The sequence below is a fragment of the Nyctereutes procyonoides genome, unplaced genomic scaffold (assembly GCF_905146905.1).
Source record: "Nyctereutes procyonoides isolate TBG_1078 unplaced genomic scaffold, NYPRO_anot_genome, whole genome shotgun sequence".
NCBI lineage: Eukaryota > Metazoa > Chordata > Mammalia > Carnivora > Canidae > Nyctereutes > Nyctereutes procyonoides.
The window spans coordinates 54,733,462-54,805,550 of NW_026575125.1; the positions used below are offsets into that span (position 1 = coordinate 54,733,462).

At 42.5% G+C, this 72,089-nt stretch overlaps 1 protein-coding gene across 2 annotated transcripts; it reads left to right on the forward strand.

Moving 5' to 3' along the window:
* Positions 1-10,953: 10,953 nt before the first annotated feature.
* On the forward strand, positions 10,954-38,560 carry AMER1 (APC membrane recruitment protein 1). Of its 2 annotated transcripts, XR_008666205.1 has the most exons (3): positions 10,954-11,139; positions 33,698-33,871; positions 37,887-38,560. XR_008666205.1 is itself a non-coding variant. In XM_055338619.1 (2 exons), exon 2 carries the CDS (start codon positions 22,935-22,937, stop codon positions 26,313-26,315), a length of 3,381 nt encoding a protein of 1,126 aa, XP_055194594.1. In that variant the 5' UTR covers positions 10,954-11,139; positions 22,836-22,934; the 3' UTR covers positions 26,316-29,574. The 2 variants fall into 2 exon arrangements, 1 of the variants encoding a protein (XP_055194594.1); XM_055338619.1 differs by lacking the exons at positions 33,698-33,871; positions 37,887-38,560 and adding an exon at positions 22,836-29,574.
* The last annotated feature ends 33,529 nt before the right edge of the window (positions 38,561-72,089 follow it).

The window sequence follows — 72,089 nt, forward strand, 5'->3', positions numbered from 1 at the left end:
TGGGCTGGGGACTAGACTGGAGAGGGCCCTGAATACTCTGCTATTTTGGACTTAAAAATTTCAATTCTTAGAATGGGGTATGCACAGTCATAAGAATGGCTTGTTGAATGTATGGAGAACATGTTCCCTGATTTCCCAGGGAAAATCTGGTATCATGTTTTTAAACTGAGATATAATTGGCACATAACATTTTATTAGTTTCAGATCTAAAACATTGCTTCAATATTTATATATCATATGAAATGATCACCACATGGGATACCTGGGTGGCTCAGCAGTTGAGCGTCTATCTTTGGCACAGGGCATGATCCCAGGGTTTGGGATTGGGTCCCACATCCGGCACCCTGTGAGAAGCCCACTTCTCGTTCTGCCTGTGTCTCTGCCTCTCTCTCTCTCTCTCTCTCTCATGAATAAATAAAATCTTAAAAAAGATTCAAAATATTAAAAAAATGAAATGATCACCACAATGTCTAGTTAACATCCATAGCCATACATAGTCACAAAATCTTTTCTTGTGATGAGAACTTCTAAGATCTACTCTTAGCAACTTGCAAATATGCAATACAGTGTTATTGACTATAGTTACCATGCTGTACATTATATCCCCCATGAATTATTTACATTACAACTGGAAGTTTGTACCTATTAATCACTTCACCCATTTCAACTAACCCCCACATCCCACTTTTGGCAACCACAATCTTTCCTCTGTACTTATAATCTCATTTTTAAATATTTAGATTCTCCATATAAAGGAGATCATATGGTATTTGTATATATATCACATTTACTTCATCTATTCATCCATCAGTGGACACTTAGGTTGCTTCCATGTCTTGACTATTGTAAATAATGCTGCAGTGAACATGGGAGTGTATATATCTTTTCAAGTTTGTGTTGTCTTTTCCTTTGGATACTCAGAATTGCAATTTCTGGATCATATGTAGTTTTATTTTTAATTTTTTGAGGAAACTCCATACTATTTTTCATAGTGGCCAAAGCAATTTATATTCCCACCAACAGTGAACAAGGATTTCCTATTCCCTACATATTTACCAACACTTGTTATTTCTTGCCTTTTTGATAGTAGCCATTCTAATCAGGTGTGAGGTGATATCTCATTTTGGTTTTGATTTTCATTTCCCTGATGATTAGTAATGTTCAGCACCTTTTCATGTACCTGTTGGCCATCGTATTTTTTTTTCTCTGAACCTCAGTTTTATCTTTATTTATTTATTTTTGTATATTTTTATTGGGGTTTGATTTGCCAACGTATAGTATAACACCCAGTGGTCATCCCATCAAGTGTCCTCCTCAGTACCTGTCACCCAGTCACCTCATTCCCCCGCCCAGCTCCCCTTCCACTACCCCCTGTTCGTTTCCGAGAGTTTGGAGTCTCTCATGCTTTGTCACTCTCTCATATTTCCCACTCATTTTCTCTCCTTTCCCCTATAATCTCTTTCACTATTTTTCATAGTACCCATATGAGTGAAATCATATAATGAATGTATTTTTTTTTTGAAAAAAAAGTCTATTCAGATCCTTTGCCTGTTTTTCTGATGATTGTTTGATTTTGTATTTTTTGCTATTGAGTTGTATGAATTCCTTATATATTTTGGATATTAACCCTTTATCAGTTATATGACTTACAAATATTTACTCTCAGTCAGTAGGTTGACTTTTCATTTTGTTGATGACTTCCTTTGCTTTGTAGGAGCTTTTTGGTTTGGTTTAGTCCCACTTATTTATTTTTGTTTTTGTTGACTTTGCTTTTGGTGTCAAATCCAAAAGAGTCATTGCCAAGACTTCTGTCAAGGAACTTACTGCTCATATTTTATCTTAGGATTTTTACAGTTTTAGGTCTTACATTCAAGTCTTTAATCCATATTACATTAATTTTTGTGTATAGTGTAAGATAGTGGTCTAGTATCAGTCTTTTGTATGTGGCTGTCCAGTTTTCCCAACATTATCTATTAAAAATTTTTTCCTTTCCCCATTGTATAACTTTTGCCATAAATTAATTGACCATATATTCCTGGATTTATTCTGGCAGCATTAATTTAACTATCCTCTTGCAAGTGTAGAGCATTTGGTTGCTTACAAATTATTTGTGCACTCATCACTTCATTTACTTCTAGAATCGTTTCTGAGCTGCCTAGGGAAATCCTGCTCTTCCACAGTCAAGCAACCTGCTTGACCAAGATGCAAGATGAATGACCATCTGCTTCATCCTGGCGCCATCTAAGTTCTGTCCATCTATAGTCACAGAAGGCATTCGCTTCCAGACAGTATTTAATAGCTCCTACTTTGCCAATTTCCTCCTAGCACGGCAGCCTCCTCCCAATAGGAAAGCAGAGGCTGGGCTGATGGCAGAGTCTCATCCAGTGGTCAGTTCAACTGCAGTTCCTTTACCTCCTTGATTCTCACACCATCATATAACCTCCATTTTAACCCTACTTCCTTGGCCTCACTTGGAAATACAGATCCTTCTTTCCAACCAGAACCACCTGCTTTTCCAAAAGTGACCTTGCTGGAACCATATGGTTTGACCCCACAGACTCTCCCATTCTTTCACTCAATGAAGATTTGTTGAAACCTAATATGTGCCAGGCTCTGAGTTTCAGGTACTATATGATTTCTTACTTTCTGTCCATTTGCTCCTCTCCCCTGCCTTCATGTCCTTCCCTATCCATCTTTGTTTCTGTGTTCATTCAATCCATTCAATCACTTCAATCTCTTACCCAGTACCAAACTAACTTTTTTTTTTTGCCAGGTATGTGCTCGACTGTATTCACTCAGAGACATGTGGCAGCTTACATTGGACAAAATGAGTAATAAAAATTAGCTTTAAATATGGAAAAACCAGGGCCCTGTAATCCCATGCTACCCTAACACTGGGACCAGGATGGCCATCACAATCTGGGAAGGACCAGAACTGGGGCCTGGGGTATAGGCACACACACACCTCAACCTACCCCCTTCATGCACACGTTCAATCTCTCTCTCTCACACACACACACATACCACAGGCACACACAGGGAGGGATGGATTATTGCTGGGCACACGTGTCTATTGTTAAGAGGGGAGTCTGGAATGTTTGAGAGTTGGCAAGGGACAACCTCCTCCCCCCTTCCCGTGGCCCGGGCCGGGGCATTTCTATAAGAGGTGTCTTTAGGACAGGGCCCAGCACGTGGGACAAGGCGCCCTGGGAGCTGCAAGGCAGAGGCAGACCCATTTGGGGCATCCTTGGCAGTGGGCTGATGGGTCCCATGGCCAGCCTAGTCTCTGGTCACACTTTGGCACAGGCCTAGGGGATACAGAGGCCCCAGATCCAGCTTTGACAAGTGCCGAGAAGGGACAACATTGGACCCCAGAGGTGGTGGCCTGAGCCTGGGGTAGCAGAGGCAGGCAGGAGTCTCAATCGGAGGTCGGCGGTGGCGAGCACAGTGCTGGGGGCTCAAGGGCCTTGGCCTGTCCACTCTGGGCCCATCCTATCTTAAGCCTGGGCTGATGAACACCATAGAAGAAATCAAAGTAAGTAATCATCATAGAAATCTAAAGAATTGATATACATTGAACTATGTGCCAAGCAATGTGCTCAGTAATTGCTAAGCATGGATTAACTCATTTAGTTCAATGACCTTATTTTACTCATGTCTACTTTATAGATGAAGAAACAGGCATAGTAAAGTAACCTGCTCAAGGTCACACAGACAGGAAGCGGGATCTCATGAAACTCAGTGAGATCACAGTATATTCCTGGATGACAGGCCTTTAGCAACTTGTGCATTCTCTGCTGTAACTATTTCAAATATTGTCCAATATTAACAACTTCCTTGAACCTACTATTTTTCCTCTCACTTTGAGGACTTTATCTCCCACTTCCCAGAGTACCTAGAGGTCATTAGGCATGACATCTTCAACTTGTCATTACAACAGACTCTACTGCATCTATCCATCATTCCCTTTCATCTTGGTCCCTCCTCCCCATCAAGGCCAACTCATCTCTAGGGGCTTTGGATCCCATCCTCCACCTCTATTCAGGGCCTCCCACCCATCAATAATCCTGTCTCCTGTATCTTCAACTTGATTGGTTTCCCCCTAATCATATAAGCAAACTTACATCCTTCCATCTTGTAAAAACAAATCTGAGCTCCAGTTCCCTCTTTAGCCACCATCTCAATAGATGTCATACTTCTGGAACAAGAAGGTTTCCCTTTCCTTGCAGACCATTCTCTTGACACTCCACTGTAGTCTGGTATACGCCCTTACCCTTGCTCCACAGTGGCCTTGCCCATATTACCAGTGACTTCCCAGGTAAACATACAATGTTATCTTTTCTACCTTTATCTTGCTGGACTTCTATGTAGCATGTGACACATACATCTTAGTAATACGATCTTCCATAAAATTCTCATGTCTTCCTTGGTTTCTGAGAGACTCAGTTCTCCTGGCTCCTGGTTCACCTTGTCAATCCTCCCCTCTGAGGGCTTTGTGGGCTCCTATTCCTTACTCTTCTCTTTCTCTTACACCTTTCATCTAAGGTGCCATCACCAAGTCTGGACAGTTCTATCTTCCAAATACATCCAAACTTTAACCACTTCTCAACATTTTGCTATCTCCACCCTGGTCTGAGCCACCAATATCTCTCACCTACATCACTAGGAGCTTCCTTCTACACCTCACTGCTTCCTCCCTTGTTGTTAGAGATCCCTGGACGTTTCACTAAAACCATGCCACTCTTCAGCTTAAAAACTTACACAGTCTAAAGTCTTTTAAATGACTCATAAATCCATAACCATCTATTTCCCACGCCCCTTTCAGACCACCTCTCCTACCACTTTTCACCTACACTTACTCTGCTCTAGCTGCACTGGTTGCTTTGTTCCTCTAACATTACAGTATGTTCCCACCTCAGGGTCTTTTTAGTTCCTTTTGCCTGGAATGCTTTTTCTCTAGATATTCTCATAGTTTGCTCCCTCAATTTCTTCAGATCTTTGCTTGAATATCACCTTTTTGGTAAGGCCTATCTCAACAGCCCTTTTTAAAATAGCATCCTTCCACCAATACTCCCTGTACTCCTTTCTTGCTCTATTTTTCTCCACATTCATTGCTATCTGATATACTACATATTTTACTTACATATTTTGTTCATTGTCAGCCTTCATGGAGATTTCATTATCATGATGGGAAACAGACAATTAAAAATTGATAATAAATTTCATTCCTTTTATTCTTTTTTAAAGTTAATTTTGTATTAAAGTATAATTAGCATACCATGTTATATTAGTTTCAAGTGTACAATATAATGATTCAACAATTTTATGTATTATTCAATGCTCATCATGATAAGTGTACTCTTAAAACATGGATGGACCTACAGAGTATTATGCTAAGTAAAACAAGTCAGACAAAGATGAATACCATATGATTTCACTTATATGTAAAATTTTAAAAAAGCAAAATAAATGAATAAACAAAACAAAACAGACTCTTAAATTTATAGAAAAACAGGTGTGGGGGTTAGGGAATGGGTGAAATAGGGAAGGAGATTAAGAGATACAAACTTCCAGTTATAAAATAAGTCATGGGGATGATTTACAGCATAAGGAATATATTCAATAATATTGTAATAACTTTGCATCGTGACAGGTGGTAACTAGATTCATTGTGATCATTTTGTAATGTATATAAATGTCAATTACTGGGGCGCCTGGGTGGCTCAGAGGTTGAGAGTCTGCCTTTGACACAGGGCATGATCCCTGAGTCCCGGGACTGAGTCCCACATCGGGCTTCTTGCATGGAGCCTGCTTCTCCCTCTGCCTCTCTCTCTCTCTCCCTCTCTCTCTCTCTCTCTCACTCTCTGTCTCTCATGAATAAATAAAATCTTTAAAAAATATTTTACATTAGAAAATGTCAATTACTATGTTGTGCGCCTAAAACTAATATAATATTGTATGTCAATTATATTTCAATTAGAAAAAAATGAATTTCTTATTAATAAACTCCCTGCTTCAGAGCTTAGCCCTTTTTCCTACTGGGAAAAAATTAAAACTGACAAAAATAAATAACAATAAAAACTAGTATGCCAGGAGGCATACTCATAAGCTCTGAGTAAGAAAAAAAAAGCCCAATTAAGGGATTGGAGAGTGAAGGGGGTAAAAATGGGGATTGTTATTTTATATGTTAAGTGTCCAGGAAAGGTCTCACTAATAAGATGTCATTTGAGCAGACATCTGAAGGAAATGAGACACAAACCATGTCAGTATTCAGAGGACAAACACTGTAGGCAGAAGGAACACCAAGTACAAAGCCCTGGAGGTAGGATTTCAGACAGGTCAAACTTAGAATGTTCTAAACAGAATCATTACACTTTCTATTTATTTCACTTAGCATACTATGCTCTAGTTCCATCCACTTTGTTGCATTTTTCTTAATCCTGTTCCTAATATTTCTCAGTTCAGTGGATGGCAACACCATCCAGTGTCTTGCCTAAGTCAGAAACAACAGGGCTTTGGTCTGATATCATGTGCCTCTTCCACTATATTGGCTGTGCTAAGGCCAGGATCTGTGTCTAGTTTACCATTATCCAAACACAGAGCCTGACCACAGCGGTGCTTAGAAAGTGGCAACACCACTCTGGTGGATACTGGCAACTAAGCTTAATATTAGACCTGAAGATGCCTCACTTTGCTGTGTTCAACCAACATAGGGTGAGCATTAAGTTTGTGCTAAACTCTCTGTTGGGTGTTAAGGATACAAAGATGATCAAAGAGATCCTCTAAGAAATTTGGTCTGATTCTGTACAATCAAAAGTTGTGTATAAGAAATCACAGACTCAAAAAAAATCATAGACTCATGTGTGTTCATATCAAAAAGTGGCTTCAAAGTCATAAGTTCTATAACTCTGAAGATGTGTTCATTGGATTAGGAGACCAACAGTAATAATAACAGTAGCAGTGGCTAGCATTTATTGAGGGCTTTGGATGTATCAGGCTCTGTGCTAAATACTTATATGAAATACTTAATTTTTACCTCAGATCTGTGATATGGGTACTATTATTCCTATTTTGCAGAAGAGAAAACTGAGACTCAGAGAGGAGGAATAACTTGTCTAGATCACATCACCCCTAAGTGATGGGGCCAGCATCCCAGCTCAGGCAGGCTGGTAGCAAAGTCACTACACTTGCTTCCCTGAGAAAGATAAATTTAGCTTAGCTGAGCCTCTCAGTCTTTTAGCCAGTCACGGTCTCATACACTGGCTCCAGACCTACCTTTTTTAGCCCTAATTTTCAGTTCTTTCTCTCCCCCTATATCAATATGCACTATCCCCAGGTGTCCAGAGTCCTAGCTCTTGCCCAACCTACTACATCCTCTAATATTGATGGGTTTTGGATTGGGCAGGAATCTTTTCCCTAATTTCATGACTTGACAAAATCATCAAGGTCATCCCTTCGGGGGAACATTTATCTGATGCCCCTCTCCACCCTTGGGGATAGGAAGCTCTTCATCTACAATGCTCCAGATCACCTTTGCCAGACTAGCATTCAGCTCCTCTCAGAACTCCATCCACAGAGTGCCCATTCTCCCAGAATGTTACCACTGTACCTCCCTCTTCCCAATGCCTATCACCAGGCCTGGCATAGAGGAGGTACCAATGGAACATTTAGTAAAGAAAGAAAGAAGCACTGTATTCATGTGGACCAGTCTGTCTACCAGAGTTTATTATAAAATTGCCTCCACACAGCCTGCACATCTGTTCTTATAAGCTTTTCACTGCAGCTACTGTTGTGCCCAAGATTGTGAATCTGAGAAACCACCAAGGAGCCGACACCGATGCAAGCACACGAGGGTTTATTAGCAAGCTCAAGCTTGGGTCCAAGTATACCCGACACAGGGGAGCAGGGACTTGGACCCTGAAGTGGCTTACAGCTGGGTTTTTTATAGGCTGGTCTAGGGGATTTTTCAGAAGGGGTGGAGGAATTTCTCAAGTTCTGTTTACATTCTGATATGGGGCTTTCAAGGGCATTGAGCTCTGTTATTCTAATATGGGAATTTCTACCACAGGTGTGGGCTCTGTTGTCTTTCTGATATGGGATTCTCTGCCCAGGGCAATTCTGAGCTCTGTTGTCTTTCCGATATGGGATTCCCTGCCAAGGATATTGAGGACATTCTGCAGTTTTTCCCGTAAAGTTCAGCTCTTATTCACAGGGGCCTAAGATGGCTGTATTTGTGCTAATGCTAAACTTTAGGTGGGATGGCCTTAATTTTTCTCGGCCTCCACACTACATTACACCAGGCAGCAGAGGTATTATCCCCATTTTGTAGGTGAAGAAACTTAAAGTATTCTTGCTCTCCCATGACTAGCCCCTATAGTGATCAAACAAGCTGATCATATGTCAGTCAGCATGTGGAAGTGGGGCCTGGAGGACTCCCTCTTTGAGAAGGCATTTTGAGTTACAAGTTTATGCCAATACTTGGTCGTTCCATACAATGTCTCTGGTGAGGAGTGAATCATACAAGTCAAGAGCTGTGCCACCTCATCACCACCCTCTCCTCCTTAATGTACACATATACAATATCATCCTGAGACTTAGAAATATCAAGACCAAGAAGAAGGGCACACAGCTGGGAGACCAATTTAGCATGTCAAAGACTACTTTTGTTTTTCTAAAACCCTTTATCTTTTGGACCCAGTCCAACTTTCAAGGGTAACTGGTATGGCAGAATGTTTGGTAGCTGGGAAGAGGACATGGAAGACTACCTCCTGTAACAGGAGTAGCACAGCAGTACCTTCTTGCCTCACAATTATTTCAAGCCCATCACTTGACTGTTTGCACAATTACTATCTCCCTATTCCCACAGCTGAGACTGCCCTGGCCCTGTTTTGCCCTTGGCTCAAGATTTGGAAACTGTCTTCCTCAAATTGTAATATTTGGCCTACTTCAGAAAATCAAGGTTTTGGGTGAAACATGAACAAATGGCAGGCAACTAGAGGCACAAGGGAGTTGCAGAAGACTATGGAGGAGGTGCTGAAAAAAAGACACTCCAAATCAGATCCAACAAATGAGAATCAGGACTTTACAAAGCACAGCTCCAGGGAAATATTATAGTTCAGCCACCCAGATGGGAAAACTAAGGCTAGGGAGGAGAAAGTACCCACCCAACAAAGTCACACAATGAGCCGGTGGCTCCCTACTCCCTGCCATTTATCCAGACCCAGGACCAAATTAGGAGGTCTGATGTTCAAGTTACTGATTTTTGTTGGAGATGTATAGAATGTCATGGAAGTTGGAAGAGATCAAGGAACTTGGTCAATCTTATACCTTGCTTGTGGAGATGAGGTGATAAACTGTCCCAGAGAGGAAAATGGACTGGCCAACATGATACAGCAAATCTGAGGTAGAGCTGGAGCCAGACCCATCCCTAACAGCCATGGAAGTTCCTGTACTCCACACATGCAGAGGCAACAGTCCTCCTCTTTCCACTCTAGCAGTTGGATCTTTTCAAGGCATACAGGACCCTCTAGAGTAGCAGAGAACACTCCTGCTGCAATGCAAAAATAGTAGGCATTGTTCTCTAATCCCTTCTCTCTCTCCAACTTTAATCCCCTCACCCTTTTCAGATATTCAGAGTTTTAGGGTAGGGCTTTCTGGATATTCTTGAGCTAGTGGTAGAACTGGATTCCTTATTGCCTCATCTCACTAGTCCTTGGCAGCCACCTACTGCCCTCAGGCTGGTTAAGACCCAAGCTCAGGGATCCCTGGGTGGCGCAGCGGTTTGGCGCCTGCCTTTGGCCCAGGGCGTGATCCTGGAGACCCGGGATCGAGTCCCACGTCAGGCTCCCGGTGCATGGAGCCTGCTTCTCCCTCTGCCTATGTCTCTGCCTCTCTCTCTCTCTCTCTCTCTCTGTGACTATCATAAATAAATAAAAAAAATTTAAAAAAAAAGACCCAAGCTCAGGCTGGCCACCTGCCACATCCCAAACACAGAAGCCAGCTGGGCTGGTACAGGCTTCCTCACTCCACCCTCAGCCTTGACCTCCAATCTGGGCCCACACAAGATTTTTCCCTCAATTTGTAGACTTTTCAGGGACAGGGAAATGTACAAAGCCTGGCTTACCATGAAAAGGTTGAGGACCCCTCTAGAGTCCTTGGAGATCCCCTCTTGTTGCATGAAAGATGGGAAATTTGGGTGAGGGTCAAACTACAGGAACAGGTCTCTCCAGAGAAAACTGAAAGCAGTGTAGGACAGGAGCCTGGGGTTCTGAATCCCAAATCTGCCCCGTCGCTGGCAGGCTAGGTGATCTCAGAAAAGTGCCTTCCCTTTTCTGAGCAACAGCAGGCCCTTAGGTGCAAACTGACCTCGATGGGCTCTTGGTGTGCCTGAGAAGCCAAAGAAGCTGGGGCATGGACGCTACAATTAGATTTCCTGGCAGGTGAGTCCCCCCTCTGGATGGCCTGAGGGCGGGCGCCACGGGGCCCCATCTCTACACCTAAGGTTGGGCCTGGCGAAATTGTCAAGGGTCTTCGCAGTCCCCCAGGTTCTCCAGCTTCTCCGCCCGGCCTCTCCTTCTAGAATAAACTGCCGGGTGGCGGTCAGGTCGCCTCAGAACGATTGCACAGAGTCCACGGAAATGGGAGCTTATGCAAAACCGAAACCGAACTCCAGGGTTCCAGCGAGCCCCATCTGGGCGGGACCGGCACTGCGGGCTCGCTGGGTAGCCAAGCCCAGACCCGCCAAGTGTGGGGGCGGGAATAAGGAGTCCCAGCAAGGGGTTCTTCACCCTCTCCGCCTTCTGCCAACACCACGCCCATGCTTATTTGCATTTAAAGGAAAAGGCACCAAGGAAAACAGTGGGCGGGTCAGGACACGCCTTCCTACAGTGGCGATTGGGCCACACGTCTGCCAATCAGGGCGCGGACGCCCCACCCTGTGTCTGTGGAGTCGGTGGGGAGGGGGTATGGGGGAGCTCCCCCAAGCCTGGGGAAGGGGAGCCAGTGCAGGAGGTGACTGGAACCGCGGTGGCGGCGGCGGGAGCAGCAGTGGCGGTGATCTCAGCCACAGCAGCCTAGGCTCCAGCCTGGGCCAGTGCGACGCAGCAGACAATAACCGGGCTGGAAACCAGACTCGGCCGGGTAAGCGTTGCGCGCAGCCGGGAGCCTCCGCCTGCCAGCAGTCCGGTGCAGTCCCGCGTGCTCCGCTCTGGCACCCTGAAGAGGGGCTCCAAGAGCTGGGCCAGTGGGCGTTCGGGCCGCTCTCCGTTCTCCCGGGGAACCAGCTTTGAGGACTGGCTGGTGAGGGGAAAAGCAAAGTCCTCTGGGAGCGGGCGACCGCAGCTAGAGAGGGCGTAGAGGGCGGGTAGGCTAGCAGGCTAGCCTGGGCCATTCCTCCAGGCTCACGGGGCAGGCGGGGATGGGGCCCACACGTGCTACCGCAGGGGCCCAGGAGGGGAGCCGCCAGCCAGCACCCCCAGCGGTGCATTTGTAGGCCGGGAGCTCCGGAGCTCCGCAGCTTTGTTGTAGCACATTAGCTGCAACAGCTGTGTTACGTGGGTATTGCTCACCCCAGCGGCCCAGCTGCCGCCCCTTCTCCCCTGCACATCCCCTGCCTGCTTCTCCACTCTGCGGGATGGAGCCAGCGCGCTGGCCTGGGCCCAATGGATACTAGCTTTGGCGTGGATTGGGCTATCCACACTGTCGGCCTTCTCTCCCAGAAAGCTCAGTTGGGCCTGTGGGCTGTCCACTTAGGAACCTTGGCCTTGTGGGCCCCAACCAGCCTTACCCCCTGCTCCTGGGCCTCCAGGCACATCTGGCGCCCGCACCCGCAGAAAGGCAGACTGGCAACGGAGTTCTTGCTGGACCTTAGGCTGGGGCTGCAGCTCAAGCTAGTCCTTGGGTTAGATCTGCAAGGCCGCTTTGTCCCCTCTCAACCCGCCTCTTCTCCCCTTGGAGAACACAGGCCGCTTTTTTCTCTTCTGCCTCCCATTTAAAAATAGTGATAAGCACCGTGTTGGTGGGGGATTTCTGTGCCAGAGGCCGAAGGAGCAATTATTGTAGTAGAGAACACACTGTTTGGGTCTGTGTGAGAGAGGTAGAGAGACAGCCAAACCCTCCAACTTTGCAGTTACTTAAAATACCCAGCCTGCTGAGCTGCTGTCATTGTCTACTGCTGACACCTCTGACACTGGTGACCACCTGACTGCAGGACTTTGCCTAGGCTCCCTGGCAAAGACTGGCTGTGGCCTCCATGTGATCCACAGTCCAGGTGCCCAGGTAGCAGCTGAACTAGCCCCACAGAGCTGGCCTCGGTTTGGTCAGGCTCATCTTGTCATGGCCCACATGGTCAAGGGGAGTCTCCTCCTGCACACAAACATTTACCTCTGTCACTCTGCTGGCCTGCTGCACAGGCATGGATATGGGCTAGGTGGAGGGTACTGTGCTATTAGACTCCCTGCCCCACCTGAGGGCATTTTAGCAGAGCCCTCTCCTGGCCATTACAGCTTCTCACATTCATCCCCACCCACCTCTCAGTCGCTGTCCCATGGTTTTCTTCTGGCAATACACTCTAGGTCTTCCCAAGAACAGGAGAGACAAGGTGACCAAGCGGCTGGCAGGCTCTTGGACCTTTAACCAGTCTCTGAGGTGGCGAACGCTGTGGGCTGCAAAAACTGGGTATTTGAGAGGAGTAAATCCCTCACCTGGGGGAAGGCTAGCTGGGGACCTTTGTGACCCAGCCAGGACTGCAGATAATGCACAACAGTCACTTCTTGCTACTTTGACCAGACACTAACAGAAACCAACCCTCTGCAGCTAGGGCTGCAGCTCAGGGCTAGACCTGCTTTCTGCCCTGCCTCAAACCAACAACCACCTATTTCTTCCATCTATAACTCCCCTCCTTACACCCAAACCACTGCCCAAATGCTTTTCCCTCTCAGGCCTTAGCTCTGGGCCCAACTTCTCCTGGGTATCTTTTCCACCTGTCTCTTGCAACCCATAATGAACTCTTCTTTCTCAGAACTCCTCCAGGCTTGCCTGCATCCTTTGGCCACTTAGGGGCCTAAATTATAATAGGAGACAAACTATAATTAGGTCTCCCTGCCTCTACTTTGTCTTCGTGATATCATGGATCATTTACCCTCAGAAGGGTAAATGAAACCTTGAACTCAGCCACAACCCCCTCAAAGCCTAGCAATGCATAACAATTCATGAATGCTCCAGAAAGACTTGCTGTCCTTGTGGATATTTCAAGAAGATCTTCTCCAAGTTACACTTGTCCTGATCCATATGAAAGTGATTAGAGAAATGATACTCAAGGCTCAGATATTTATTGAGTATACCTAATGAGAATGGAGAAGGGTGATGGGTTGCAACTATAAGAACAAAATAAATCATGTCTCCCTTCAACAGCAAGCTCAAGATCTGTACTGCCTAGACCCCAGACTACACATATCTTTGGTTGCTGATTCATGAGCCTAGAGGCAAACTACTGTGGAGAGAGAGAAGAAATCTGTATATGCAGAGAGATCACCCTGGAAGCTTCCAGAAATTAGAGGGATTTGGCTAGGTATAGGGTAGTAGTATAAGCAAAATTAGGAATGTGAGGGTGTGGTTGGTAACCAAGCTGAAAGATGTGACTTCAGGTTGAGATTGTTGCATTTAAGGCAGAGAGGAGATTGGTGCCCAGTGATGGGTATTCCCAAATGTCAGGCTGTGGAATGGGCATCTTGATCTTGGGAGAATGGAAGAAAGGGCCATTGAAGAATGGAAAATTGGGAGGTTTTTTTTTTAAATGTTTTTTTTAATTTTTATTTATTTATGATAGTCACACACACAGAGAGAGAGAGGCAGAGACACAGGCAGAGGGAGAAGCAGGCTCCATGCACCGGGAGCCCGACATGGGACTCGATCCCGGGTCTCCAGGATCGCGCCCTGGGCCAAAGGCAGGCGCCAAACCGCTGCGCCACCCAGGGATCCCAAAAATTGGGAGGTTTTGATACTTCTATGCGTATATACAAATATGCTATAATACGGGATTTTAGAAAGAGGTCTTAGAGATTGAAAGCATGCTGTAAGTCGGAACTGTAAGAGGTCACCTTTGAATCTGGACATAGAACCAAAGGGCAGCTTTCTCTGGAGGAAGTTGTGCCATGTTAGCTTCCCTTAAGCTTTGCAGGGGATGAAGTTGAAGGAGGGTGCCTAGAGCCTGCATACCAATATGGTAGAGGCTAAATATCTCACAGGCCTCTGATGATCTCCATCCTTCCAACTGGACAGACCTTCAGGGAGTACCAGTTTGGACTCCTGTGCTTATGAGATGGAAATTCTGATGCTGGAAAGCAACAGGGACTTCCTTAAGGCCACACAGCATTTAGGGATAGGCTGCCACGGCAGAGGGGCTTCCAGCTCCCTCGCAGATAGGCTACTCTAGGGTAGAAGAAGGCATGTCCTGTGTTATTCCATCAGTTCCCCTGCCTTGAATCAGTCCAGGCAAATAAACTAAGTGATAAACATAAAGGCTCCAGAGGAGGCATTTCCTCCTTGTGTCACTCATTCCTCAGCCACACATCTCACACTGCCAGGAACTTCTTAGGGCTAATCTGAGCTTTTCATGCCATACATAAACTGTGTGTGCATGCTTGTGTGCATGTGAGCGTGTGTGTGTGTATGTGTGTGTGTGTGTGTGTGTGTGAGAGAGAGAGAGAGAGAGAGAGAGAGAGAGAGTTGGGGGATGAAGTTGGGGGCAGCTGGCCATCATTGCTCCTGCTTAACAAACCATTGGAGATTTCATGGGCATTAAACTGTCTCTCCTATTCCCAACTTCTGTTCTCTGAATTAGATAGTCACAGAGCTTTTCACCTCCTCTCCTTGGTCTTATTGTTCAAACCTGTGCATGTGTAAGTCTATCTCTAGGAATAAAGTTAGGGAAACCAGAGCCACTGAAGAGGTGTAGGTGCCGTCTGAGTGAGGGTGCATTGCTTCCCCACACCTCCCCTTTTGGGATTAGGGGATAATATAGACAATGAAGAAAATAATATGAGGAGTCTTGGTGGCAGCACAGGTAGAGATATATTGGTGTTACAGGGGCATTTGGGACTTTTTGATCTGCAGTTCTCGTTGCAGAGCCTTCAGTGCTTTCATCTCCTACAGGATTTTTTCCCTGCTAGGCTTCCAAGCAGATACTAACTCAACTTCTCCATCCAGCACTCGTCAGTCCTCCCTCCTTGGGGGTACTCAGTGGAGAGAGGCTGGGCTGGTCCAGTTATGATACCCTTCCCCTCTGGACATATGGGGAATATTTGCAGGCCAGGCCTAGTGCTTTTTGAAAAAATAAAATGTTTGGTGGGGTTCTGTGGAGGGAAGCATGAGAAGTGAGGCTGGGCTGTAGTACAGTGGTGGACTGAGCCCTATTGGCTAGGCATGTAGGCCTTCCACTGAAGCCTAGGACCCCCAAAATCACATGCCCCAACCATGGCTCTTTTTCTTCAGCCACTGGAAAACTGGGCACAGGACTATCCTTCTCCTGGCTTCACACACAATCTGGGGCAAGCAGACTCCTAGTTTAATCTCCCATTTCTAGATATGGAAACTGAGGCCATGAACAGGGAAGGGATTTGCTCAAGTTTACAAAGGAGCACAAAGATCCTGGCCCTCAATTCAAGATTTCTTCCTCTGAGTACACTGATTCTGATCCCCTCCCAAGCCTCAATTTCCTTACCTGGTCTCTCATATAGAGTATAGTACATACAGGGGAGTGGATACATGGGTAAGTTCAGGGTCTCCATTGTTCATTTGACCCAGCTGTTCCTCTTCAGGCTTTTATTGGCTACCTTGTCACATCTGTTTCCTTGGAGTTAGCTCCTCTTATTCTTCATCTCAACTGGGTGGGGGGAGGTGGTACCTGTCTTTGATGCCCCTCTTGCTGGGTTAGTGCTGACATAGAAGCCTTACTATGCAGGCAAGGCACCCACCTCAGATATATTCCTCTCTAAGGAAGTTTGGGACCCTGAGAAGGGAGTAGCAAATAGATGGCTTGGCTCCTAGAGCCCCCATCATTCCAGGCAAGCTGGGCAGGGAATCTCAACAGCCTAAGGAGAAGGTGGAGCATGAAGAAGGCTTACCAGGAAAGCCAATTTCTAGGAAGAAATGATGTCCTGGTGACCATACCTTCCAGACTATAGAAGTCCCTATGTGTTGAGGGCTAAAGAGTAGAGAAGTGTGGCTAGGAAAACAGCAGGAGGCATGCAATGTGAGTGAGTCCTGAAGGTCAGGGAAAGGGGTTTGACTCTGATACTATAGGCAGTGTGGAATAATTTGGTAAGTAGAGGAGTGCTGCATTGAAATCAGGGTTGTAAAAATGAATCTGGCAAGAGTGTGAGGAAGATGAATATGGGGAGGGAAAGGTGGGATTTTAGAGTTGTGGCAGGGAAGAAGCAGAGAGAACTCAGCTAAGAGGCTTGTGTCAACCTCAGAGGACATGGGCTGGCAGCTGAGGAGCTAGAGTGGAGAAGGTGGCTGCAGGAGGCCCTAGCACAAGGGTCTTTTATTGAATATCTGCTTAAGTAACTACCCTATTGATTTATAATCTCTGATTCTTACAGCAATCCTGCACGATAGGTAGCATTTTCTTCATTTTCTAGATAAGGTGTTTAAGTCTCAGAGAGGTTAGGCCAATTTCTCAAACCCTACCACTTGTAAGGGGTGAAGTTAGCATTTTAGTTCTGGACTGACAAACTCTAGCTGAATTAGATTTCAGTTGAACCAACGTTATTTGAGATCCTGCTCTGTATTAAATATAGTGACTATAAGATTAAGAAGGATCCATTTGAGAGAGATGAACAGACAGTCTGAGGCCTGCCAGAATGAATTGCCCTTGGCTATGTATGCTAACTTATTTGAGGGGCTGGTGGTGGGCAAATGGGAGCCAAGGCAAGAGGGCTCATTTTGGGGGTCTGTGCTACATCTAGAGGTTATGGGATACCCCCTTGAGAGGACGTGCTCCTTAATGGTAAGGCTGCAAGTTAGGGGAGAGGTGGTTGCAGAGGTTGCTTGTGTTACCCCTGCCAGCAGTCTCTACACGAAAGGGTGCGAAGACAGGCAGCCCTTCCTTCAGACCCTGAACAAATGGTTTTGAGAGTGTACCTTGGCTGTGGGCTTCAGAAATGGGTGGTTCAAGGTCCAGATCATCTCATAAGTTATTTCCTTTAAGCAGTAGCTCAAATTCTCATCTTTGTCCCCAGTGGCAGGTTTCTGTTTGAACCTTTTTTTGGCCCCTCAAACTTATCTCCCAAGGAAAAGGAGAGTAAAGGCATGTGTGCCACAGTTTGAGAGTGGTTGTGGTGGAGTTGCTGATGAGGAGAGCAGCCACAGTTTTGGGTTGGCAGTCCTTGGATTCTGAAGTCAGCAGGCATTCTGGAATGTACTAGGTGGGGCCAAAACAGTGGTAGCCAAGCAAGGACTGGAAATGATTCAGAGAAAGCTCAGCTGAGCTGGGACACGTGTGTAGGGAGAAGGGGAGATGATGGCTTTCAGGTGTGAGGAAAACCTGCTCAGTCCTTGCTCTCAGTCTTTCTTCTTGGATTTGGATTGGGATTAGCCCTGTGCAGCAAAATGGCATTGCAATGGAAACTCCAGAAGCCTGGGGGCTGGTGTGGCTCTGTCACCATCCCACTGCATGAATTTAGTTAAGTCTTTTCCCAAGCCTAGAAAGTTTCCTTTTCTGTGACAAGGAGTTACCGTATCACACCAGGACTGTTTAATGGATTGTTGGGAAGGGCAAATGGGGGTGGTGGCGAGGGAGTGGGGGAGTTCTTTGTAAACTGGTATGTGCCCCATTGGGTGAAGGCTGCCTGTTGATTTGCATTTCTTTCCATGTTGATACCTTTAGCAGTAGCTGACTGGAGGCTGACTGGAGGCAAGTGCTCAACTGGAGGTCCCTGAATATCAAAACAAAGGTTGGCTAAAAGAGCATCTAAAGCCTCCTGTGAGATAACTACATAGTCACCTTCATTTACCATTTGGGGCAACTGAAGCCCAAGGAGTTTTGGTGACTTACAAAAACCAAGCAGTTATGCTGCTGGAAAATTGGCCAACTATAATTGGAAGAAAATATTTTAAAAATTAGTTGCTGGGGATCCCTGGGTGGCGCAGCGGTTTGGCGCCTGCCTTTGGCCCAGGGCGCGATCCTGGAGACCCGGGATCGAATCCCATGTCGGGCTCCCGGTGCATGGAGCCTGCTTCTCCCTCTGCCTGTGTCTCTGCCTCTCTCTCTCTCTCTCTGTGTGTGTGTGTGACGATCATAAATAAATAAAAATTTATTTAAAAAATTAGTTGCTATGCTTTTGAGCCTCTACTATATAATGAATTTTATTTGGTATACAGATATACATTGGTTTTGTTCCTTACAGTAGTTTAAGAGGTAGACACTCTTAAAATAGCCTCATTTTCCAGTTGAGGAAACTGAAAGAACTTGCTAGATTCCCCCCAGGTAGGCAGAGCCTATTATAGTGCAGAAATGACTGACTCTTGTGTGTATTGAGGGAGGGGGTGTCCCTATCCTCACCACTGCTTCCTTAGTTACCACCTCCCCACCCCCACCATACACAAGGACAAGATGGGTCCAGAGTAGGCTTGCCCCCAGGAAAATTACTTGGTGGAGGTCTAGGGAACTATGACTGGTTGAGGTCATGCCTCTGGAGCTACTGCATGAATCCACACACTTCTTCCCCGGACTCTAAGTTGCCTGAGCTAGCCCCAGGAAATTGAGCTGGGAGCAAAATATGTAAGACTCAGGCTGCAGCTGTTTCCTACTCACTAAGAAGGGTTCCTGGGGCAAGTTTGTGGCTATTCTCCTGCTTCTGTTTTGAGAAGAAGGGAGGAGAAACAAGCTCTGCCCTAGTAGTCAGCCTTCTACTGGTCCCAGCATGGCCTGAGGCTGGTCCTTGGAGCAGAGATGGCCATATCCCACTCCCTGCCATGATAGCAGCAGCTGTAATGAACAGCCCCTGCCAGGGACCACAGAGTAGCCCTAGAGTAGCCCTTAGTCATATAGGTTGAGAAACCTAAGGGTTGAGGGGCCCTGCATTTGGCAGTACCACTTTCTTGGCAGGAACCATAAGGGAAGTGAGCTACAACCTGGAAGGGTTGCAGAGTCTGTCCCTTGCTGGCCCCTTTGCCTTCTGCCCCACCTCACTCCCCTGGCCAGTCAATTCTGTGGCTCCAAATAAAGGCACATAGCCCATTGGGGAAGGACAGCACTGGGACTACGTAGGGTAGCAAGGAGTATGGAGAAGGGATCTGGGTATGGGTAGGGCTGGGCTAGGGGGATGCCAGCTATGGGTGATTCCTGCCACCTCCTATTCTTCTATCTTTGGGTGGGGGGCATAGGCATAGACATTATGGGTGGCTGTGGGGAGGTACATGGCCCTGGGAAGGACAAGTTAGGGAAATGGGAGACAGCATAGTTTCAAAGCTGGTCCTTGCCAGCGGAGATGACCCTGGTCCTACTTAGGAGGGGGCCCTGAAGTTGTGGAGACAGAATCCCAGTCTCAGAGATACCGCTGCCTAGTTCACCCACTCCCACCACACACATGTAGAAGGCTTTTAAAATCGCCCTTATCAAAAGACTTTGTATAAATGCACACTCCTGTTTTTAAAATCCCCTCACATTTGGCTCCTCCTCAGCATGGCCAAGGCAGCTGGTCCCCTGGGCTCCTCACAGTGAATGCCTTTCCCAAATAAATGGCCTTTTACACATGGTCTACTACTTCATAAGAAACTGAGATCTGACTTGGAAGGTGGTAATAATAATAGCAATATCAATCTTTCTCATTTACACTGCACTTTACAGTTTATAAAGTATGTTTGGTATCCATTATCCCATCTAAGTCTCATACCACCACTCTAGTGATCTCCATTTCATAAGTGCTCAGGCCTAAGAAGGGTGGCTTGGCCTATTCAAGGTCCCCTGGCATAGCCTGGAACCCAGCTCTGCAGCTCATGGTTCCTTCCACACACACTGCAGATTCCTGTGGCAGGGAAGGGGACAATGTAGGAAGTAGGGGGCTGGCTTTTTACCCCAATGGAGCACAGGAGCAAGGGTAAGAGAAGGCCAATAGGAACTGCCCTCCAGCCAGGGCATCAAGGTTCTGAAAAGCAACCCTCTTTAAGATTCAATTTGCCAGGGATACCTGGGTGGCTCAATGGTTAAGCATCTGCCTTTGGCTCAGGTCATGATCTTGGGGTCTTGGGATCCAGTGCTGCATCAGGCTCCCTGCAGGGAGCCTGCTTCTCTCTCTGACTCTATGTGTCTCTCATGAATAAATAAGTAAAATATTTTTAAATTCAATTTGCTTAATCCCTCTGTTCATAACTCCATCCCCAAACCTAGCAGGGAAATTCAGCTTTCTATCCACAAGGATGTTTAGGCCCATGTGGTCTTCCACTTGGCCATTGGTCTTTCTTGATGCCCAGCCATATTACCTAGTCTCACTCATCCCCTCCCATAAATCATTGCCATTTCTACTAACTCCTGTCTGACAAGGTTCAGAGTGAATGCCTTCTCAAAGTAGCTTTTCTGAACCCAGGGGTTATCTTTGCTTTTCAAATTTATCCTGGGATATGATAACAAGGTATGAAGTATAATACTCTACCCTGCATCTTAAGCAATGTATTAAGGCTTGTATTATGTTGTGTATCCTATATTTAGGACCCTGTACCTATTAGCCCAGGCACTCCCACAAAAGCATTAGTTAGGGGTTTCCCCTTCTTGGTCTACTTTGTAGAACTGAGCTCAATGTCTATCACTTACCAAATATTCAGGAGATGTTTATTTCACAAATTCCACAGAGAGGAATACAATTTCATATTTCCACTACTGCTGTCCCATCTCTCCCATGTCTAGCACCATAAATGACAACACTGTCAAAATTTTCAGAGCTGAAGTAAAAACATCTGTGCTTTGTAAAGTGGGGAATTCAGATAGATGATAGGGCCCCTGCTCTCATCTCATCCATGAGGAGAGAACTCTGAATGGTTGTGTATATGATTGTCCATTTTGGGATGGGGGCAGGGTGGCACTTCTGTAGGGCTAACTCTTGGTAGGGGAGACGGAGCTGAGCTAGAACAATATCATGTAAAAATAAGTCATCCAGAAAAAATAAAAACCTAACCCGAGCAAATGACATTGCAGATCTCTGCAGAGAAAGGATCAGATGATATTTTTTCTCTTTTATTTTCTGGATAACCAGCCATTACCTTGCTCCAAGTTTAATATTCAGTTATGCAGAATGGTCCTGATGGAAGCCTGGTCACACTGATGATTCAAGTGTCAATCCAAGGCACAAGACACAAAATTAATGTTTGCAGGACAGGATCAGAGCCTCCAATGAGGTCAGGGGTAGGTAGCTGCTTTTCTCTCTCCATCCCCAGTGCTGGTCCGTAATCTTCCACTGCAGGTGAATATGTGAGTCTTAATACTCTTGCAACCAATTATAGGGTTGATGAGCTGGCAAACTACTCCAGGGACACCAACAGGGCTTGCCTGTCTCTTTCTGGGTCCCAGCAGTTGTTTTGCCTCCCTTCTTTACCCTAGCTGCCTGTCTGCTGGTGGCTACCCTACAGAGAGGGGACACAGTGATGAGGAACTTTCCAGGAATAGGTCGTAGGGTTTTAGCAGACTGGTCACTGATCCATCTGTCAACCAGCTATAGTCACTAGAATGAAAACATAAGACTTAGGATGAAGGACATGAGTTGAGGTGGATGGTGGATAGTCATTTTTATTACATCTCTGTGGCATTTGGATGTTTGGAAGATTGGGAGCCTAGACCAGAAGCGTGTGCCTTATACCAGGCTTATTTATGAGTAGCACTGAGATTCTAACTTATAGGCCAGGAATATGAATCACGAGGAGTTTTGCCTTCAAGGAGTTCCCTTTCTAGAAAGGGAGCTATATGGGGGCCAAAATAATGAGAGGAGTGGAGAAGAAATAGTTGGCCTCATGATTCTAAAGTGGAACATGAGGGCTCCAGTTGCCAAGAGCCACATTAAAATTTTTTTCCTAGCAGGACAGTCAATAGATAATCTGACCTAGACCTACCCTTCACATAACCACTATGTGGGAGAAGTATTGCCAGGCCTCTTAGGCCAAGGATATTGAAGTTTGGAGAGTGCCTTGCCCCAAGGCCACCATGTGCTTTTAGCAGATCCTGGATTATAGCTCTGGAATGTGGATTTATGAGGCTCCTATTCTGGGCTTCTGAAGGTCTGAGCATGGGCATGTAGGCAATTTAGGGATCCTGTGGGAAAGAGGTGAAACTTCAGGTCTACATTTCTATATAGCCCCAGGAAAAATGTCAGTGAGAAACCAGACTAATGGCCTAGGTCTTGCAGAGCCCAGTGAGGACTCAATGGGCCATTTTGCCAGGTTTTCAAAAATTTTGTCATTGGAGCTGACCTCCCTACTGCTTTTCTTGCCTCCCCCTACTCTACCCCCTTTGATAATTCCTCTTGTGGTCAGCACAACTGGGCATTTCCCACATCTGCAGTTCCCTGCCCAGTGTTCTCCTGAGCCTAGGGTGGCCTGAAGGGAGTGAACCCCGTGAGCGGCTGGGTGATGGCTGCCTATTGTTCAATGTAGGACTTTGTTGCCATGGGTCCCAGAGGAGGCTGGCCCCACAAGCCAATCATATGGAATGTATTAAGGTTTTCCCTTCATTTATTTTCTTTCTGGTTCCACTCAAGCCTGAAATAACAGACATCTGTGAAAACAAACCCAGCCTAGATGCTTGCTTACCAGTATACTCTTTCTATCTTTGTTTCTCTCATCTTCTCTAGACCCAACTGGGATGCTTCTTGACTGATGATGGTATAACAGTGCTTGGAAGCCAGAAGGCTGCTTTTTCAGCTGAACATACCTGAGTTGTCTCCATCACCATGGAGACTGGAAAGGATGAAGCTTCTCAGGCCAAAGGAGCATCAGCCTCTATGGACACTCAGGACCAAGGGGCAGAGAAAGGAGCTAAGAACAAGGCAGCTGAGATAACAGAAGGGCCAGTGTCAGAACCACCCTCATCTGGCCCAGGTAGGCTAAGGAAAACTGCCATGAAACTTTTTGGTGGCAAGAAGGGCATCTGTACCCTGCCTAGTTTCTTTGGAGGGGGGCGAAGCAAAGGTTCTGGGAAAAGCATCTCCAGGAAGGGTCTTAGCAAGAGCAAGACTCATGATGGTCTGACTGAAGCAGCCCATGGCCCTAAAGACATTTTTAGTGAAGGAACCAGCTTTGCCTTACCTTTGCCTGAATCATCTTGCCAACTTCCCAGTTCCCAGAGTGCCCATGGGGTTTTGGAGACAGACTCCAGATGCAAGACATCTGTGGCTAGAGCCACAGAGAAAGCTGAGGCTGAGAAGGCTCTTTCTGTGTCCAAGCCAAAGAAAGGCCTGAAAGGTTTTTTTAGCAGTATCCGCCGTCACCGGAAAAGCAAGGTCTCTGGGGCTGAAAAAAGTGAGCTAAGGGCCAAGGGGCCTGAAGGGGCTAGAGCTAGGCCTCACGAACATGTGAGCTCAGTCATTCTGCACCATACTGAGGATATCCTCCAAGCCCCCAGAAAGGAAAATGCCAAACCTCAAGATGCTCCTGGGTCAAAAGTTTCTTTAGTACCAGAGCCTTTTCCAGCTGTCATTGAGAAGACACCCTGTAAAGATCCAGAAAAATCTGTGGAGGCCTGTGCTTCAGCACTTATGCAACCTAAGCCTACCTTAGAAGCTAGTGGCCCAGAAGAGCCCCATAGTCCAGAAACAGGGGAGAAAGTGATGTCAGAAGAGGTAAATCCACCAAATGGCCCTGTTGGGGACCAGCTGAGCCTCTTGTTTGGGGATGTCACATCCCTGAAAAGTTTTGACTCACTGACAGGTTGTGGTGATATCATAGCAGAGCAAGACATGGACAGTATGACAGACAGCATGGCTTCTGGAGGCCAGAGGGCCAATCGAGATGGGACCAAGCGAAGTTCCTGCCTAGTGACCTACCAAGGAGGTGGAGAGGAGATGGCCTTGCCAGATGATGATGAGGAGGAAGAGGAGGAAGATGAGGTGGAATTAGAGGAAGAAGAAGAGGATGTCAAGGAGGAAGAAGATTATGACTTAGAATATCTGTGGGCAAGTGCCCAGATGTATTCAAAGTCTAATCTGAATTTGAGCTACCATCCCATCACATCCCCAGGCCACCATGGCTACATGCTCCTTGACTCAGTTCGATCTTATCCTGGCTTAGCTCCTGGGGAACTTTTGACTCCTCAGAGTGACCAGCAAGAGTCTGCCCCCAATAGTGATGAGGGTTATTATGACTCCACAACACCTGGATTTGAGGATGATTCAGGTGAGGCCTTGGGGCTTATCCGCAGGGATTGCCTTCCCCGAGACAGTTACAGTGGAGATGCCCTGTATGAGTTCTATGAGCCAGATGATAGTCTTGAGACCTCCCCACCTGTGGATGACTGTCTTTATGACCTCCATGGTCACAGCTCTGAGATATTTGACCCCTTCTTGAACTTTGAGCCCTTTTCTTCCTCTAGGCCACCTGGGGCAATGGAGACAGAGGAAGAACGGCTAGTGACTATCCAGAAACAGTTGTTGTGTTGGGAGCTTCGGCGAGAGCAGCTTGAGGTCCGAGAGGCCCAGGAGGCATGTGCCCAAGAGATTCACACCAGGGAGGCCTATACCCAAGAAACTCATGCCAGAGAGACCCATGTCCGAGAAGCTCATGTCAGAGAGGCCCAAGAGGCCTATGCCAGGGAAGCCCAGGTCCGGGAGGCCCATGCTCAAGAGGCTCAAGTCCGAGAGGTTCAGACCTGGCAGGAGAAGCCCATCATAGAATATCATATGAGGCCCTTAGGCCCATCAGTGATGGGCCTGGTAGCAGGGGCATCAGGGGCCTCTCAGACATCTCATCGGGCAACCACCTCAGCTTTCCCTGCCACTGCAAGCAGTGAGCCAGACTGGAGGGACTTCCGTCCTCTGGAGAAGCGTTTTGAGGGAATCTGCTCCAAGAAAGATCAAAGTACCTGTCTGATGCAGCTCTTCCAAAGTGATGCTATGTTTGAGCCAGACATGCAAGAAGCAAACTTTGGAGGATCTCCCAGGAGGGCCTACCCTACTTATTCACCCTCTGAGGAGCCAGAGGAAGAGGAGGCTGAAAAGGAAGGGAATGCCACAGTGAGCTTCTCACAGGCCCTTGTGGAGTTTACCAGCAGCGGGAACCTCTTCTCCAGCATGTCCTGCAGCTCTGATTCTGACTCATCCTTCGCTCAAAACCTCCCTGAACTGCCCCCTATGGTGACTTTTGACATCGCTGATGTGGAACGGGAGGGGGAAGGCAAGTGTGAAGAGCATCCTGAGTTCCACAATGAAGACCTTGCTTCCTTGGAAGCTTTTGAGTTGGGCTACTACCAGAAACATACATTCAACAACTACCACAGCCGATTCTACCAAGGTCTGCCCTGGGGTGTGAGCAGTCTCCCTCGCTATTTGGGACTGCCTGGCATGCACCCTCGACCTCCACCTGCTGCTATGGCCCTCAACAGGAGGAGTCGCTCCCTGGACACTGCAGAGACCTTGGAGCTGGAGCTTTCCAATTCCCGCCTTGCCCAGGGATACATAGTGTCTGATGAGCTTCAGGCTCAGCAGGAAGATTCAAATGAAGAAGAAGAAGAGGAAGAATGGGGTCGAGACAGTCCTTTGTCCCTTTATACTGAACCACCAGGGGCCTACGACTGGTCTGCCTGGGCTCCCTGTCCTCTCCCAGTGGGGCCAGGTCCTGCCTGGATAAGTCCCAGCCAGTTGGATGGGTCTTCTAGCCAGTCTCCATATGAGCAGACAGCCTGTTGCATACCTCCTGTGGCCATGTCAATGTTGTTGTCAGTACCAGGGCCAGAGCCAAGGGTACCTGGGATATCCAGGCCTCAGCTATCTCGGCCTTCGTACCTACCCCTGCCTATGGTCTCTTGTTATAACCTGCAGCCACAGGCCTTTCAGAGTGTGAGGGCCAGGCCTCAAGATATGCTGCTGCCTATTGATGAGCCCAATTGCTTTTCCAGTTCTGGAGGCTTCAGCTCCAGTCCTCTGTCCCAGGCCAAGCCTGTAGGCATCACTCATGGCATCCCTCAGCTGCCCAGGGTCCAGCCTGAGCCCCAACAACCTCAACCCATTCACTGCAAGGCTTCCAGCCTTGACCTATCAAAGGAGATGGCTGAGCAAGGTGCCTCTCTCCCCCTTCCCACCAGCTACTCCACTGCTGTGAATGGAAAGCTAGCTGAGTAGTCATTATCTATTCTGGAGTGGGGGCATGGGGCCTGAGCATGTGAATGGGGAACAGGGGTTGGGCAGAGGGGTGGGTGGTGGGGGTTGCTATTTAACTTGAAAATCCTTTTGGCCAAGGAAAGCTCCAATGAGTTTTTGCCTTTGTTTTCCCACTTCCCTCATCTGCCAATCTGTGGTCACATTCAGCTTGAGTACATCTGCCCTAGGAGGCTGCTATTGCTCTGTGCTCCAGCTTTTCCTTTTGGGGTTTCTTGTTACCCATGTAGGGTTTTTTGGGATGCTGTACTTTTGTGCCTATTCCAGTTGCCCAGTTAGTGATTATATATATAGCATGCATCCTTGACACAGGCTTAGTACCCCTGCCACCCTCCCCCCACACACAGTGAATGATGAACCACTGATGAGCAGCCAGGTCTGCACTGCTTTCCACTTGAGGACAGGGGTCTTGTTTGCTGTTAACAATGTGAAATAATGGTACAGATCCTCCCCACCCCCACTTCCTTCAGTCTTGGCATAGCTTTCACCATTACATCAGATGATTATAATCTATTCACCCCAGCTAGCTGCCCTTAGAGAGGATCAAGTAGCATGTGTTTCACTGCCTATTGCTATGGACTTTGTCATTGTAACCAGATGGGGGCCTTTTAATCTGGTCTGCCATAGCTTAGGTTAAAGACAAAAATGCTATCCACTTAATGGAATGATCAAATTCATTCAGTTATAAACATAAGACAAATTAGGGCTCTATTGTAGATACTACCATAAGTCTTGAGTTGTGGAGTGATGGGATTTTTTTCCTTCTTCTTAGGCTTGTGATGCCTGAGTTGTAGTCACTTGAATTTTTTTTACTCCAAAGGAAATTTTAATAATTTCTTCACAAGGAAAATATTCTTTTAACTGAGATACAGGAAGAGAAGTGGCCTAAATTAGGCTTGGCTATAGGGTGTCAGGGTTCTTGCAGCTTGCAAGGGAAGGATAGGAAAAGGAGGTCCATTTGTCCCTGCTGGCAGGAGAGAATTTTCGACATTGCAGAGCTCAAGGTAACCCAGCTTCTTAGAAGAGAAAAAGTTCCTCAACCTTTGCCCACCCCTTCATTTGGATGCTGTAAAGAGGCTCCAGAGACACCAGGCTAGCACTCTCAAGACACAGGATACCAAAAGCATCTAGGCTGCTATTCTGGTCTCTCTAAAGAGCTTTCATTTCTAATTAGCCAAGTCCTTAGCATCCTCAAAGGACTGGCCTTCTTAAGAGGAAAGACTATGACCTGTCCTCACTCTACCAAGCTTCAGGATTCTGATTTGCATTCACTCCATGCCATTTATGGAGTGAATGGTGCACTTTTCTGCATCCACATTTTTCATGTTAAACTAGCTGGGAAATACTGGTGAGGAAGAGTTGCTGTCAGGAAGACATTGTAACAGTTTAATCTAACCTGACTCAACCTCTCATTAATCAAGAAGAGAAAAATTATTTTTAATTTCTTTTTTGGAAATAGAATATGGGACATTTTTTGCCTGGATGTGTTGACCTAAATTATAATGCTTGCCTCCCTACCCCTGCCCCTTACCCCACTTATCTCTATGCCTGTTAAGAGAGGAGGGCAACTGGGCTCTTGTGAACAGAATGTTGGCCTCTGAGTCAAGGGAGCAAAATTTATGGCAAACTTCCCCTTGGCCAGGAAATGTATTTGTGCTGGTTTTTATCACCATTTCTCAGATTAGGGTTGGTAGTGCTTCTTTCCACAAAAAGCAAACCTCTGATAAAAGCTTTACCCACTGGAAGTACCAAATGAGTTTATACTTAGCACCACTGCTCAAGGGACCTAGTCCAACTCTCCAGGCTGTTTGCATTGTGAAGAAATACATAAATCATGGATTTGGAGAAAGAGGACAAGGAAGGCCCTCACCCCAAGCACAGCATCCCAGGAGAGAAGTGCCCAAATTCCAACTGTCTGGCCTTTATCAAAGCTGCCCTGGGAGGGTGGGGCTGAAATAGGCCTGGCTGTTTGGCAGGAAATAAACACCAAATGCCTTTACAACAGGGGAAATCCCACTACTTGCCTCCTTTCTCTCTGCTTGGCCTTCAGGGCAGTTCAACTCCTATCTGTATGTGGACTGTGCCAGCCACAGCAGGTAGTAGAGCCATCACCAGCCTCCAGAGCCTGCTGGGCCTCCAGCCTATCTAAGAAGAGAAAAAGTAGGTGGTCAGCCTTTGGCCAAGGGCAGAGGGCTTCTCTCATTGAAAAGAGGGAAATAAGAGAGGTGCTGCCCCTGAGGGGAACAGCCATTGTACTGATACACTCTGTTGGGCTTTGGAAGGTCATATACCACAGAGTAGGGCCTAGAACTGAGCAACATGTCATGGTTTGTACATTGCTGCCTGCAAGCCATTTCAATGTCCTTGCCAGTCCAGGGACAGGATTCTCACCACCAGAAGTGGTATAATCAGGGTACATGGCTGCAGAAGTGGGCTCCTTTGAGTCTCACTCTATATCCAAATAGTTCATGTTCAAATCCTAGCTGCAGCCTAGAAGAGGAAGGAAGATCTAGCTGGGAACGTGTGATGGCAGCACAGATTGACAATGGGAGAACAAACCAGGCCTCTCCCCAAAGATAGCCAGTGCTTGCTTGGCTGACACCAGGTATGCCCTGGACTACTAAAGGTATTGATGTCAAGCCCACATATCTTAGGCTGTGTCCAGATGAACAACATGTCTGCATTGCAAAGTCCTGGGATCATGCTTGTGGTTGTGATTTAAGGGAAGATATGACTTGAGAAGAGGTGTTTGCCATCATCTTGCTACCCATCAGGCTAATCTAGTGTCAGCTCTGACCTGAGAATTCTCAGATGAGGCCAATCCTTGGGGAACCAGTGACTGGATAGAGAAGTCCAAATAGCAGGCTTCTTTCAGGGCTACCAGTTTCTTAGTGTTTTAACACCTTCAAGAAAGCCCTGCCGTGTGGGGCACCCATCTTGGGCACCTGTCCATGAGCCTCCTGGGCCAAAAGCTTTGGTCAACACTAGTCTCTCTCCTTCCTTAGTGCTGTATCAAGCAGGGAAGTAGCTTCCTACACCCAGAGTGTGTTCCTCTCATCCTGTTGTCAGCAACTTTCCCACCCTTGTCAGTACTACCACCCCACTCACAGTTGGCTCCTGGGCCCAATTGCTAGAGGGAGGCATGGGGGATTTAGCAGGGAGACTTCAAGTTTACCCATGTGTATGTTGCATATAAGTTATATATATATATATATATATATATATATATATATATATATATATACACACACACACACATATATATATACACATACATATATATATCTCAAAAGTCAATTATCTATTTTTGTATTGTTTGCATTTTATATTCATGGAAAACAATGTATCAATTGTTCTTTTCTGATATATTTTATTTTTAAGTGGTGCTGTTTACAGTTTTAAACAAAACAAAGACGACACAGAAATTGCTGCTGCTTGTGCAGAGGGCTGGTATCTCAACTGCCTAGGGCCCTCTCTCTTTCCCGTCTCCTCACCCCAATGTGTCCATCCCCTCCCTCCATGATAGGGATAACAAAAGATTCCCAGGTACTATGACAAATGCCAGGTGACTCAGGCATGGAGAACCTGGTAGATAGCATGTTGTTTTATGGCTTTATTTTTTCTATTGAGCCCTACCCCTTCCCTACATGTAGACTTTCTGGAAGAACCCATCTCTCTGTCTTGTCTCTGTCTCTGTCTCTCTTTCTGTTATTTTTATGTTTTATGCTTTCATTTTGAAATAAGTCCCTATGTTGTGCTGTCATACTGAATTTCTCCAAAGGAGTATTTTGAGGACATTCTCCACCCAGTGGGGAGTACATGGAGTTTCTATCATGCCCTTTCTCCCTAAGAAGCCGAGGAGACAGATGGCGGTGATGCTTCAACCACCTCATTGGGGAAACCCTTGTGTGAAGCTTTCCGAATAGCTCAGTTGATTGTGACATTTGCCCAGAAGAGATGTTGGAGAACTCCTTGACCCCTCTTGCTGCTTTGGGGGTATCTATCCCCCTACCACCATTCCTTCTGCCCTGTCCTGCTCCAGTTCACTGGGGAACAGTGACTATGAGGGTAATGGATTGCTGGCCTGATTCCCACTTTTCTATCCTACAGTCACTCCAAAGAAGAAAATCCACATAGCATGTGTATGTGTGAGGGTTGGCCTACTGAGGCAGGGAGTTTTTAAAATATTTTATTTATTCGTGAAAGATACACAGAGAGGCAGAGACACAGGCAGAGAGAGGAGAAGCAGGCTCCATGCGGGAAGCCTAATGTGGGACTCAAACCCGGGACCCTGGGGTCCCAGGATCACTCCCTGAGCCGCTCAACCACTGAACCACCCAGGCATCCCAAGAGACAGGGATTTACTATTCCTGTTACTATTGGTGCTTATTTTCCCTGCTGTAGATGGGGGCGGAGTGGAGAAGAAACCAGGAATGTATATTTAAGTCACATTAAATAAAATGGCTGGAGGACAGAGGGAAGAAATTGGTAACTGCAGTACATACCCACCCCAAGTGTAAGAGTTTTTCTCTCCCAGTGTAAAATGGGGAGCATGATCCCTGGATGTGCCCTAGTTTCCCTTTCCTTATCCCTGAGATATCACATAATTGTCTGGATTGTGACTTCTCCAATCCTAGCTCTCACTGACACCCGGATATCTTGATGCACTGCCTATTTGTAACAACATATATTTCTTTTGCTGAATGCTAATAAACTGGGTTCAAGAAGGACCCTTCCCCATCACAAAAGTGCATTTTTATGGTTTGTTCCATAGCAGCATACCTGTGACCGATGGTTGTTGAGTTTGCCCTTGAAGGGAGATGGAGAAAGCAAGAAGGCTGTCAGGGGGTGGGGGTCATCCATTGGGGAAACAGAAGCCAGACCTGAAACTAAAAGTATGGGAAACCAGTTCTTTATCCAAGTCATGCCCTCCATATGTCTGATGATGTGTTGGTAATCTCTCCATCACACTTTTCACATTTTGAGAACTGCCAGAGGCTGGTTAGCGCTTCTAAAATTAGCCTCAGTTAATGCAAGTGTGCTGCCAGGAGGCAGAGGTGTCAACTTCCTACTGATGACTCCATGAAAAGGATAAGACCAATGGTGGGACTCCCCAGCCAAGCTGCAGAAATGGCATTCCTCACCTAGGTTTATGGGCAAAGATGCTGCCTGGGCAGCTGCCTGCTCCACTTATTCAGCTATGGGGCTGAGTGGGAAAAATGTGTTTTACCCTTGGCTCCTGATAAGCAAGGGATTCTGACACCTGCTAGTGGGCTCCTTTGAGTTCTTCCCAATTGCCATGCCCAAGCCAGAAGACCTAAAATAGTCGCTGCTTGAAACTGCTGTAGACTGTAGACCATCGCCACAGACACATAGGAAAGCTCCCTGGGGTCCCTTCCCAGACTAGAAAAGAAGTTTGTGGCCCCCAGTACCTCATGAATCAAGCAAACCCAAAATAAAAGCAATTTAATGAGAGAGAAAAGAGAGAAGCTCCTGGGAGGGGAGTTAATAATTCATAGATGTTGAATTGCCTGCCATGTACTGCTCATGGAAGGAATGGGGTCATGGTTGCTCAGAGAGCTTTTGTAGCAAGACCTTTCAGGAAGGTCTTATTACATCCATTGGAAATTCAGGTAGTTTTGTAGTATGGGAAGCCTAAATTTCTGCCTTAATCTTCATCCCTCATTAATCAGTTGGGTTTGGGAAAATCCCTTCTGAGTTTTAGTTTCCCCATCAATAATATGTGGGTGGCATGGGCATAGATTTTACTAGGCTAGTTTCCATATGCAAGTCAGAGGACTGGGCTACCACTGAGTAACCTATAGAACTTTCTCAACTGCCTAAATCCAGCACTCCTCACCCCTTTCTGACTCAGTTGGCCTGGGGTGGAGTTATTTTCTGTGGTGTGGATCCCACGTAACAGGTGCATTGGACCTGCTGGACGAGATGAGTGGTAAGAGCTTTTTCTGTTCTGCTGTGACTGATGGCTGTGACCCTCTGGGGAGCCCTTTGCAATACTGGAAGGGGGTGTCAGTGGAGAGATGTTGTTGGTGGAGGGTTCTTTGGATCACCAAGAAACCAAACCCACCTTGGTCAGCTCCAGAGTTGTTCTCTAGTCTGCTTAAGGACTGGGGTTGTGCCTGGTGAACAGGCCTTTGTTCCTAGTATCTGTTTAGAACAGATATAAATCCGACAGAAAAAATATCTTTGTACAAGCCTTTTGGATGACACTGTGGGTAAGCTACTAGCTCCCCACTGCCCCCACCCCCAGTGGGTTCTAGGCCTTACCGACCATGTTCTTTCTCTGGATAATTCCTACACTTTAGCTGGGATGCATAGCTTCTGGGATTCAGACCTGGCCAATAAAAGCAAGGGACCAGAGGGTAGCACTTTCTAATCTGCAACCTCCTTTCATCTCCATTATCTTTTAAAAGGTCCCTGATGCAGGTGGGTAGGCAGAAGATCTCATCCCCACTTTATAGAGGTGGGAAAGGAGCCATGGGAAGGTGAAATGATTTGCTCATGGTAATAGAGTACATCGACTGTAAGTCAAGATGAGAAACAGAATGGGCAGGTAGGGGTGGAAGATATGATGGAAAAGATCACTGCTAATAATTCATCCATCACCAAATGAATTGTATCATTGATATGTGCAGGCACTAGACACTTTAATCATGTCATCTTGTGCAATCTTTAACTCTATGAGGTTAATGTTGTTATGTACATTTTAGGATGTCTCATTTTAAGAAGAGAAAACTGAGCCTCAGAAAGGTTAAGACTCTTACCAAAGTTCACACAGACAGATAAGTGGACTCCAAATCTCCATTTTTCTATCATACTTGTAGTGAAGCTTCAGGTTAGTTGCACATTAGGGATATTAAGGATGAATAAATCCCAGAAATGACTTCAGCAGCAAGCCCAAAGTAATAGCATCCTAAAACTAAAGAGGACCCCTGGCTACTTCCTTATTCCACTGAGCCCAGATCAGTCTCCTAGCTCCAAGCCTAGATCAGAGGCCCTTGTAAGCCCAAGAAAGGACTCCCTTCCCCCTACTCCCACCCCTAGCCTTGGATCTCTGGGAATTGTTCCCAGCCAGGTAGACCCCCTTAAACCTGTTAATAAGTGGTCTGGGAAACATGACGACAATTGGAGCACCACCTTATGAAGAGGTACTTAATTATAAATCACTTAATAGCCACAATGGGAAACAGTCTCTTTCTCTGGGAGAATAGCTGCTGTCTGGTGGGCTCTTGAAGGCTGCTCTCCTCCGCTCCTTCAGTTTCTTTCCTGCTTTTCCACTTTCTCTCTTTGGATGCCTGAGCACATTTTCCATGTTGTTCTCTCAGTACATGGAGCATCTGATGAGGCTTCTCAAAGGCTTCTGTGCAGCACCCATTGCTAACAGGAAGTGGATGATGATGATCTGCCTGGCCAGAAATCCCAAGATTAAAAGTACTGTTATGTTCTCCAAGGAAACAAAAATGGAATGAGCATCTATCTGTCCGCAAACTAAGATGTGGGTAGGTAATAAATAGTACTTTGTTTTGTTTTGTAACTAAATTCTGACTTCAAACTCCCTATCCTAACAGAGAAGCAGAAAATTCTGTCAGTCATGACTGAGGACTCCTTCAAGGGTAGAACTGGAATTCAGGGTACATTTGTGGTACCCATTAATTAGGGTGAGGGCAACTAATCTCTAACCTATTCCAATCACTACTGACACCCTCATTTTCCATGCCAGCAGTAGGAGAAGGAAAGCTGAGAGCCTTAGGGATATAAACTCTGCTTCCCTCTAGGTACCTTAGAGCCATCCCCTCCCTATCCTTGAGGAATTGCACTCAATCAGTGTTTGAGTTCCTGCTGCCTCAGACATACTCTTCCATTCTCCGTAGGGCTGGGGGGGTAGGGATCTCTCCTATTTTTTCCCTTTGGGCCTTCCAATGCCTCTTCCTTTTCCTTTATGATAGTATATAATCAATGAGATTTTCAGGCTTTTATAAAAAAATATTTGGTCACCTAAGCTTGCTTCTGCTTTCTACACTGTGAAATCCCTGTTGCAAGAGGTCTGTTAGGGGCTTCCAAAGAGCAGGGAGATAGGAAGTGAGGACATAGAGGGACAACACACACACACACACACACACACACAAATGTGAATATTTCTGGAAATCACCCTGCCACAAAAATACTGCTTTATTGAAAAAAAATTTTCACTGTCCTAGAATTGAGCACACCATGATATTAGTCCCTGCTCTGTCTGCAACTGATGGAAATTTGGGTGATTTCTCAGAACCTCAGTTTATTCATCTGTAAATGAGAGGGCTGGAGAACATAGAATCTCAAGCTTCAGTCCTTTTTTTACCCTTCCCCTTTTGATGCTTAAATTCTTCCTATGCCATCTGTCCTTTTCCTGTTCGCTTCCACTGGCATAGATTCCTGGGGCAGTTTTAATGCCCAGGATGTGCCTTCTTTCTTAAACTAATTTTTCCTTATTTGAGTATAGTTGACACACAATGTTATATTAGTTTCAGTGTACAAATAGCAATTCAAAATCTTTATATATTATACTATGTTCACTACAAGTGTAACTACCATTTGTTGCCGTACAATACTATCACAATTTCATTGACTGTATTCCTTATGCTGTAACTTTTATTCCTATGTCTCATTTATTCCATAACTGGAAGCTTTATCTCCAACTCATCTTCACCCATTTTGCCCATTCTCCTATGTCTATTCTCCTACTCCCTTACCCTCTTGCAACCATCACTTTGTTCTGTATATCTACAAGTGTGATTCTGTTTTTTAGCTAATTTGTTTTGTTTTGATTCCACATATAAGTAAAATCATATGGTACTTGTCTTACTCAGTCTGATTTATTTTACTTACCCTCTAGGTCCATCCACATTGTCACAAATGGCATGAACTCATCCCTTTTATGGCTATATAATATTCATATACACAAACACACACTACATCTTTATCCATCAGTGAACACATAAGTTGTTTCCTTATCTTGGCTATTGTAAATAATACTGCAATAAACATGGAAGTACAGATAACTTTTCAAATTACTGTTTTCATTCTCTCTCAGTAAATATCTAATAGTGCAATTACTGGATCATACAATATGTCTATTTTTAATTTGTTGAGGAAACTCCATACTGTTTCCGCAGTGGCCCTACCAATTTATATTCCCACCAACAGTGCACAACAGTTCCCTATGCTCCATATCCTTGCCAACACTTGTTATTTTTTGTGTCATTAATTTTTAGCCATTCTGACAGGTATGAGATGATATCTCATTGTGGTTTTGATTTGCATTTCCCTGATGATGAGTGGTGTTGAGCATCTTTTCATGTGTCTGTTAGCTATATGTATATCTTCTTTGGATAAATGTCTATTAATGTCCTAAGCCCATTATTTAATTGAATTGTTTTTTTGGTGTTGAGTTGTGAAAATTCTTTATATTTGGGGGGTATTAACACATTATTTCATATATCATTTGTAAATATCTTTTTCCATTCAGTAAATTTACTTTTGCTTTGTTGATGGTTTCCTTCTCTGTGCAAAAGTTATCTTTTTTTTTTGACAAAGTCCCAATAGTTCAGTTTTGCTTTTGTTTCCTTTGCCTAAAGAGATATATCTAGAAAAAGATTGCTATGGCCATGTTAAAGAAATTACTGCGTATGTTCTCTTCTAGGATTTTTATGGTTTCAGATCTCACAATTAGGTCTTTAATCCATTTTGAGTTTGTTTTTGTCTATGGTATTAGAAAGTGTTCCAGTTTCATTCTTATGTAAAGAACCACTAAGATGTTATATATTTTTAATTTTTTATGTATTTATTTATGATAGTCACAGAGAGAGAGAGAGAGAGAGAGAGAGAGAGAGAGAGAGAGGCAGAGACACAGGCAGAGGGAGAAGCAGGCTCCATGCACCGGGAGCCCGATGTGGGATTCGATCCCGGGTCTCCAGGATCGCGCCCTGGGCCAAAGGCAGGCGCCAAACCGCTGCGCCACCCAGGGATCCCAAGATGTTATATTTTTATTTATTTTTTAAAATGTTTTTATTGGAGTACAATTTGCCAACATATGGCATAACATCCAGTGCTCATTCCGCCAAGTGCCTCATTGCCTATCGCCCAGTCACCCAAACCCCCTGCCCACATCTGCTTCCACCACCCCCTGTTCATTTCCCAGAGTTAGGTGTCTCTCATGTTTTGTCACCCTCACCGATATTTTCACTCATCCTCTCTTCTTTCCCTTTATTCCTTTTCACTATTTTTTATATTCCCCAAATGAATGAGACCATATAATGTTTGTCCGACTCCGATTGACTTATTTCACTCAGCATCATACCCTCCAGTTCCATCCACATAGAAGCAAATGGTGGGTATTTGTCGTTTCTAATGGCTGAGTAATATTTCATTGTATACATAAACCACATCTTCTATATCCATTGATCTTTTGATGGACACCGAGGCTCCTTCCACAGTTTGGCTATTGTGGACATGGCTGCTATAAACATCGGGATGCAGGTGTCCCAGCAATTCATTGCATCTGTATCTTTGGGGTAAATCCCCAGCAGTGCAATTGCTGGGTCATAGGGCAGATCTATTTTTAACTCTTTGAGGAACCTCCACACAGTTTTCCACAGTGGCTGCATCAGTTCACATTCCCACCCACAGTGCAAGAAGGTTCCCCTTTCTCCACATCCTCTCCAACATTTGTGGTTTCTTGGCTTGTTAATTTTCCCCATTCTCACTGGTGTGAGGTGGTTTCTCATTGTGGTTTTGTTTTAATAATACATTTATTTTTTATTGGTGTTCAATTTGTCAACATACAGAATAACACCCGGGAAAATTAACAAGGCAGGAAACCAAAAATGTTAGAGAGGATGCAGAGAAAAGGGAACGCTCTTACACTGCTGGTGGGAATGTGAAATGGTGCAGCCACTCTGGAAAACTGTGTGGAGGTTCCTCAAAGAGTTAAAAAAAATAGACCTGCCCTACGACCCAGCAATTGCACTGTTGGGGATTTACCCCAAAGATACAGATGCAATGAAATGCCGGGACACCTGCATCCCGATATTTCTAGCAGCAATGTCCACAATAGCCAAACTGTGGAAGAGGCCTCGGTGTCCATCGAAAGATGAATCGATAAAGAAGATGTGGTTTATGTATACAATGGAATATTACTCATTGTGGTTTTGGTTTGTATTTCCCTGATGGCAAGTGATGCAGAGCATTTTCTCATGTGCTTGTTGGCCATGTCTAAGTCTTCTTCTATGACATTTCTGTTCATGTCTTTTGCCCATTTCATGATTGGATTATTTGTTTCTTTGGTGTGGAGTTTAATAAGCTCTTTATAGATCTTGGATACTAGCCCTTTATCTGATACGTCATTTGCAAATATCTTCTCCCATTCTGTAGGTTGTCTTTTAGTTTTGTTGACTGTATCTTTTGCTGTGCAAAAGCTTCTTATCTTGATGAAGTCCCAATAGTTCATTTTTGCTTTTGTTTCTCTTGCCTTCATAGATGTATCTTGCAAGGAGTTGCTGTGGCCAAGTTCAAAAACGGTGTTGCCTGTGTTCTCCTCTAGGATTTTGATGGAATCTTGTCTCACATTTGAGTTTAACTTTGTGCATTGTGCAAGAGAGTGGTCTAGTTTCATCTGCATGTGGATGTCCAATTTTCCCAGCACCATTTATTGAAGAGACTTTTTTCCAGTGGATAGTCTTTCCTCCTTTGTCAAATATTAGTTGACCATAAAGTTGAGGATCCACAACTGGATTCTCTATTCTGTTCCATTGATCTATGTGTCTGTTTTTGTGCCAGTACCACACTGTCTTGATGACCACAGCTTTGTAGTACAACCTGAAATCTCGCATTGTGATGCCCCCAGATATGGTTTTCTATGTTAATATTCCCCTGGCTATTCGGGGTCTTTTCTGATTCCACACAAATCTTAAAATAATTTATTCCAACTCTCTGAAGAAAGTCCATGGTATTTTGATAGGGATTGCATTAAACGTGTAAATTGCCCTGGGTAGCATTGACATTTTCACAATATTAATTCTTCCAATCCATGAGCATAGAAAATATTATATGGTCTCATTAATTTGGGGATTATAAAAAATAGTGAAAGGGAATAAAGGGGAAAGGAGAAAAAAATGAGTGGGAAATATCAGAAAGGGAGACAGAACATGAGAGACTCCTAACTCTGGGAAACGAACTAGGGGTGGTGGAAGGGGAGTTGGCCAGGGGGTGGGGGTTACTGGGTGATGGGCACTGAGGGGGTCACTTGATGGGATGAGCACTGGGTGTTATTCTATATGTTGGCAAATTGAACACCAATAAAAATAAATTTACAAATTAAAAAAAGATGTGGTCTATGTATACAATGGACTATTACTCAGCCATTAGAAATGACAAATACCCACTATTTGCTTCGACATGGAGGGACCTGGAGGGTATTATGCTGAGTGAAATAAATCAGTCTGAAAAGGACAAACATTATATGGTCTCATTTTCTTGGGAAATATAAAAATTTGTGAAAAGGAATAAAGGGAAAGGAGTGAAAATATCAGTGAGGCAGAGAAAGACATAGACACGGCCAACAAGCACATGAGAAAATGCTCCGCATCACTTGCCATCAGGGAAATACAAATCAAAACCACAATGAGATACCACCTCATGCCAGTGAGAATGGGGAAAATTAACAAGGCAGGAAACAACAAATGTTGGAGAGGATGCGGAGAAAGCGGGACCCTCTTGCACTCTTGGTGGGAATGTTAAGTGGTGCAGCCACTCTGGAAAACTGTGTGGAGGTTCCTCAAAGGGTTAAAACAAGATCTGCCCTATGACCCAGCAATTGCACTCCTGGGGATTTACCCCAAAGATACAGATGCAATGAAATGCCGGGACACCTGCACCCCGATGTTTCTAGCAGCAGTGTCCACAATAGCCAAACTGTGGAAGGAGCCTTGGTGTCCATCAAAAGATGAATGGATAAAGAAGATGTGGTCTATGCATACAATGGAATATTACTCAGCCATTAGAACTGACAAATACCCGCCATTTGCTTCGACCGGATGGAATTGGAGGGTATGATGCTGAGTGAAATAAGTCAATCGGAGAAGGACAAACATTATATGGTCTCATTCATTTGGGGAATATAAATAATAGTGAAAGGGAATACAGGGAAGGGAGAAAAAATGGGTGGGAAATATCAGAAAGGGAGACAGAACATGAGAGACTCCTAACTCTGGGAAACGATCTAGGGGTGGTTGGAAGGGGAGGAGGGCGGGCGGTGGGGGTGACTGGGTGGCGGGCACTGAGGGGAGCGCTTGACGGGATGAACACTGGGTGTTATTCTGTATGTTGGCAAACTGAACACCAATAAAAAATAAATTTATTATTATTAAAAAAAAAGAAAATATCAGTGAGGGTGACAAAAGATAAGAGACACCTAACTCTGGGAAATGAACAAGGGGTAGGGGAAGGGGAGGTGGGCGCGGGGTTGGGGTGACTGCGATGGTTAATGAGGGGGGCACTTGGTGGGATTAGCACTGGGTGTTATGCTATTTTTGCAAATTGAACTCCAATTAAAAAAAATTAAAAAGGCGTTTGCTGTTTTTTATTTGCTTAATGAAGACTGTAGTTGTCTTTTTAAAAACTTTTCAAACTCCACAGATTATAACTTGTGTGTGATAACTGAATTTTTTTTCCACTAATGTGTTGACAGCGGTTTTATTGAATCTCAGGAGCTCAAACAAAGAAAAAAAGAGAAGCATGAAAAAACACAAACCTCTCACAGTCTTTGTGGATTCTCCCTGTGCTGTGTCACTCCTATAATTGAGTTAGGTTTGCTCTGAACCTAAGGATCAGCCTGCTTAATGTCTCATCTGGTGTTTTTTGAGTCTGCATCTTTCCAAGACACGTACATAGCTTCTAAATTTCCCCAAATATATGACTGCTTTTGGATGTCATAATTTCCCAAAAAGTCTCCCCTCAAGATCTCTGTGCCTTATATAGTCTTTTGTATGTTCCCAGCCATCATATCTTGCTCCATGTCTGAAGTCGATAATCTGCTTTGCAGCTGTTATGTGCAATGTCTGATGCTTTGTCTGAATTATGTAAAATCAAGATAAGCATCTTGCATTGATCCTTTGGGTTTCCCCCAGGTATGTCAGAATAAACATATGCAATAGTTTGCAAATAGTCTTCTCTGCTCCCCCTGATTTGTGAACAGGAACTAGGAACCAGACTTCCACTCCTTTAATACCAAAACCACTGCTACATTGGAGAGGGAATAGGAGTGAGTAAAAAGGCCATAAAACTTTCATGCCATTTTGAAGGTATTTGTTTTTTGATTCAGAATTCACTTGTTTGCTAATCCTTTGATTATTTTCCTAAACTCTGAAAAAGTTTATTCAGACAATTTCTGGTGAATTTTTCAATGTTTCTATGAAGAAAAAAGAGTTTGGAATCATTTTGCTAATGTGCAGGATTTTTCATAAAGTTGCCCTACCTGTAAAACTTCTTATCCTGGTTAATGATAACACTATCCAATCACCCATGACAGAAATCTTGACGTATACCTAAGACTCCTTTCATTTTCCCTCATATTCTACATGTAATTCATCACCAAAGTCTAGATAGTTTACCTGTTAAATATCTGTGAAATTCTAGTTCTGGTTAAGATGGTTTAAATATATTCCACCCTGTCTTTTCCACCAATTTTTGTCTTTTCCACTGAAAACCCTATAGAGACTGAATGAAGCAGCTATCTGAGGATAAAAAGTAAATGGCAGTAGGCATCTTGGGAAAGGAGACCAGAAGACTGATCTAGCAATGATTCCTCTGTCGTTGTTTTTCTAAAACACAGGCTTCTTTCTAGGAAACCAGGAAGCAGAGCTCTTAGGATCTAGAATGTATTGTAGAAATCACAGAAAAGTGGGTGCTTAAGAAATTTATCCCATAAATTATATGGGCTTACCCAAGAGCTATGTTTGTATAGATCTGATCCTAAATGGTAAACACAATAAAGACTTTGAGAACTGAACTACAAGTTTGATGTCCACCTAAATCCCAAACTGGCCACTGGGTGGCACAGACATGGGACAGATCTGAATAATACTGCAAACACTTAAAACTACATTGACATTAGAATCACAGCCCACAGTGGCAGGTCAGAATTTTTGGCCTAACTTAATCCGGTGGATTAAAATTAAAAGCAATGGCCAACAGACACATGAAAAGGTGCTGAACATTGAATAAAGTCCATTCACTTTTCAATGAATAAGAAAGGCCTCTTCAGTTCTGCCTTTTTGACCTTATTTTTTACCATTCCCTTTCCATAGATACTTTCCCAGTGAAAGCAACCTTTTTGCGATGTCCCTAGAAATACTATCACCCATTGTTTTCTCTTCCTTGAAACTCTTTAGATTCTCCAACTACATAGCTCCTTCTCAATTGTTAAAGCCTAGCTCATATGCCACATATGTGAAGTGTTCCTTGAGGTCCATAGCAGCTAGCTCCTTTTCTTCTGCACTGCATTTCAGGTGTTTCATTAATTACCCTGCATTACAATAACCAGTTTAGATTTCTTTTTCTCTTACTAGATTGACAGCTCTTAGAAGAATCCTCTTTAGCCCAATGCTCAAAGAAGTATTTTTATTGACTGAATCTCCATAAAGGGTATCTGTTATCTTGAAATCATAAGGGGGGTGGTGAAATTGGGAGGACCTCTACTAGCCTTGGATACATCCCTTTATTTCTTTGAAGGCCTGGCATATGGAACATTTCCAGAGACCATAACTAGGGCAAATCATAGAAAGAAATATTTCAACCCCATATAATGAGGACTTGTTTACTGAGGCAAGCTAATAAAAGACCAGCAGTCAGGTTGGTGTAAATATAACCCTGTAAGTATCCACTAGAGGCTGAATGATCACTTGTCAGAGATACTGTTGAGGGAACTGTGGACTTTTCATTGTAGAATGAGAGATTTTGTCCTCAGCTTTCAGGATTTGCCAATAGTTGTGGGGTGATATAGGGGAAGGGCATTGGGGTAGTGTTAGCAGTTGCATAAGATAATCTCTGAAATCCCTTCTGACTCTAAACGTCTCTAGGTCCCAATCTCTTCACCTGTGTCCTGGAGAGAAAAATTCCCATCTCCTCCTAATTCATGAGTGTTATGAGAACAAAAAATATGGGTATAAAAGTGCTTAGAATCAATTGAATATATTTGTCTACTAGTTTGTCATTAATTTGGTGATTATTTGTCAGTTAATCACCTTTAATAAATATTAAATCTTTTTTGGATGTGGTACTTGACCAGTTATACTGTAAGTTTTTTATAGGCAGAAACTGCAAGTTTGAAAATTTTGTTTGAATCTTGCTTTTTCTCATTAATTCAAAATATTTGTTGGGCACCCACCATATTATAGGTATTGCTTATACAGAAGTCTTTGCGATCCTGGAGTTTTCAAATTATGCCTATATCAGGACCCATGGTGCTTATAATGGTGTGTGGACACACTATGAACTCCTGGAGTTGGGGTTATTGCATTGATATCTGGCTGCAGCACCACATGCATTGCCTAGAACATGGTGCATGTTTATTAAACTAAACCTTTTGAGTAATGGGATCTTCAAAAGCCAAGATATGTCATACTGTACAAATTAAAGCTAATTTGGAATGAAGCTAATCTGCATTGTGGAATTTGGGAGAACTAAATGCTATTTGATGTTTCTACATGTGACAGCATAAATTATCTACTAGCATAGTGTAGGCCTGCCTTAATGAATAAGGACTCTATAGCACATTAAATATATACAAATGGGTGTAGATCTGGTGGATACAAAAATTCAGGGCTACTATAGGGTTTCCTTTTAAGTGAAATATCAGTTTCCTTGTACTGAGAGCCTTGAGAGCTCATCTAGTCAACAAAACTTTGGTCAATGCATTCTGTGAGTCTATTTATGTTGGCACTTATTTAATGAGGCCTCTCTGGAAATGTGAGGCCAGAATTGAGATAAAGATCTTCCTGAGCAGGGCAGTCCTGGTGGCCCAGCGGTTTAGCGCCACCTTCAGCCCAGGGTGTGATCTTGGAGACCCCAGATTGAGTCCCAAGTCAGACTCCTGGCATGGAGCCTGCTTCTCCCTCTGCCTGTGTCTCTGCCTCTCTCTCTCTCTCTCTCTCTCTCTCTCTCTCTGTCTCTCATGAATAAATAAATAAATAAATAAATAAAATCTTAAAAAAAAGATCTTCCTGATCAAACGATGCTGCTTGATTTTGAGTCCCAGCTCTACAAATTGCTAGATATGTGACCTTCACGAAGTAACTTAACCTCTGTATCTCAGTTTGCTCCACTGTACAAGGGAGATAATAGCACTACCTCCTGATGTAGGTGAAACGTCAGGGTTTGAAGCCAATAGCTAAGAAAGAATTATTGAGGCATCTTTTATGCAAAAAAAGGTGGTTTTATTGAAGTACAGGGACAGGATACATGGGCAAAAAGAGCTGTGCTGGAGTCATGAGGCGTGGCCCATTATATACCTTCAAATTGGGAGGTGGTTAGGGATAACATTAAGTTTCTAAGGAAATTTGGAAGCAAGGTTTCCAGGACCTTGAGGGGGCTAGCTATTCTAGGGAAAATGTCATTTATTACTGTCTAATAAAACCTGAGTCATGACACCCTTCAAATGAATATTGGTGGGTCATATTTTTGGGGGATGATTTCCAACATATATCTTGGGGGAGTAGAGATAAAAGAAGTTTTCAAAAGAACTTTTATATGTTAAAGTAGACTTATAGGGTCCTGGGGGTTGAGCTAAGATTTCTTTTTGCCCTTGGCAAAGTATCAACATCGAGGCAGTTGAGTCCCTAAAGAAATGTCTCCCTGCCTATTTCAAGGACCTGTCAATGGGCTGTTGGCAGTAAGGAAATTTATTAATTTTTCCTCTACCTTTGTTTCCTACCCCTAGGATGATTGTGAGGATTAAATGATTAATGAAAGGTCACATTCAATTAGCTCTTATGTTCAAGCTTAGGGATTTTTAACTCTTTAGGTTTCGTGAAGCCTACTAGGAGGTATCTTAGATTTTTTTTAATACTAAGTGCAGTTTTAAAGAGGTAAGCTTGAGGCTCTTTCTACATGCTTCTACAAAATTGTTTACATACATGTTTATATTAATGCAAGTGTTATCTGCTTTACTTTTTTTTTACTTTAAATTCAATTTGCCAACATATACTATAACACCCAGTACTCATCCCATCAAGTACTTTCCTCAGGGCCCATCACCCAGTTACCCCATGGCCCGCCCATCTTCCCTTCCCCAACTCTTTCTTTCCCAGAGTTAGAAGTCTCTCATGGTCTCTAATTTTTCTAATTAGAGAGGGTCTCACCCTCTCTAATTTTTCCCACTCAGTTCCCCTCCTTTCCCTTATAATCCCTTTAACTGTTTCCTATATTCCACGTATGAGTGAAACCATAAGGGATTATCCTCTGATTGACTTATATCACTCAGCATAATACCCTCCAGTTCCATCCGTGTTGAAGCAAATGGTGAATATTCATCTCTTATGATGGATGAGTAATATTCCATTGTATATATAGACCACAACGTCTTTATCCATTCATTCATTGAAAGACGTCATAGCTCCTCCCACAGTTTGGCTATTGTGGACATTCCTGCTGTGAACATTGGGGTGCAGGTGTCCCAGCGTTTCACTACATCAGTATATTTGGGGTAAATACCCAGTAGTGCAACTACTGGGTCATAAGGTAGCTCTATTTTTAATTTCTTGACAAATCTCCACACTGATTTCCAAAGTGGCTGTAACAGTTTGCATTCCCACCAACAGTGCAAGAGGGTTCCCCTTTCTCCACATCCTCTCCAAAATTTCTCATTTTCGGTCTCATTAATTTTCGCCATTATGTGGAGCATTTTTTCATGTGCTTGTTGGCCATGTGTAGGACTTCTTTGGAGAAATTTCTGTTCATATCCTCTGCCCATTTCATGACTGGATTTTTGGTTTCTTGGGTGTTGAGTTTTATAAGTTCTTTATAGATCTTGGATACTAGCCAACATATCAGATAAAGATCTGATATGTCATTTTCAAATATCTTCTCCCATTCTGTACTTGTCTTTTAGTTTTGTAGACTGTTTCCTATACCGAGCAGAAGTTTTTATCCTGATTAAGTACCGAGAGTTCATTTTTACTTTTGTTTCCCTTGGCTTCATAGATGTGTCTTGCAAGAAATTGCTCTGACCAACTTGAAAAAGGCTGCTGCCTGTGTTCCTTTGTAGGATTTTGATGGATTATTGTCTCACATTTAGATCTTTCAACCATTTTGAGCTTATCTTTGTGTATGGTGTAAGAGAGTAGCCCAGTTTTATTCTTCTGCATGTAGCTGTCCAATTTTCCCAACATCATTTATTGAAGAGACTGTCCTTTTTCCAAGGTATATTCTTTCCTGCTATGTTGAATATTAGTTGAACATAGAGTAGAGTGCCCATTTCTGGTATCTCTATTCTGTTCCATTGATCTATGTGTCTGTTTTAGTGCTAGTACCATACTTTCTTGAAGATCACAGCTTTGTAATACAGCTTGAAATCTGGCATTGTGATGCCCCTGGCATTTGTTTTCTTTTTCAATAGTGTCCTGGCTCTCTGGGGTCTTTTCTGATTCCACACAAATCTTAAGATTAGTTGTTCCAGCTCTCTGAAGAAAGTCCATGGTATTTTAATAGAAATTGAATTGAATGTGTAAATTACCCTGGGTAGCATAGATATTTTACAATATTTATAATTCCAATCTATGAGCATGGAATGTTTTTCTGTCTCTTTGCATCTTCATCAATTTCTTTCAGAAGTGTTCTGTAGTTTTTAGGGTATAGATCCTTTACTACTTTGGATAGGTTTATTCCTAGGTATCTTATGCTTTTGGGTGCAATTGTAAATGGGATTGACTACTTAATTTCTCTTTCTTCAGTCTCAATGTTAGTGTATAGAAATGCCACTGATTTCTGGGCATTGATTTTTGTATCCTGCTACATTGATGAGTTGCTGTATGTGTTTTAGCAAACTTAGGGGTGGAGTCTTCTGAGTTTTCTATATACAGTATCATGTCATCTGCGAGGAAGGAGAGTTTGACTTCTTATTTGCCAATGTGAATGCTTTTTATTTCTTTTTGTTGTCTGATGGCTGAGGCTAGGACTTTGAGTATTATGTTGAATAACAGTAGTAAGAGTGGACATCCCTGTCATGTGCCTGATCTTACGGGAAAGGCGCTCAGTACTTCCCCATTCACAATGATATTTCTTTTGGGATATTTTCAATAAATGGCTTTTAACATGTTGAGGAAAGTTCCCTCTATCCGTACACTCTGAAGAGTTTTGATCAGGAATGGCTGCTGTATTTCTTCAAATGCTTTTTCTACATCTATTGAGAGGATCATATGGTTCTTGCTTTTTCTCTTATTGATGGGATCTATCACGTTGATTGTTTTACGAATGTTGAACCACCCATATATCCCGGGGTAAATACCACTGGACCATGGTGAGTAATCTTCTTAATGTATTGTTGGATCCTATTGGCTAATATTATGGAAAGAATATTTACATCCATGTTCATCAGGGATATTGGTCTATACTTCTTTTTAGTGGGGTCTTTGTCTGGTTTTCGAATCAAGGTGATGCTGGCCTCATAAAATGAGCTTGGAAGTATTCCTTCCCTTTCTATCCTTCAAAACAGCTTCAGTAGAATAGGTATTGTTTGCTCTTTAAAGGTCGGATAGAATTCCCCTAGATAGCTATCTGGCCCTGACCTTTTGTGTCATATATATATATATATATATGTATATATATATATATATAAATTTATTTTTTACAAATTTATTTTTTATTGGTGTTCAAATTGCCAACATATAGAATAACAACAAGTGCTCATCCCATCAAGTGCCCCCCTCAGTGCCCGTCACCCATTCCCCACCCACCGCCCTCCTCCCCTTACACCACCCCTAGTTCGTTTCCCAGAGTTAGGAGTCTTTATGTTTTGTCTCCCTTTCTGATATTTCCCACACACCTCTCTCCCTTCCCTTTTATTCCCTTTCACTATTATTTATATTCCCCAAATGAATGAGAACATACACTGTTTGTACTTCTCCGATTGACTTACTTCACTCAGCATAATACCCTCCAGTTCCATCCACATTGAAGCAAATGGTGGGTATTTGTCATTTCTAATGGCTGAGTAATATTGCATTGTATACATAAACCACATCTTCTTTATCCATTCATCTTTCGATGGACACCGAGGCTCCTTCCACAGTTTGGCTATTGTGGACATTGCTGCTAGAAACATCGGGGAGCAGGTGTCCCGGGGTTTTGCTGCATCTGTATCTTTGGGGTAAATCCCCAACAGAGCAATTGCTGGGTCGTAGGGCAGGTCTATTTTTAACTCTTTGAGGAACCTCCACACAGCTATCCAGAGTGGCTGCACCAGTTCACATTCCCACCAACAATGCAAGAGTGTTCCCCTTCTCCACATCCTCTCTAACATTTGTGGTTTCCTGCCTTGTTAATTTTCCCCATTCTCACTGGTGTGAGGTGGTATCTCATTGTGGTTTTGATTTGTATTTCCCTGATGGCAAGTGATGCAGAGCATTTTCTCATGTGCATGTTGGCCATGTCTATGTCTTCCTCTGTGAGATTTCTCTTCATGTCCTTTGCCCATTTCATGATTGGATTGTTTGTTTCTTTGCTGTTGAGTTTAATAAGTTCTTTATAGATCTTGGAAACTAGCCCTTTATCTGATGCGTCATTTGCAAATATCTTCTCCCATTCTGTAGGTTGTCTTTGAGTTTTGTTGACTGTATCCTTTGCTGTGCAAAAGCTTCTTATCTTGATGAAGTCCCAATAGTTCATTTTTGCTTTTGTTTCTTTTGCTTTCGTGGATGTATCTTGCAAGAAGTTACTGTGACTGAGTTCAAAAAGGGTGTTGCCTGTGTTCTCCTCTAGGATTTTGATGGAATCTTGTCTCACATTTAGATATTTCATCCATTTTGAGTTTATCATTGTGTATGGTGCAAGAGAGTGGTCTAGTTTCATTCTTCTGCATGTGGATGTCCAATTTTCCCAGCACCATTTATTGAAGTGACTTTCTTCAGTGGATAGTCTTTCCTCCTTTATCGAATATTAGTTGACCATAAAGTTCAGGGTCCACTTCTGGGTTCTCTATTCTGTTCCATTGATCTATGTGTCTGTTTTTGTGCCAGTACCACACTGTCTTGATGACCACAGCTTTGTAGTACAACCTGAAATCTGGCATTGTGATGCCCCCAGATACGGTTTTCTATGTTAATATTCCCCTGGCTATTCGGGGTCTTTTCTGATTCCACACAAATCTTAAAATAATTTGTTCTAAGTCTCTGAAGAAAGTCCATGGTATTTTGATAGGGATTGCATTAAACGTGTAAATTGCCCTGGGTAACATTGACATTTTCACAATATTAATTCTGCCAATCCATGAGCATGGAATATTTTTCCATCTCTTTGTGTTTTCCTCAATTTCTTTCAGAAGTGTTCTGTAGTTTTTAGGGTATAGATCCTTTACCCCTTTGGTGAGGTTTATTCCTAGGTATCTTATGCTTTTGGGTGCAATTGTAAATGGGATTGACTCCGTAATTTCTCTTTCTTCAGTCTCATTTTTAGTGTATAGAAATGCCAGTGACTTCTGGGCATTGATTTTGTATCCTGCCATGCTACCAAATTGCTGTATGAGTTCTAGCAATCTTGGGGTGGAGGCTTTTGGGTTTTCTATGTACAGTATCATGTCATCAGCGAAGAAGGAGAGTTTGACTTCTTCTTTGCCAATTTGAATGCCTTTAATGTCTTTTTGTTGTCTGATTGCTGAGGCTAGGACTTCCAATACTATGTTGAATAGCAGTGGTGAGAGTGGACATCCCTGTCTTGTTCCTGATCTTAGGGGAAAGGCTCCCAGTGCTTCACCATTGAGAATGATATTTGCTGTGGGCTTTTCGTAGATGGCTTTTAAGATGTCGAGGAAAGTTCCCTCTATCCCTACACTCTGAAGAGTTTTGATCAGGAATGGATGCTGTCTTTTGTCAAATGATTTCTCTGCATCTATTGAGAGGATCATATGGTTCTTGGTTTTTCTCTTGCTGATATGATGAATCACATTGAGTATTTTACGAGTGTTGAACCAGCCTTGTGTCCCGGGGATAAATCCTACTTGGTCATGGTGAATAATTTTCTTAATGTGTTGTTGGATCCTATTGGCTAGTATCTTGTTGAGAATTTTTGCATCCATGTTCACCAGGGATATTGGTCTGTAATTCTCCTTTTTGGTGGGGTCTTTGTCTGGTTTTGGAATTAAGGTGATGCTGGCCTCATAGAATGAATTTGGAAGTACTCCATCTCTTTCTATCTTTCCAAACAGCTTTAGTAGAATAGGTATGATTTCTTCTTTAAATGTTTGATAAAATTCCCCTGGGAAGCCATCTGGCCCCGGAGGCTTGGGAGGTTTTTGATGACTGCTGGAAGTACTCCATCTCTTTCTATCTTTCCAAACAGCTTTAGTAGAATAGGTATGATTTCTTCTTAAATGTTTGATAGAATTCCCCTGGGAAGCCATCTGGCCCCGGAGGCTTGGGAGGTTTTTGATGACTGCTTCAATTTCCTTCCTGGTTATTGGCCTGTTCAGGTTTTCTATTTCTTCCTGTTCTACTTTTGGTAGTTTGTGGCTTTCCAGAAATGCGTCCATTTTTTTTAGATTGCCTAATTTATTGGCGTAGAGCTGTTCATAATATGTTTTTAAAATCGTTTGTATTTCCTTGGTGTTGGTAGTGATCTCTCCTTTCTCATTCATGATTTTATTAATATGAGTCTTCTCTCTCTTCTTTTTAATAAGGCTGGCTAATGGTTTATCTATCTTATTAATTCTTTCAAAGAACCAACTCTTGGTTTTGTTGATCTGTTCCACAGTTTTTCGGGATCCCTGGGTGGTGCAGCGGTTTGGCGCCTGCCTTTGGCCCGGGGCGCGATCCTGGAGACCCGGGATCGAATCCCACGTCGGGCTCCCGGTGCATGGAGCTTGCTTCTCCCTCTGCCTGTGTCTCTGCCTCTCTCTCTCTCTCTCTCTCTCTCTGTGACTATCATAAAGAAAGAAAGAAAGAAAGAAAGAAACAAACAAACAAAAAACAAAAAAAAACCCTCTCTTCTTCTCTTGGGTGTAGGATCTATTTGCTGTTTTTTCTCTAGCTCCTTTAGGTGTAAGGTTAGCTTTCGTATTTGAGTTCTTTCCAGTTTTTGAATGGATGCTTGTATTGGTGATGTATTTCCCCCTCAGGACTTCTTTTGCTGTATCCCAAAGATTTTGAATGGTTGTATCTTCATTCTCATTAGTTTCCATGAATCTTTTTAATTCTTCCTTAATTTCCTGGTTGACCCTTTCATCTTTTAACAAGATGGTCCTTAACCTCCACGTGTTTGAAGTCCTTCCAAACTTCTTGTGATTTAGTTCTAATTTCAAAGCATTATGGTCTGAGAATATGCAGGGGACGATCCCAGTCTTTTGGTATCGGTTCAGACCTGATTTGTGACCCAGTATGTTGTCTATTCTGGAGAAAGTTCCATGTGCACTTGAGAAGAATGTGTATTCAGTTGAGTTTGGATGTAAAGTTCTGTAGATATCTGTGAAATCCATCTGGTCCAGTGTATCATTTAAAGCTCTCGTTTCCTTGGAGATCTTGTGTTTAGAAGACCTATTGAGTGTAGAAAGCACTAGATTGAAGTCACCAAGTATAAGTGTATTATTATCTAAGTATGCCTTAACTTTGGTTATTAATTGATTGATATATTTGGCAGCTCCCACATTCGGGGCATATATATTGAGGATTGTTAAGTCCTCTTGCTGGATAGATCCTTTAAGTATGATATAGTGTCCCTCTTCATCTCTCACTACAGTCTTCGCAGTAAATTTTAGTTTATCTGATATAAGGATGGCTACCCCTGCTTTCTTTTGAGAACCATTTGAATGGTACATGGTTCTCCAACCTTCTATTTTCAGGCTGTAGGTGTCCTTCTCTAAAATGAGTCTCTCGTAGATAGCAAATAGATAGCTCCTGCTTTGTTGTCCAGTCTGAAACCCTGTGCCTTTTAATGGGGTCATTAAGCCGGTTCACGTTCAGAGTTACTATTGAAAGATATGAGTTTAGTGTCACCATGATATCTATTCAGTCCTTGTTTTTGTGGATTGTTCCACTGGACTTCTTAAAGGGGAATTTTAAGAGTCCCCCTTAAAATTTCTTACAGAGCTGGTTTGGAGGTCACATATTCTTTTAGTTTCTGCCTGTCTTGGAAGCTCTTTATCTCTCCTTCCTTTCTGAATGAGAGGCTTGCTGGATAAAGTATTCTTGGGTGCATGTTTTTCTCATTTAGGACCCTGAATATATCCTGCCAACCCTTCCTGGCCTGCCAGGTCTCTGTCAAGAGGTTTGATGTTAATCTGATATTTCTCCCCATATAAGTTAGGGATCTCTTGTCTCTTGCTGCTTTAAGGATCTTCTCTTTATCTTTGGAATTTGCAAGCTTCACTATTAAATGTCGAGGTATTGAATGGTTTTTATTGATTTTAGGGGGAGAACTCTCTATTTCTTGCATCTGAATGCCTGTTTCCCTTCCCAGATTAGGAAAGTTTTCAGGTATGAGTTGTTCAAATACATTCTGGACCTCTGTCCCTTTTGACACCCTCGGGAACCCCAATTAAACGTAGGTTTTTCTTCCTCAGGCTGACACTTATTTCCCTTAATCTATCTCATGACCTTTTAATTGTTTGTCTCTTTTTTCCTCAGTTTCCCTCTTTGCCATCAGCTTGTCCTCTATGTCACTCACTCGTTCTTCTACCTTGTTAACCCTTGTCATTAGGACCTCTAGTTTGGATTGCATCTCATTTAACTGATTTTTAATTTCTGCCTGAATAGATCTAAATTCTGCAGTCATGAAGTCTTTTGAGTCCTTTATGCTTTTTCCTAGAGCCACCAGTAGCTTTATAATAGTGCTTCTGAATTGGCTTTCTGACATTGAATTGTAATCCAAATTTTGTAACTCTGTGGGCCATAGGACTGTTTCTGATTCTTTATTTTGAGGTGAGTTTTTTCTTCTAGTCATTTTGCTCAGTGCAGAGTGACCAAAAACAGGTTGTATTGGCAAAAGGAGAAAAAGAGAGAAGAGAAACAAGAAAAGAAAAAGAAAAAAAGAAGGAAAAAATAAGAGAAGAGAAGAATATAAAAAAAGAAAAAAAGGGGGGGGGAAGCAAACAGAAATCAGAAAACAAAAGACAAGGGGGAGTATACTCTGATTCTTTAAATTGTAAATTTCTCGAGTTCCCCTGAAACTTTCCAGTGGTGCTTGGTCAATAATTTGTTTTTTTCCCTGTCCCTCTAGCTGATCTTCTGGGGGAGGGGCATGCTGTGCTGACTTTCCGGTGTTAGCACTTGGGGGAGTTGCTCAGCCCCCAGTGTGGTGCAGGGCTTGGTGAAGGTTGTTTAGGCCACTGTGAACCTCAATGGGGGTTGTTTAGCCTGTGAGGCCCCAGGAGGAATAACCACAGTGGCAGCGGCCAGCTCTCCCGCCTTGGATTCAGCTCCTGCAGCAACTATGGAGCTCTCAGTCTGCAGGGGCCTGGATGCTCTGGGGGCGGGGCCACTGATCTGTTCAGCTCTGGTCCACCCGGAGGCTGGAGCGTCCTTGCTTCCTGTGCCCTCCCAGCCTCTGCTTGTCCCAGGCGGAGCGCCGGATCTTGGGCTGTGTCCCCAGTGCCCTCTGCTCCTCGGCCTGTGCTGTTGGAATCGCTCTCCTGGCAGCGCAGCTCCCTCTGTGCAGAGCCCTCTGTGGGGAGCCTCTGCCCGAGCTGCTCCCGGGGCCACACAGCCCCCTCCACGCAGAGCCTCTGCCTGAGCCACCTCCACGTTCCTCCAGGGCCGCCTGGCTCGCTGCAGCCCTTTAGGGAGCTCGGCCGCGGGGTGTGGCGCGCTCTCCCTGGGGCGCAGGTGCTCTGTTAGTGTACCAGGGAGCCTGAGGGCATCCCCGCCCCTCCTGGGATCCTGCTCCAACTCCCTGCGAGTGCCTTTCCGTCTGGGAAAGTTGGTGAAGCTCCTGCTTCTCCAGGACGTGGCTTTCCTGTCCTGGGGACACTAGCACCAGCCTTAGCCCGGTCCTCATGGCGCCCCTCCCCCTTGGATGCCTTTTGTTTCTTTATTTCTTTTTTCCCCGCTTCTTCCTTTTTTTTTCTTTATTTATTTATGATAGTCACACACACACACACACACACACACACACACACACAGAGAGAGAGAGAGAGAGAGAGAGAGAGAGAGAGAGAGAGAGGCAGAGACACAGGCAGAGGGAGAAGCAGGCTCCATGCACCGGGAGCCCGACGTGGGATTCGATCCCGGGTCTCCAGGATCGCGTCCTGGGCCAAAGGCAGTCGCCAAACCGCTGCGCCACCCAGGGATCCCTCCCTGCTTCTTCCTACCTTGATAGAAGCGTGAATTCTCACTGTAGCATTCTAGCTGTTCTCTCTTTAAATCTCAAGCCAAATTCGTAGGTTTTCTGGATGATTTGAAGGCTATCTAGGTAATTTGGTGGGGACAGGTGACTTAGGGACCCTACTCTTCCGCCATCTTGCCCTGCCTCCGGCCTTTTGTGTCTTTTTTTTTTTTTTTTGAGAAGAGTTCACGCTTCTATCAAGGTAGGCCTTTTGTGTCTTGACAGGTCGTTGATGACTGCTTCAATTTCCTCACTGGCTATTGGCCTGTTCAGTTTTTCTATTTCTTCCTATTTCAGTTATGGTAATTTGTGGTTTTCCAGAAATGCATCCATTTTTTCTAGATTGCCTAATTTGTTGGCATATAGCTGCACATAATACTTTTTAAAAATCATTTGTATTTCATTGGTATTGGTTGCGATCTCTCCTTTCATTCCTGATTTTATTAGGGTCTTTTTTCATTTTAATAAAGTTGGCTTGTGGTTTATCTATCTTATTAATGCTTTCAGAGAACCAACTTCTGGTTTTGTTGATCTGTTTCATAGTTCTTTTGGTCTCTGTTTCATTGAGTTCTGCTCAATTATCATTATCTCTCTTCTGCTTGGTGTAGGCTTTATTTGCTGTTCTCTCTCCAATTCCTTTGAGGTGCAATGTTAGCTTGTGTTATTGTTTTTTGCAATTCTGTGAGGGATCCTTGTATTGTGAAGTATTTCCCTCTTTGGACGTTTTTTGCTGTGTCCGAAAGATTTTGAATGGTTGTATTTTCATTTTCATTAATATTCATGAATCTTTTTAATTAGTCTCTAATTTTCTGGTTGCCCCATTCATCTTTTAGTAGGATGCTCTTTAACCTCTAAGTGTTTGAGTTTCTTCCAAATTTCTTCTTGTGATTGAGTTCTATTTTCAAAGCATTGTGTGGCCTGAATGTATGCAGGGCACAATCCCAATCTTTTGGTATCAGTTGAGCCCTGATTTGTGACCCAGTTTATGGTCTATTCTGGAGAAAGTTCCATGTGCACTTGAGAAGAATGTATACTCAGTTGCATTTGGATGCAATGTTCTGTATATATTTATATGTGAAATCTATTTTGTCCAATGGATCACCCTTGTTTCTTTGGTGATATCTTGCTTAGAAGATATGTCATTTGCTGAGTGCCATGTTGAAGTTTCCTACTATGAGTGTATTATTATCTAAGTATCTTTTTACTTTGGTTATTATTTGATTGATATACTTGGCAGCTTCCACATTAGGGGCATAAATATTCATGATTGTTAGGTCTTGTTGGATAGACCCTTTAAGTATGACATAGTGTCCCTCTTCATCTCTTACTACAGGCTTTGGGATAAACTCTAATCTATCTGATATGAGGATTGCTACCCCAACTTTCTCCTGAGGACCGTTGGAACAGTAAATGGTTCTCCCCCACTTCCTTTTCATCCTGGTGGCATCCTTACATTTAAAATGTGTCTCTTGTAGACAGAATATAGATGAGTTTTGCTTTTTAATTTTTTGGATACCTTGCCGCTGTTGTGGGATCATTTAGCCCATTCACATTTGGAGTAACTATTGAAAGATATGAATTTAGTGTCATCATATTACCTATTCAGTCCCTGTTTTTATGGATTATTTCCTTGGGCTTCCTCTTTCTTTTAAAGAGTCACCCTCAATGTTTCTTGCAGAGCTGGTTTTGGGGTCACATATTCTTTCAGTTTCTGCCTATTCTGGAAGCTCTTTATCTCTCCTTTTAATCTGAATGACAACCTTGCTGGATAAAATATTCTTGGTTGCAAATTTTTCCCATTTAGTACTCTGAATATATCATGCCAGTCCATGCAGACCATGCCTGCCAGGTCTCTGTGGCAAGGTCTGCTGTTAATCTGATATTTCTCCCCATATAAATTAAGAATCTCTTGTCTCGAGGTGCTTTAAGAATTTTCTCTTTATCTTTGAAATTCGCAAGAGTCACTATTTACCGTTGAGGTTTGTCCAAAAACTGTCCAAGTTTTTATTGATTTTTTGAGGTAATCCTCTGTATCTCTTGGATCTTAATGCCTGTTTCCTTTCCCAGATTAGGAAAGTTCTCAACTATCATTTGTTTAAGTATACTTTGTGGTCCTCTCTCTTTCTCTCAGCCTCTTCTGTAAATTCTTCCTTCTCAAGGTATCATTTATTTCCCTAAGCCTTTCATCATGGTCTCTTAATTGTTTTTCTCTTTCTATTAAGATTCCTTGGTTTCCATCAACTTGTCTTCTATGTCACTCTCTCTTCCCCTTCATTAACCCTAGCAGTTAGAACATCCAATTTGGATTGCATCTCAGTTAAAGTATTTTTAATTTCGCCCTGATTAGATATTAGTTCTGCAGTAACAAAGTCTCCCGAGTCCTTTACATTTTTTCCCAAGCCACCAGTAGCTTTATAATTGTACTGAATTGAATTCCTGACATCATATTGACATCATATTGAAATCCACATTCTGTAACTCTGTTTCAGAGAGTATTGCTTCTGGTTCTTTCTTTTGTGGTGGATTATTCCTTCTAGTCATTTTACCAGCGTAGAGTTTCTGTATAAATAAACTGAGTCAAAAATATCAACCACAGCCTATGAAAAATACACCCTTGCTAGAAGCAAAACTTCTCTCTCTGTAGCATTCTAGCTGTTCTCTTGTCACACCTCAGGTCGAATTAATAGATGTTCAGACATTTTGAAAGTTATTGTGTATGTTTCTGGGACCAGATGAATTGAGGACGCCTTCTCTTCGGCCATCTTGCCAGTCTCTTCTCCAGTACCTTAGGATCTTGATGCCTGCTTCATCCAGAGCAAGTCTGCTTGGAATTCCTTTATGTCTTTATGTTCTGGTGCAATGTGTTATTTGAAGATAGTGGGGTTTTTTAAGTTTCTTTTTTTTTTGTAGTTTCAAGTTATTAGTTAAATTTCAGTTAGTTAGGGGAGGAGTTAAGATGGCGGATGAGTGGGGGAACACTAAGCTTGCCTTATATCTCAAACACAGCTAGATAAATGTAAAATAATTCTTAACACCCAAGAGATCAGTCTAAGGACTGAGAGAAAAAAACTGCACGTCTACAGGTAGAAAAATGGCCACATCACAGAAGGTAGGAGCTGTGGAGAATTGATGCAGGGAAGAAAAGAATTTTGAGTGCTGCATAAGAGGGAGCCCTGATTACACGGAGAGGGGGGAGAGAGAGGGAGAGAGACAGAGAGAGCGCTCAACAGTGAGAGCCATGCACAGGGGATTGCACAAGAAAGCCTCTTCCCCAAACCATTGACTGTGAAAAAGAGGGCGGCTGAGTACTGTAAGTTTTTAAATGTGATCGAGCTCAAAGTCTGAAGATTTAGAAGTCCACAACATCACTTGTGTGATACCTGGTAAGCTTAGTAGTGCTCCAATGGGGAAGTAGAGTGGAGGCTGGGGATGGGGCAGTGCCGTCTGAGGATCCCCTGGGTCGCATGGAGAGAAACAGTTCCCCCTGTTTAGTGCATTGAGGAGTGTCAGCACAGAAACTCCAAGGGGAAAAAAGAGCTGATGAGTGCCAATGTGCTGCCCTGTTCTCTAGCATAGAAACAGAGACCACTGCCAAGGGCAGCAAACCGTGGTGCTGGCATTGTACTGCACTTTACCATATGAACCAGCCAGGAGTTTTTAAGATGGCAGAGGAGTAGGTACCCCTAAGTTTGTCTCCTATGAATATGGCTCGATAGTTATCAAATCATTCTGAACACCAGAGAAATCTAAGATCTGAGAAAAGAAATGCTACAAGTCTATAGAAAAGTGACCATCTTTTAGAAGGTAGGCGGTTGCAGAAGGTTGCACCCAGGGTGAGATAGTTGAGGATATGCTAGAAGGGAGGGAGACTGCCTAAGGAAGGTACTGAAAAGTATTATAAACAAAGGAATGAAAAATCAGAACTTTTAGAAGTATGCTATAGTGGGGGACATCCACAGCTTAAAGGTGCACAGGTAGTGAAGTGGGGCAGAATCCCAGGTGAGACAGTGTGTCTCAGAATTCCAAGGGTCACAAAATGAATGTGGATGTGTGACTGTGTGGGGACAGAGTTCCTAGGAATAGGACCGAGTAAGCCAGCTTAAAACAGTGAGTCTAGGTGCTGGTTTTCTGATTTATGTTACCAAAAAATGAAAACTGCTGCGTGGTCATGCAACTGCTTCCTTAGGAGGGGCCCAGTAAAAGGCAGAAGGATGGCAAGACCCACCCCTCCATTCATGAAAGGAACAGTGTGGGTCCATGCTGTAGGAGTCCATAAAGTTTGGAGTATTGGAACTCAGTCGTGTGCCTGAGATAAAAAACACTCAGCCACACCCTGGGTGAAAACAGAGTTTAGAAAGAAACCAGAGAGACAAAAGTGATTGATTGCTTCTCTGTTAAGGATCACTGAAGAGTGGGGGATGCAAATTCAGCTTGGGGGCTAGAGAGTGGGGAGCAGCCATATACATCCCAGTCATTGGTACTGAAAGCCTTCAGGGAGAAAAACAGCACCACATAGTCGAATCCAGACCTGCTTACACTGAGCCCACTTCTGTGCAAGGGAGGCACATTTGCAATAGGGCAAATCCATCTGAGAATTGGCACAACAGACTACTCTCCCAGAAGACCAGCACAAACAACTGGCTTGCAACAACTTTATTGATCATAGAGGGATGAAAAACTTCAACTTTTGAGGTAAACAGTATACAGCATCTTTGTATTTTTATTTTTAGTCTTTAAGTATTATTTCTTCAGTCATTTTATTTCCATTGTTAATTCTTTTAAATTCTTATTTATGTATATTATATGTTATTTATTTCCTTTCATTGTATTATAATTTACTTTATTTTATTATTGTATATAGGAGTTAGTTCTTCTTTCTCTTATTTTGAGACCTAGTTTCATTTTATAAGTAGATGAAAAACACCTGAGATCTAAATTTCTGTTGTACTTTTTTTTAACTTAAATTTAAAAAGAAAATCTTATTTAAATATTTAAATTCAATTTGCCAACATATAGTATAACACCCAGTGCTCATCTCGTCATGTGCCCTCCTTAATGCCCGTCACCCAGTTACCGTATCCCCCCACCCACCTTCCCTTCTGCAAAACTTTTTTGTTGTTGTTTTAATGTCTTCATTGTTGCTAGTATTGGTTTTTTCTCCTTATTTCTTCTTTTCTTTTCTGGAAAAAATGACTAGATGGAGAAACTCACCTGAAAAGAAAGAAAAGGGGATAGTGCTCAGTGTCAGGGATTTAATCATTATGTATGTAAGTAAGATTTTTGGACTATAATTTAAAACAATGATTATAAAGATACTAGCTGGCCTTGAAAAAACATAGATGACACTAGAGAATCCCTTACTGTAAAATAAATGAAATTAAATCTAGTCAGTTTAAAACTTTTTATAAATTTATTTATTTTTTTAAAAAACTGGATTGTCTCTTTATTAAATTGTAGAAGTACTTTATATATCAAAGCTACAAGTCTCTTAGCAGACTTATAGTTTACAAATATTTTCTCCCATTCGATGAGTATTTTCTTTTATTTATTTTTTATAATAAATTTATTTTTTATTGGTGTTCAATTTGCCAACATACAGAATAACACGCAGTGCTCATCCCGTCAAGTGCCCCCCTCAGTGCCCGTCACCCATTCACCCCCACCCCCCGCCCTCCTCCTCTTCCACCACCCCTAGTTCATTTTCCAGAGTTAGGAGTCTTTATGTTCTGTCTCCCTTTCTGATATTTCCCACACATTTCTTCTCCCTTCCCTTATATTCCCTTTCACTATTATTTATATTCCCCAAATGAATGAGAACATATAATGTTTATTTTTTATTGGTGATCAATTTGCCGACATATAGAATAACACCCAGTGCTTATCCCGTCAAGTGCCCACCTCAGTGCCTGTCACCCAGTCACCCCCACCCCCTGCCCACCTCCCCTTCCACCACCCCTAGTTCGTTTCCCAGAGTTAGGAGTCTTTCATGTTCTGTCTCCCTTTCTGATATTTCCCACTCATTTTTCTCCTTTTCCCTTTATTCCCTTTCACTATTTTTTACATTCCCCAAATGAATGAGACCATATAATGTTTGTCCTTCTCTGATTTAGTCAGTTTAAAATTAAAAATGCTATTCCGGATATGCAGTCCCCTGTGGAGGCCATAAAAATGAGAATGAACAAAGCAGAAAGGAGAATCAGTGATATGGAAGATAAAATGATGGAAAATAAGGAAGTTGAAAAGAAGAGAAAAAGAAACTACTAGCTCACTAAGGGAGACCTACAGAACTCAATTATTTAATAAAGCAAAATAATATACATATAATAGGAGTCTCAGCAAATGAAGAGTGGGAGAGAATGAAAGAAGGTTTATATGAATAAAATACAGCTGAAAACTTCCCTAATCTGAGGAAGGAAACAGGTATTCCAGTCCAGGAAGAAGAGAGAAACTCCTTCAAAATCAATAAAAATAGGACAACATGACAACACATAATAGTGAAGCTTGCAAATTTCAGAGATAAAGCGAAAATTCTGAAAGCATAAGAACCTCAGGACAAGAGGTACTTAACCTACAAGGGTAGCCACATAAGGCTAGAAGCAGCCCTGTCCATAGAGACCTGCCAGCCCAAAGAACAGGCATGATTATTCAACATGGTAAATAGGGGAAATATGCAGCCAAGAATACTTTATCCAGCAAGGCTGTCATTCAAAATAGGAGAGATAAAATGTTTCCAGAACAAACAAAAACTAAAGGAAATGGTAAACATAAAACCAGCCTTGCAGAAAATATTAAATGGGATTCTTTTGGTGGAGAGAGAGCACAAAAGTAACAAAGACTAAAAAGGAAGAGAGACAACAGGAACAGCGAATTTACAGGTAATACATGGCACTAAATTAATATCTTTCAATATTTACTCTGAAAGTAAATGGATTAAATGCTCCAATCAAAAGACAGAGAATTAAAAAAATAAGACACATTGATATGCTGCTTACAAGAGAATCATTTTAGATGCAAAGATAATTCTACATTGAAGTGATGGGATGGAGAACCATTTATCATGCTAATAGACATCAAAGAAAGCTGAAAGCTAGAGTAGCCACATTTAAATATGACAAACTAGATTTTTATTTATATTTTTATAGAAAAATTTTATTTTCTTATTTCAAAAAACATCTTATTTAAATCCAATTTGATAACATACAGTGTAACACCCAGTGCTCATCTCATCATGTGCCTTCCTTAGTGCCTGTCACCAAGTTACCCCAACCTCCAACCCACCTCTGATTCTGCAACCCTTTGTTTCCCAGAGTTAAGAGTCTCTTATGGTTGTCTTCCTCTCTAATTTTTCTCCACTCAATTTCCCTCCTTTCCCCTATAACCCCTTTCACTATTTCTTATATTCCACATGACTGAAACCATATGATAATTGTCTTTCTCTGAATGACTTATTTCATTCAGCATAATAACCTCCAGTTCCATCCATGTCAAAGTATATTGTAGGTATTCATCCTTTCTAATGGCCAAATAATATTCTGTTGTAAATATATGCCACATCTTCTTATCCATTCATTTGCTGAAGGACATCATGGCTCCTTCCACAGTTTGGTTATTGTAGACATTGATGCTATAAACATTGTGGGGTACAGGTGTCCCGTAGTTTCACTAAATCTGTATCTTTGGTGTAAACACCCAATAGTGCAATTGCAGGGTCCTAGGGTAGCTTTATTTTTAACTTCTTGAGAAACCTCCACACTGTTTTCCAGAGTGGCTGCATTAGCTTGCATTCCCATCAACAGCGCAAGAGGGTTCCTCTTTCTCCACATGCTCACTGACATTTGTTGTTTCATGTCTTGTTAATTTTAGCCATTCTCACTAGTGTAAAGTGGTATCTCATTGTGGTTTTGAATTGTATTTCCCTGATGGCAAGTGATGTAGAGCATTTTTTCATGTGCCTGTTGGCCATTTGTAGGTCTTTTTTGAAGAAATGTATGTTCATGTCTTTCTTTCTTGGGTGTTAAGTTTGATAAGTTCTTTATAGATCTTGGATACTAGCCCTTTATCTGATATGTCATTTGCAAATATCTTCTTCCATTTTGTAGTATATCTTTTAGTTTTGTTGACTGTTTCCTTTGCTGTGCAGAAGCATTTTATCTTGATGCAGTCCCAATACTTCATTTTTGCTTTTCCTTCCCTTGCCTTCCTAGATGTGTCTTGCAAAAAGTGGCTGTGGCCAAGTTCAAAAAGGGTGTTGCCTGTGTTTGCCTTCAGGGTTTTGATGGATTTATGTTTCACATAGATCTTTTAACCATTTTGAGTTTATCTTGGTATATGGTGTAAGAGAGTACTCCAGTTTCATTCTTCTGCATGTGGCCATCCAATTTTTTCCAACACTATTTATTAAAAGAGATTGTCTTTTTTTCCAGGGGATATTCTTTCCTGCTTTGTTGAAGATGAGTTGAACATAAAGTTGAGGGTCAATTTCTGCATTCTCTATTATTACACATTGATCTATATGTCTGTTTTTGTGCCTGTACCATACTGTCTTGATGATCACAGCTTTATAATACAGGTTGAAGTCAAGAATTTTTGTGCCCCCAGCTTTGGTTTTGTTTTTCAACATTCTTCTGGCTATTTGGGGTCTTTTCTGGTTCCATACAAATCTTAGGATTTTATGTTCCAACTCTATGAAGAAAGTCCATGGTATTTTGATAGGTATTTCAGTGAATGTGTAAATTACTCTGGGCAGCATAGACATTTTCACATTTATTCTTCGAATCCAAGACATGGAATGTTTTTCCATCTCTTTGTATCTTCCTGAATTATTTTCATAAGCTTCAATAGGATAGGTATTGTTTCTTCTTTAAATGTTTGGTAGAATTCTCTTGGGAAGCCATCTGGCCCCAGACTTTTGTTTCTTGGGAGTTTTTTGATGATCACTTCAATATCTCTCTGGTTATTGACCTATTCAAGTTTCCTATTTCTTCCTGTTTCAGTTTTGGTAATTTGTATGTTTCCAGGAATACATCTATTTCTTCTAGATTGCCTAATTTGTTGGCATATAGTTGGTCATAATACATTTTTAAAATCATTTGTATTTCCTTGATATTGGCTGTAATCTCTCCTCTTTCATTTATTTTATTAATTTGAGTCCTTTCTCTTTTCTTTTCAATATGTGTGGCTTGGGGTTTATCAATCTTCTTAATTCTTTCATAGAACAAGCTCCTGGTTTCATGATCTGTTCTACAGTTCTTCTGGTCTCTATTTCATTGAGTTCTTCTCTAAGCTTTATTATTTATCTTCTTCTGTTTGGTTTCAGATTTATTTGCTGTCTTTCTCCAGTCCCTTTAGGTGTAAGGGTAGCTTGTGTATTTAAGACTTCCAATTTTTTGAGGGAGGCTTCTATTGAGATGTATTTCCCTCTTTTTTTGTATATTTTTTATTGGAGTTCAATTTGCCAACGTATAGCATAACACCCAGTGCTCCTCCCATCAAATGCCCCCCTCAGTGCCCATCACCCAGTCACCCCATCCCCCTGCCCACCTCCCCTTCCACTACCCCTTGTTCATTTCCCAGAGTTAGGAGTCTATTATGTTCTGTCACCTTCTATGATATTTCCCACTCATTTTCTCTTCTTTCCCCTTTAATCCCTTTCACTATTTTTTATATTCCTCAAATGAATGAGACCATATAATGTTTGTCCTTCTCCAATGAACTTACTTCACTCAGCATAATACCCTCCAGTTTTATCCATGTTGAAGCAAATGGTGGGTATTTGTCATTTCTAATAGCTGAGTAATATTCCATTGTATAGATATAGATATAGGTATAGATATGTATATATATGCATGTATATATGTATATGTATATATATGTATATGCATATCTCTATCTCTATCTATCTATCTATATCACATCTTCTTTATCCATTCATCTTTTGATGGACAATGAGGCTCCTTCTGCTGTCTGGCTATTGTGAACATTGAGGGGCAGGTGTCTCGGTTTTTCACTGCATCTGTATCTTTGGGGTAAATCCCCAGTAGTGCAATTGCTGGGTCATAGGGTAGTATACCACCTTGCTGTATCCCAAAGATTTTGAATAGTTGTGCTTTCATTTTCATTAGTTTCCATGAAACTTTTAAATTCTTCTTTAATTTCCTGGTAGAGCCACCCATCTTTAAGTAGGATGCTCTTTAACCTCTAAGTGTTTGAGTTTCTTCCAAATTTCCTCTTGACATTAAGTTCTAGTTTGAAAATATTGTGGTCTGAAAGCATGCAAGGATAATCCTAATCTTTTGGTATTGGTTGAGACCTGATTTGTAACCCAGTATATGGTGTATTCTCAAAAATGTTCCATGTGCACTTGAGAAGAATGTGTATTCAGTTGCACTAGGATGGAATGTTTTGTATATATTTGTGAAATCCACATGGTCCAGTGTGTTAAGGCCCTTGTTTCTTTGGTGATGTTCTGCTTATAACATCTGTCCTTTAATGAGAATGCCATGTTGAAGTTTCCTATAAATGTATTATTACCTAAGTATCTCTTCACTTTGGTTATTAATTGATTGGTATAATTGACCGCTCCTGCATTAGAGGCAGAAATAGTCATAACTTTTAAGTGTTCTTGTTGGGTAGACCTTTTAAGTATTATATAATGTCCCTCTTCATCTCTTACTACAGTCTTTGGTTTAAAATCTAATATTTCTTTTAAGAATCATATGCATGGCAAACAGTTCTTCAACCCCTCATTTTCATACTGAAGGTGACCTTAGGTCTAAAATGAGTCTCTTGTAGATAGCATATAGTTGGATCTTGCTTTTTTATCCAGTCAGATACCATGTGTCTTTTGACTGGGCCATTTAGCCCATTCAGATCCAGAGTAACTATTGAAAGATGTGAATTTAGTGTCAGAGTATTATCTATACAATCTCTGTTTATGCAGAGTGTTTCTTTGGGATCCCTCTTTGCTTACAGGGTCCCCCTTAATATTTCTTGAAGAGCCAGTTTGGTGGTTACATATTCTTTCAGTTCCTGTCTATCCTGGAAGTTCTTTATCTTTCCTTCTATTCTGAATGACAGCATTGCTGGATAAAGTATTCTTGGATGCAAGTTTTTCTCATTTAGTACCCTGAATATATCATGCCAGCCGTTTCCAGCCTTCCAGGTATCTGGATAGGACTGCTTTTTTTTTTTGATAGGACTGCTTTTAATCTGATTTTTCTCCCCATATAAATTAATAATATTTTGTATCAAGCTGCTTCTAGAATTTTCTTTTCATCTTTGAAATTTGCAAACTTCACTATTATATGTGAGGATGTTGATTGGTTTTTGTTGATTTGGGGGTTGGGGACATTCTCTCTATCTCTTGGATCTGAATGCCTGTTTCCTTCTGCAGATTAGTGAAGTTCTCAGGTATCTTTGTTCAAATACAATTTCTCATCCTCTCTCTCTCTCCACACCATCTGGAATCTCAATAATACAAATAATATTCTGGGACACCCACGTGGCTCAGTGTTTGAGTGCCTGCCTTTGACTAGGGCATGATCCCGGGATCCTGGGATTAAGTCCCACATCAGGCTCACCGTAGGAAACCTGCTTTTCCCTCTGCCTGTGTCTCTGCTTCTCTCGCTGAGCCTCTCATGAATAAGTAAATAAAATCTTTTTATACTGTTGGTGGGAATGTGAACTGGTGTGGCCACTCTGGAAAACTGTGTGGAGGTTCCTCAAAGAGTTAAAAATAGACCTTCCCTACGACCCAGCAATTGCACTGTTGGGGATTTACCCCAAAGATACAGATGCAATGAAACGCCAGGACACCTGCACCCCGATGTTTATAGCAGCAATGTCCACAATAGCCAAACTGTGGAAGGAGCCTTGGTGTCCATCGAAAGATGAATGGATAAAGAAGATGTGGTTTATGTATACAATGGAATATTACTCAGCCATTAGAAATGACAAATACCCACCATTTGCTTCAATGTGGATGGAACTGGAGGGTATTATGCTGAGTGAAGTAAGTCAATCGGAAGAGGACAAACATTATATGTTCTCATTGGTTTGGGGAATATAAATAATAGTGAAAGGGAATATAAGGGAAGGGAGAAGAAATGTGTGGGAAATATCAGAAAGGGAGACAGAACATAAAGACTCCTAACTCTGGGAAATAAACTAGGGGTGGTGGAAGGGGAGGAGGGCAGGGGGTGGGGGTGAATGGGTGACGGGCACTGAGGGGGGCACTTGACGGGATGAGCACTGGGTGTTATTCTGTATGTTGGCAAATTGAACACCAATAAAAAATAAATTTATTATAAAAAATTAAAAAGATGAATAATAGGGGATCCCTGGGTGCCTCGGTGGTTTGGCACCTGCCTTTGGCCAGGGCCACGATCCTGGAGTCCCGGGATCAAGTCCCACGACGGCCTCCCGGCATGGAGCCTGCTTCTCCCTCCTCCTGTGTGTCTGCTTCTCTCTCTCTCTCTCTCTCTCTCTCTCTCTCTCAAATAAATAAATAAATAAATAAATAAATAAATAAATAAATAATAGATGAATAAATCTTTAAAAAAAGGATGAATAATATTCTTTCTCAAACTATCACTTAATTCCCAGATTCTCTCCTCATGGGTTCTTACTTGTTTTTCTCTTTTTTCCTTGGTTCCTTCCTTTCCATAACTAGTCTTCTATATTATCACTCTCCCTTCTGCCTCATTAATCCTCACAGTTAGAACATCCACTTTAGACTTCATCTCATTTAAATTATTTTTAATTTTGGCCTGATTAGATCTTAATTCTACAGTAAGAGAATCTCTAGGTCTTATGCTTTTTTCAAGAGACACCAGTAATTTTATAATTGTACTCTTGAATTGTATCTCTGGCATTTTACTTAAAACCAGATCCATGGGGGATCCCTGGGTGGCTCAGCAGTTTAGCACCTGCCTTTGACCCAGGGCACGATCCTGGAGTCCTGGGATTGAGTCCCATGTTGGGCTCCCAGCATGGAGCCTGCTTCTCCTTCCTCCTATGTCTCTGCCTCTCTCTCTCTCTCTCTGTCTATAATAAATAAATAAATAAATAAATAAATAAATAAATAAATAAATAAATCTTAAAAAAACCCAGATCCATTAGATCTGTGGCAGAGTATTACTTTTTATTGTTTCTTTTGTGAATTCTTCCTTCTAGTCATTTTGTCAATTGCATTATGGCTTTTGAGTGAGCAGAGTAAAAAATATTGACTATGTCCTATATAAAGTATACCCTAAGCAATTCCGAAGAGATCAGCAACCAGAAAATAAAAAGAAAAAAGGAAAAAAAGGACTGCAAAAGGGAAAAGCAATTTTAAAAACCCCTAAAATTAAAAAGGGGGGGTGGAAGTGGTGGCGGTGGGGAATATCTTCTCACAGAGTGGACTAAGATGGTGATTCTCTTGGTTTTGAATGTATTTTGTTCTGTATGTCACAGGGTGCTAAATTCCAAATTTATACAAACAAGGAAAACTAGTTAGAGAAACAACAGCAACAACAAAAACAAAAACAAGAATACAAAAGGGGGGGGCAGAATGGTAAGGAAGAGAGTATATAATCTCACAGAGTGGACCAACATGATGCTCCACTTGGTTCTGTGTGTATTTTGGTCTATGTTAGAAGGTACTAAATTCCAAAATTATAAAATGGAAGAAAGCAAAAACAACCCCCCCACATTTAAATATCCACAAAAATTAAATTGAATATACTCAGCCATTAGAAATGACAAATACCCACTATTTGCTTCGATGTGGAGTGACCTGGAGGGTATTATGCTGAGTGAAATAAGTCTATCGGAAAAGGACAAACATTATATGGTCTCATTCATTTGGGGAATATACAAATTAGTGAAAGGGAATAAAGGGAAAGGAGAGAAAATGAGTGAAAATATCAGTGAGGATGACAAAACATTAGAGACTCCTAACTCTGGGAAATGAACAAGGGGTAGTGGAAGGGGAAGTGGATGGGGGGTTGGGGTGACTGGGTGATGGGCACTGAGGGGGGCACTTGGCGGGATGAGCACTGGGTGTTATGCTGTATTTTGGCAAATTGAGCTCCAATAAAAAAATTTAAAAAAAATAAATAAATAATTTAAATATGCATGCTAAAAAAACAACAAATAAATTAGGGACATAAATACAAGTGATTTTAATGAGATATTTACATAGACAAATATCCTTACATATAGAGAGAGTATCTCTGGAAACACACAAGAAACAGTGATACTTCTGGGGAAGAAAACTAGATATCAGGGAGACAATGGGAAGATAGTTTTCTTTCCCCCTGTGCCCCTTTGTCACTTTGAAAATTGTGCCATATGCTTGTATAATCCTTTCAAAATTGTTTAGATTAAAAATCTGCCTGTTACACATTTAAAAAATTGAATAGATTGAAAGGAAGCCAAAAAAGAATAATATATCTATGACATGCAATTGTAAAAATATGAAAGCCAAAAAAAATTAAAATGAAGAGTTGATAAAATACTATAATTAAGAAAGGAAAAAAACAAGAATATTGGAAATTTTTAACGTGAAAGATAAACTAATCATAAGAAAACAAACCTTAGATTTTTATATGCTATTTTCCCTCAGTCCTGGAGCTTTCTGGTGCTGCTCCATCAGTAAACTTGCTGTTCCTTTATTCTTCCAGCTGGTCTGGGAGGAGGAGTCTGCTTTGCTGATTCTCAGGTGTCTGTGCCTGGGTGGAGATGCCCCACTCCTTGCTCAGTTTAAGCTGTTTCTCTGTAGGCTGTTGTTCCCCGGAGTCTGTGCCTCTGTAGGGTGAAAGGTGAAAAAAATGGCAGTGGCCTGATCTCCAGCCCCCAATCCAAGAGCTCCCAGCATGTACTGAACTGCAGTCTCTTTGTATGCACTGGCTCAGATACTCCTGGGGGCAGGTGTGAGGACACTGATTCGTATAATTTGAAGGGCACCTGGTGGTGGGAGAGCTTGTGCCTCTTGTGCACTCACTGGCTCTGCCTCTCCTGGAGGGAATGTAGGATAGCCTGCTTTTGTCTGTTGCCAGGCTCTGGGGTAGAGAGTATTCACCTGCTCTAGTGTGCACCCATTCTACCTCTCCCAGATGCTCGTGGAGACTTGCTGCATTTCAGTCCTTACAGGGACTTAGGATGGCATCAGTACCATAATCTGACCATGGTTTGTGGTTTATGGCACAAGCTGAACTTGCTCCTGGGTGCCTCTATTCTTACTGTGTCTCCAGGAATATTAGGACTCCATTGCCTCTCCTGCAATTCTGCCCTATTTCACCATTGATCACTTTTCAGGCAGAGAATACTCTCTCAGGAGCAGATTTCTAAAGGATCCGATTGTAAGCCTTAATGCTGTACCGCTTTTCTGCAGTGGCTCTCTCCCTCCACCATTTATCTTCTGATATATCCCCTCTATTTCTCTTCTCTACCATCCTACCTTGTAAGAAGCAATCACTTTCCTCTTTGTAGTATTTCAGCTGTTCTTTCTTTACATCTCAGGTTGAATTCATAGGTGTTCAGAATGTTTTGAAAGTTAGCTAGCTACATTTGGGGGACAAGATGAAACAACAGCCCCTACTCTTCCACCATCTTGCCTCTTTTGACAAACTAGATTTTTAAACCAAGACTGTAATAATGTTTGAAAAAGGACACAATATCATAATCAAAGCGTTTGTTCAACAAAAAGATTTAACAATTGTAAATATTCATGCCCCTAACTTAGAAGCAGCCAAATATATAAACCAATTAAAAACAAAATTAAAGAACTCATTGGTAATACTACAATAATAGTAGGAGGCTTTAACATTCCACTTAGCAATGGATAGAACATTTAAGCAGAAGATCAACAAGGAAATGGGCTTTTAATGACACCCTGGCCAGATGGACCTCACAGATATACTCAGAACATTTCTACCTAAAGCAGTAGAGTACACATTCTTTTTAAGGGCACACAGGACATTCACCAGAATAGATCACATACTGGGTCACAAAATCAGGCCTCAACAAGGACAAAAAGAATGAGATCATACTATGCATATTTTCTTACCAAAATGCTATGAAATGTGAAAACAAACATGAAAAATTTGTAAACACCACAAATATATGGACGTTAAACAATTTGCTACAAAAGAATGAATGAGTCAACCAGGAAATTAAAGAATAATTTAAAAGATACATAGAAGCAAATGAAAAATAAAAACATAACAGTTCAAAACCTTTGGGATGCAGCAAAGGCAGTTCAAAGAGGGAAATATATAGTAATACAGGCCTAATACAGGTCTTTCTCAAGAAACAGGAAAAGGCTCAAAAACACAACCTAACCTTATACCTAAAGGGGCTAGAAAAAAAACAGTAAATAAAGCCTAACTCCAGCAGGAGAAGAGAAAAAATAAATATTAGAGCAAAAATCAATGATACCGAAATTAAAAATTAAAAAATAAAAACAGATCAATTAAACTAGGAGCTGTTTCTTCCAAAGAATTAATAACAGTAATAAACTCTTAGCCAGATTTATCAAAAAAAGGAGAAAGAACTCACATAAATAAAATCATGAATGAAGGCCAAGAGATCACAATCAATAGTGAAGAAATACAAACAGAATAATATGAGTAAGTATATGACAACAAATTAGGCAATCTGGAAGAAACAGATACATTCCTAGAAACATATAAACTACCAAAACTTAAATGGGAAGAAATAGAAAATGTGAAGAGACCCAAATCCACCAAGAAATTGAAGCTGTAATAAAAAATCTCCCAATAAACAAGAGACCAGGGCTGGGAGGCTTCCCAGGGGATTTATACCAAATATTTAAAGAATAATTAATAACTATTCTTCTGACTCTATTCTAAAACTTTGAAATGGAAACGAAACTTCCAAACTCATTCTATGAGGCCAGCATCACCTTGAATCAAAACCAGAGAAAAAAACTACTAAAAAGAATTACAGAGCAATATCCCTGATGAATATGGATGCTAACATTCTCACCAAGGTAATTACTAGCTAACTGAATCCAACACTACACTGAAATAATTTCTCACCATGACACTGTGGGATTTATTCCTGGGCAGTAGGGATAGTTTAATTAAATTAGTATGATACGCCACACTATTAAAAGAAAGGACAAGAACTATATGATTCTCTCAATAGATACACAAAGAGGATTTGACAAAATACAGCATCCTTTCTTGGCAAACAAACAAAAAACTCTCCACCTTGTAGGAATAGAAACACCATACCTCAATATCATAAAAGCCATATACAAAAGACCCACAGAGAATGTCATCCTCAACAGGTAAAAACTGTGTAAGATCAGGAAAGACACGGATAACACTGCTATCACTGTTAACTGTTAACACTGTTATTCCACATAGTACTGGAAGTCCTAGCCTTACCAATCAGAGAACAAGAAGAAATAAAAGGCATCCAAATCAGAGAGAAGTCAAAATTTCTCTGTTCGCAGACCACATGAAATTGTATGTAGATAACCCAAAGAATCCACCAAAAGGTTGCTAGAACTCATACATGAATTCAGAAAAATCGCAGAATATAAAATCAATGCACAGAAGTCAGTTGCATTTCTATACACTAGCAATGAGACTGAAGAAAGAGAAATTAAGGAATCAATCCCATTTACAATTGAACTCAAAACCATAAGATAACCTAAGAACAAACCTAACTAAAGAGGTAAAGGAACTGTACTCTAAAGACCACTTATGAAAGAAATTGTGGAAGACACAAAGATATGGAAAAATATGCCGTGTTCCTTTATTGGAAGAACTAATATTGTGAAAATGCCTATGCTACCCAGAGCAATTTACACATTCAATGAAATTCCTATCCAAATGCCATTGACATTTTTCACAGAACTGGAAGAAATAATCCTAAAATTTGTATGGAACCAGAAAAACCCTTACTAGCCTGAGGAATATTGAAAAAGAAAACCAAAGCTGGTGTCATCACAATTCTGGACTCCAAGCTATATTACAAAGCTGTGGTCATCAAGAAAGTATGGTGCTGGCACAAAAACAGGCACATATATCAATGGAACAAAATAGAATACCCAGTAATGTACCCATAACTATATGATCTAATCTTCAACAAAGCAGGAAAGAATATCTAATGGATAAGACAGTCTTTTCAACAAATGGTGTTGGG

Excerpts from the sequence above, each read along its gene's own strand:
- AMER1 (XM_055338619.1), top strand. The coding sequence starts at position 22,935 with ATGGAGACTGGAAAGGATGAAGCTTCTCAGGCCAAAGGAGCATCAGCC.